Source organism: Antechinus flavipes, chromosome 2, assembly GCF_016432865.1.
Source record: "Antechinus flavipes isolate AdamAnt ecotype Samford, QLD, Australia chromosome 2, AdamAnt_v2, whole genome shotgun sequence".
NCBI lineage: Eukaryota > Metazoa > Chordata > Mammalia > Dasyuromorphia > Dasyuridae > Antechinus > Antechinus flavipes.
In genome coordinates this window covers 541278357-541350445 of record NC_067399.1, presented here as the reverse complement: position 1 = coordinate 541350445, position 72089 = coordinate 541278357, and the positions used below count along the sequence as shown (strand labels likewise).

Here is a 72089-nt window from a genome sequence, read left to right as displayed (position 1 = left end):
AACTGTGCATACCTTTTGATCCAGCAGTGTTACTTCTGGGCTTATATCCCCAAAGAAATACTAAAGAAGGGAAAGGGACCTGTATATGCCAAAATGTTTGTGGCAGCCCTGTTTGTAGTGGCTAGAAACTGGAAATTGAATGGATGCCCATCAATTGGAGAATGGCTGGGTAAATTGTGGTATATGAATGTTATGGAATATTATTGTTCTGTAAGAAATGATCAGCAGGATAATACAGAGAGTCTTGGAGAGACTTACATGAACTGATGCTAAGTGAAATGAGCAGAACCAGGAGATCATTATATACTTCAATGATACTGTATGAGGATGTATTCTGATGGAAGTGGATTTCTTTGACAAAGAAATCTAACTCAGTTTCAATTGATAAATGATGGACAGAAGCAGCTACACCCAAAGAAAAAACACTGGGAAATGAATGTAAACTGTTTGCATTTTTGTTTTTCTTTCCGGGTTATTTTTACCTTCTGAATCCAATTCTCCCTATGCAACAAGAGAACTATTCGGTTCTGCAAACATATATTGTATCTAGGATATACTGCAACATATTTAACATATATAGGACTGCTTGCCATCTAGGGGAGAGGGTAGAGGGAGGGAGGAGAAAAATCGGAACAGAAGTGAGTACAAGGGATAATGTTGTAAAAAAATTACCCTGGCATGGGTTTTGTCAATAAAAAGTTATTATAAAACAAAATAAAATAAAAATAAATAAATAAGGGAAAAGTACCTACATGTGCAAAAATGTTTGTAGCAGCTCCTTTTATGGCAGCAAAGAATTGGAAAAGGAATGGATGCCTATCAATTGTGGAATGGCTGAACATGTTGTGATGCATGAAAATAATGGAATACTGTTTTTTTTTTTTTTTTAATGATGAACCAACTGATTAGTGAAAGGCCTGAAAAGATTTACATGAACTAATGCTGAGTGAAACAAGCAGACCCAGGAATATATTGTATACAATAACAGCAAGAATGTGCAATGATCAACTATGAAAGACTTGGTTCTTCTCAGTGATTCAGTGATCCAAAGCAATCCCAATAGACTTGGACAAAAAATGCCATCTATATCCAGAAAAAGAACTTAGGAAACTGAATGTGAATCAATAAATGCTATGTTCACCTCTCTCATGGCACAAAAAAAAGAAAGAAAGAAAGAAAGAAAGAAAGAAAGAAAGAAAGAAAGAAAGAAAGAAAGAAAGAAATGAGGCCTTTATCAGAAACACTAGATGTAAAATTTTTTCCCATACTTTCTGCTTCCTTTCTAATCTTGGCTGCATTGATTTTGTTTGTGCAAACTTTTAAATTTAATGTAATCAAAACTATCCATTTTGCATTTTATATTATTTTCTCATTCTTCTTTGGCCATAAATTCCTCCCTTCTCCAAAGATCTGACAGGTAAATTATACCTTGCTCTCCTAATTTGCTTATAGTATCACCTTTTACACCTAAATCATGTACCCATTTTGACCTTATTTTGATATGAGATGAAATATAGGTCTAAGCAGAGTTTCTGACTTAATATTTTCCAATTTTCTCGGCAATTTTTTTGAAATAGTGAGTTCTTATCCCAGAAACTGGAGTTTTAGGGTTTATCAAACACTAGATTAGTAAAGTCATTGATTATTATGTCATGTGTATCTAATCTATTCCACTGATTCACCACTCTATTTCTTAGGTGTGATACTGCTACTTTTAGATCTGGTACTGCTAGATGATCATTCTTTGTATGTTTTTTCCATTAATTCCCTTGATATTCTTGAACTTTTGTTCTTCCAGAAGAATTTTGTCATTTTTTTTAGCTCTATAAAATATTTTTTGGCAGCTTGATTGGTATGATACTGAATGACTATCCATGAACAATTAATATTTTCCCAATTATTTAGATCTGACTTTATTTGTATGAAAAGTGTTTCGTTAATTGTGCTCATATAATTTTTCTTTCTCTCTTGCTGCTAGGCTTCATTAATGATATAGAAAAGCTGACAATTTTTGTGGGTTTATTTTATATCATGCAGCTTTGCTAAAGCAATTAATTGTTTCAAGTAGGTTTTTGGAAGATTCTCTAGGATTCTCTAAGTATACTATCATATCATCTTCAAAGAGTGGTAGTTTTATATCCTCATTGCCTACTCTGATTCTTTTAATTTCTTTTTCATTTCCTATTGCTAAAGACAATATTTCTGGTACAATTTTGAATAATAGTAGCAATAATGTAAATCCTTGTTTCACCCCTAGTCTTATTGAGATGTGTCCAGCTCCCCATTAAAGATAATTTTCAACATTAATTTTTGTAAGATTTTAAGTTATACTATGACCAAAGGACTATCAAACTTTGCATACCCTTTGATTAGCAGTGTCTCTAGTAGGTCTGTATCACAAAGAGATAATAAAAAAGGGAAAAGAACCCACATGTGCAAAAATGTTTGTAGCAGCCTCCTTTTTTTTGTATCCTGTAACTTTGCTAAAGTTGTGAATGGTTTCTAGTAGTTTTTTAGTTGATTCTCTAGGATTTTCTAAGTATATCATCATATCATCTGCAAAGAATGATAATTTGGTTTCTTCATTACTTATTCTAATTCCTTTAATCTCTTTTACTTCTCTTATTGTCAAATCTAACATTTCTAATACAATATTGAATAATAATGGTGATACTGGGCCACCTTGTTTCATCCCTGATCTTAATGGGAATGGTTCTAGTTTGTCCCCATTACATATATGATGCTTGTTGATAGTTTTAAATAGATGCTACTGATCATTTTAAGGAAAATCCCATTTATTCCTGTACTCTCTAGTGTTTTTTTTTAATAGGAATGGGTATTGGATTTTATCAAATGTTTTTCTGCATCTATTGAGATAGTGATATGATATTTGTTAATTTGGTTATTGATATAGTCAATTATGCTAATAGTTTTGCTAATATTGAACCAGCCCTGCATTCCTGGTATAAATCTTGCTTGGTCATAGTGTATTATTCTGGGGATATCTTTCTGTAATCTCTTTGCTAATATTTTATTTAAGATTTTTGCATCAATATTCATTAAGGAAAATGTTCTATAATTTTCTTTCTGTTTTCACCCTACCTGGTTTAGGTATTAGCATCATATCTATGTCACAAAAGGAATTTGGTAGGACTCATTCTTTCCCTGATTTTTTCAAATAGATTGCATGTATTAGAATTAATTGTTCTTTAAATATTTGGTAGAATTCACATGTAAATCTATCTGGCTCTGCAGATTTTTTCTTAGGAAGTTGATTAATAGCTTGTTCTATTTCTTTTTCTAAAATGGGACTATTTAAGTAATTTATTTTCTCTTCTGTTAATCTGGACAATCTATTCTTTTGTAGATATTCCTCCTTTTTAAACTTAGATTATCAAATTTATTGACATATAGTTGGGCAAAATAATTCCTAATTGTTGCTCTAATTTCCTCTTCATTGGTGGAAAGTTCTCCCTTTTCATTTTTGAGATGAACAATTTAATTTTCTGCTTTCCTTTTTCTAATCAAATTAACTCAAGATTTATCTATTTTGTTGTTTTTTTTCATAAAACCAATTCTTAGTTTTATTTGTTAGTATTTATTTGTCAATAGTTTTCTTACTTTCAATTTTATTAATCTCCTCTTTTATTTTTAGAATTTCAAATTTAGTATTTAATTGGGGGATTTTAATTTGTTCTTTTTCTAGATTTTTTAGTTGCAAATCCAATTCATTGCCTTCTCTTTCTCTATTTTATGCATGTAACCATCTAGAGATATAAAATTTCTCTTAATAGCTTTGGCTGCATTCCACAAATTTTGGTAAGTTGTCTCATTATTGATATTTTCTAGGATGAAATTATTGATTGTGTCTATGATTTGTTGTTTTACCCAATCATTCTTTAAGATTACATTATTTAGTTTCCAATTAATTTTTGGTCTATTTCCCCCTGGCCTTTAATTGCCTATAATTTTTATTGCATCATTGATCTGAGAAAAAATGCTTTTATTATTTCTCCCTTTCTACATTTGATTTTGAGGTTTTTATGCCTTTAATACATGATCAATTTTTGTATAGGTTCCACATACTGCCAAGAAAAAAATATATATTCCTTTCTGTCTCCATTCAATTTTCTCCAAAGATCTATCATCCCTAATTTTGGGGGGATTTTGTTTACCTCCTTAAATTCTTATCTATTTTGTGGTTTGATTTATCTAGTTCTAAGAGGGCAAAGTTGAGATCTCCCACTAGTATAGTTCTGCTGTCTAATTTTTCTTGAAGCTTTCTTAACTTCTCCACTAGGAATTTGAATACTATACCACTTGGTGCATATATGTATAGTATTGATATTATTTCATTATCTATGGTACCTTTAAATAGGATGTAGTTTCTTTTTTTATCTCTTTTAATTAGATCTATTTTTGCTTTTGCTTGATCTGAGATCAGGATGATTACACCTGCTTTTTTTTTTTTTTCATTTCAGCTGAAGTATAATATATTCTACTCCAGTCTTTCACCTTTATTCTAAATGTATCATTCTGCTTTAAATGAGTTTCTTGCAAAGAACAAATTGTAGGATTCTGGCTTTTAAAGCTTTTATGCTTCTGTTTTATGGGAGAGTTCATCCCATTCATATTCCCAGATAAAATTACTAACTCTGTATTTCCTGCCATCTTGCTTATCCTCATTTATTTTTCTCTTCCCTTCTACTTTTCCTTCCTCCCCATTGTTTTGTCACTGATCACCTCCTCTCTCAAATAGTCCTCCCCCTCCTTCTTTCTTATTATACCTTTTCCCTTCTACTTCTGTTCTCCCTTCTATCAGCCTCCCTCCTTCCTTTCTTTCTTCCCCTCCTACTTCCCTATAAGGTGAAACAAACTTCTCTGTGAAGCTAAATGTATCTGATATTCTCTCTTTGAGCCAAATCTTGTAAGAGTAAGATTTGCACAATGTTCATCCCCCTCTTCTCTTTCCCTCAATTGTAATAGGTCTATTTTGCCCTCTCATGAGGTGTAATTAACCTCATTTTAACTCCATTTTCCTCTTCTTCCAGTAGAATCACCTTTCCTCCTCCTAGTTTCTTTTTTAAATCATTACAATAAACTCAAACTATACCTGCACCCTCTAAGTATACCCACAACAGAAATACAGATCTCAAGAGTTAAATGTATCATCTTCCCAATGAGAGACATAAGCTTTTTAATTTTTAAAAGAAAGTTATTTTTTCTTTCCTTTTTACCTTTTTATGCTTCTCTTGAGTTCTATATTTGAAGATCAACTTTTCTATTCGTCTCTGGTCTTTTCATCAGAAATAGATGGAATTCACCTGTTTCATTGGATATCTATCTTTTCCCCTGAAAAGTGATGTTCAGTTTTGCTGGAGAATTGATTCTTGGCTACAATCCAAGTTCTTTTGCCTTTTGGAATATCAGATTCTATGCCCTTTGATCTTTTAAAGTGGAAGCTGCTAGGTCCTAGATAATCCTGATCATGGCTTTTTGATATTTGAATTGTTTCCTTCTGGCTGCTTACAATATTTTCTCCTTTATTTGATAATTCTGAAATTTAGTTACGATGTTCCTTGGAGTTTTCATTTGGAAGTCTCTTTCAAGAGGTGATCTGTGAATTCTTTTAATGGCCATTCTGCTCTTTAGTTCTAAGACATCTGGTCAATTTTTCTTGATGATTTCCTGAAAGATGATGTCTAGGCTCTTTTTTTCATCATGGTTTTCAGGAAGTCTAGTAATTCTTAAATTGTCTCTCCTAAATGTATTTTCCAGGTCAGTTGTTTTTCCAATGAGGTATTTTACATTTTCTTCTATTTTTTCTTGGTTTTTTTTTTTTTTTGGCTTTGTTCAACTGATCCTTGAAGTCTCATTGAGTCATTCTCTTCCATTTGTTCAATGCTACTTTTTAGTTAATTATTTTCTTCAGTTAGCTTTTTTCCTCTCCTTTTACATTTGGCCACTTGAGATGTTTTGTTCATTACATTTTTGTTTTCCATTTTGCAAATTCTGTTTTTCAACAAATTGGTTTCTTTTTCATATCTATTTTGTAAGGAGTTATTTGCCTTTTCCATTTCATCAAATATATTTTTAAGGAGTTTTCTTTAGATAATTTCTGTTTTTCCTTTTCCACACCTTCTTGCAAAGATCTCACTTCCTTTCCCCATACTTCTTCTAACTCTCTTTTAAGATCTTTTCTGAATTCTTTCAAGAGAGCCTTGTGAAATGGGAACCAATTCATAGTATATTTTGGGGCTTCCTCTAGAGCTGATTTGCTTTTAGGATCCTCAGGGTGTGAGGTCTGTTTTTCTCTTTCTTCATAAAAGCTAACTGTGGTCAGAGTTCTTTCTACTTTTTTGCTCTTTTTTTTGAGATTGAGGTCTGCTCTTAAGGCAAAGGTGCAACCCTGGGGCTGGTGTTGTTGACTTACTTCTGGTGCCAGGTAGGTATGGCCACATCCTGTGATCCAGGGTTTAGAGGCTCACTATTTGCTTTTTGTATTTGCTTTGGGTGTCTTACAGCTCATCTGCTGATCCATTGCCTTGTAACTAGGGCAGAGTAGCCTAAGAGCCTTGCTGTAGATTCCTTAGTGTGTAGACACCAACCTTTTCTGAAGTTCTTCCAAAGTATCTTCTTCTGAAAATTTGTTGTACACTAAACATTTGTGGGTTCTGTCACTCCAATATTGGTTCAGAGGCTTAATCTGCTGTTGGTTTGAGGGAAGTTCAGAAGAAGTCATCTAGGTACAAGTCCACTCTCCACCATCTTGGCTACACCCCCTGTAGCAGTCCTCTTTGTAGTGGCAAGAAACTGGAAACTGAGTAGATGCTCATCAATTGGAGAATGGTTGAATAAATTATGGTATATGAATGTTATGGAATATTATTGTTCTGTAAGAACCGACCAACAGGATGATTTCAGAGAAAACTGGAGAGACTTATATGAACTGATGCTGAGTGAAATGAGCAGAACCAGGAGATCATTATACATGGCCACAACAAGACTATATAAGGATAAATTCTGATGGACGTGGCTCTCTTCAACAATGAGATTATCCAGGCTACTTCCAATGATCTTGTGATGATGATAGCCATCTGCACCCAGAGAGAGAATTGTGGGGACTGAATGTGGATCACTACACAGTGTTTTCACTTTTGTTGTTGTTTGGTTGGTTTTTTCCTTTTTTATTTTCCCCTTTTGATCTGATTTTTCTTATGCAGAATGATAAATGTGGGAATATGTTTAGAAGAATTGCACATGTTCAACATATATTGGATTACTTGCTGTCTAAGGGAAGGAGTAGAGGGAAAGGAGGGAGAAAAAAATTGGAATACCAAATCTTGCAAGGGTGGATGTTGAAAATTATCTTTGTATGTATTTTGCAAATAAAAAGATATTATTTTTAAAAGATTTTAAAGTTCTAGTTTTTTTTTTTTCTCCTTCCCACCCCTCTCCCCAAGATAGTAAGCAATTTCATATGGGTTAAACATGTGCATTCATTTTTTACATATTTCCCTATTAGTCATGCTGTGAAATGTTATGGGCCAGAACTTTGAACGTGAAACAAGGAGCTAAGTCATTGATAAGACAATGGTAATCTAGTTTAGCATGATTCAGTGTGATTGATTTAATCTTACAACAAATAATGTTTCCCAGTGATGTAATGATTGGTTTATACTCAATGTGGAGCATATAAGCAGGGACTGAGAGCCACAGAAGAGAAGCTTTCAGAGGGCAGAGAAGACAGGTGGAAGCTCAAGTTCTCAGAACCAAGGACAGACATTCATTCGATCTTCAGTCAGGCCACTGGTGGCAGGCTCTCCTCCTGCACTTCTCCACTGAAACCAAGAGTCCATAAGGCCTCTAAAAAAACTAGCTGAGCCCCGAGTGAAGGAGATAATAAAGGATTTGGACTTTAGCCCCTGGCTACTCTTGTTTTAATTACTGAGCTGAAAAGGCGGCTGTTCTTAGAGACCCCAAGAAAACTAAAACAGAGAACATTAAAATGAAACAAAAATAAAAACAAAAAGGAAAAACTACAAGAAAGAAAAAAACAAATGTTTCAACCTAAATTCAGTCTCTATAGTTTTCTCTCTGAATGTGGACAGCATTTTTCATGCAAAGTTTATTGGAATTGTCTTAGAACACTGTAGTGCTGAGAAAGCTAAATCTATTAGATATTACATATATATTATTTCTCTATATAGAGAGCTAGATAATATATATTGTCTATTATCTGTTATAGTTGATCATAATGTTGCTGTTTTTGTGTACACTGTTCTTTTGGTTCTGCTCACTTCACTTTGTATCAGTTAATGTAAATCTTTCTAGGCTAAAACATAAGTATATAGTTATTAAACACTAAGTATGACAAGGCTAAGCTCTGGGGATATAAATGAAACTAAGAAAAGAAACCCAGCATTCTAGGAGTTTACATTCTAGTGGCAATAACCCCTAAAGGGAAGGCCTATTCTTGGTTCTCTGTAGTGGAGACCTTTTGGAGGCAGGGAGCCTGCACTTGAGCTTCCCCACTTACCCAAGAAATTTAGTGAGCCTGATCCCTATCACTGTGGTTTTCAAGCACCACCCTGTGATGTTATTAGTCCTCTTTGAAAAAGCAAACAGTAGAACAAGTGTCAGATCCTATGAAGACTACTGCTGTATTGACAAGTCCCTTAATCTCTGAGCAAAGTTTCCTTCCCAGAAAATTGAGGGGGTTGAACTGGATGATCTAGAAAAGTTCCTTCCTGCTCTAAGTTCTTGCAGTCAGTCAGTTCACCGATCTTTATTAAGCACCTGCTTTGTTCTACGTTCTGATGGAGTGAATGGACTCTTGAAACAAAAGACCATGTCCCCCCACATGTACAAAAATGTTGGGAGCAATCGCTTTTGTAGTGGCAAGGAATTGGAAACTGAGTCCACGCTCATTGGTTAGGGGATGGCTGAGTAAGTTATGGCTGCCCCTAATGACCACATTGGACATCAGTCCATCTCCATGACTTCTCTCCCAGTTCCCTGGGTCCTCTCCTGGGCTGACATTTGACACTGAAGGCATTTCCCTTGCTCAGCATGCTTGTTGCCTCACCCTCACCCTCCCTCCCCACCAACTAAGGGACAGGGACATGTTAGAAAGTTGCAGGGGGCCCCGTCAATCTCCCCAGGCTTCTGGGGGATTCCCCAGGAGCTCACATGAAATTCCCCACCCATCCCTGGCAGGAGCGCTAATGCTGGGGCCAAAAGGCATTTCTCCCTTTCTCCTCTTCCCCTTCTCTCTCCCTCTGGCTCTTCTAATTGAGATTATTTCTTTGCTCCTTCCCATTTGAAAAGAGAACCAGAGGTAGTCCTGGAAGAGTGAGCCAGTTGTGATGGCTTCTCTTGCCTAACAAGGAGAGACCCAGGTCTTCCTGGGTCTTCGGAATAGCCCTGAGTGACAGAGTGCTCATCCTGGGAGGGCACATCAATCATGGGAGACAGACGGGGCCTCGTGTGCCCTCTGCCTGGCCAGAAATTCACAGTATTTGGGTGGGTTGGGCAGGTCCAGACATGACTGGAGAGATGGGAATCTAAGGGAGGGGGGAGCTCAGGAGAGGACAGGAGGCACATGGCCCCTCCCGGTCCAGCCCTGCTGAGCTCAGCTGCCCCCCTCCTTGGCTGCAACCTCACAGCAAGGCCTGAGCTGGCAGATTTGTGGGAGCCTCCAAGGAGCCTCTGGAGTGCAGGAGGGGAAAAAGCATCTAACCCAATCCCCGCCTTCATCCATTGCAGAAAGGTCCCTATTTCTTTTAAGCCTGCCATTTAAAATAATTGCCTTAATTTAATTTGGGTCAATCAATCAACATGATTGTGATCTGAGCCAGGAGCAAGCAGGGGAAGAGGCGAAGACATGACCTCCCTTTGAGAGTCTGTAGTCTAACTTAGGAGACAGGACTCCCCCCACAAAAAAAGGAGGATGAGACAAGATGGGGCGGATTCGCGTGTAGGGCTGAATCTAGTCAGGGCCCCAAATGTAACAGAGATGGCCCATCCAAGGAAGGTTTCAGCATGGGCTAGGGGGATGTGCCTTCTGACCCTGGTTCGGATGCCAATTATCTGTATTCCTTGGAGTAAGTTACTTCTTCCCATCCCTTTTGTCCTCAGTTTCCACATCTGTAAAATGAAGTGGTTGAACTACTCCATAGTATATAGGAATCCTTTTAGCTGCACAAGGATGTAGAAAACCACCTATTATCTGTGTTCTATTGTTCTTTTAATTTATTTTATCCCATATTTCCCCAATTATATTTAAATCTGATTCAAGCTGTACGTGGGAGTGTGGAAGTACACAGTCTAAAGCTACATGATTCACAAGGTCCCATCCAGGTCTCAGTTTCCTTATGTGTAAAAAGAGCAGGTTGGATTAGCTGACTTCTGGGGTCCTTCCCAATTCCTATATTCCTTAAGTTTATGCTTGATCCCCTTTCCACACAATATACCTCCTAGGAAGTCTTCCCTGATGTTTTGTTTTGTTTTGTTTTAGTAATAATCTTGTGGTTTCAACTTCATATCGTACTTGGTCTACAAATATTTGTCATACATTATATTTACCTATATTTGTGTCTTATTTTTTTTAGACTGTGAACACTTTGAGAGAAAGAACCAGATTTTATCTAAACTTAATGTTTCTCCCAGTGTCTAATACAATATTCTGTACATATTGTGTAATAATTATTTATGGAGTTAAAATTTATTGTCATTTGGTCGTCTTTCATTCATGTCCTACACATCATGAACCCATTTGGGGTTTTCTTGGTAAAGATATTGGAGTGGTTCACGATTTCCTTCTCCAGCTCATTTTACAGATGAGGAAACTGAGGTAAATGGGGTTATGTGATTTGCCCATGGTCACATAGGTAGTATCTCAGGCCAGATTTTAATTAAGGAAGATTGACTCCAGCCCAGAGTTCTGTCCACTGTGCCACTTAACTGCTCTAGGAATTAGAACTTAGAGACTATTAATTAAAATTGTGTGGACCAGAGAGAATTACTTCTCACAGAGCTGAGCCACGCAATCAGAAGGATCAGAGTTCAAGCCTTGACTGACATATCCTGGATGTGTGACAATGGCCAGCCTCAGTGTCCTAGGCAACTCTTTGAGACCATAAATTGCAAATCAGTTGCCTGTCTACTTCAGTAGACAGAGTTTACTCACTGAGTTCCCTAGCCCAAGGAAATCACAGGTCTAGACTCTCCCCCTAACAACAACAACAACAATATTAAAGGCGATTCCTCTTGTCCCCCATGAGGAAACAGGCAGCTCTAGGCCCTGGAAAGTCAGTGGAGAGAGTTTATCTTTGTATCCATGGCGACTGGCATACAGTGGTGTTTAATAAGTCCTCCTTGAGTGGAGTGGTGGGAGGAGGGCAGCTCCCCGCAGGAACACGCTGCACTTTGTCTTTGGGCCCTTCCCAGGGGCTGGTGGTCCTGCTCAGCCCTCGAAGGCTCCTTGTTGCTCAGTGACAGGATAAGATGATTTAGGAGCAGCTGGTGAACCAAGCTTTTCCAACGTGGAGAACGGCTTTCCTCTAGTGGGTCAGGAAGTGGCTCAGCCGCCAGACTAATGTGGAAAACAGGCTAGGAGCAAAACATGTTCTTCCCCAAAAACGTGGCCTGCCCGTCCGTGGGGGAGCTGCAGGCTGGGGCACTGAGGCTGGCTGCTCCCCCCAGCCCCAGCCCCCTCCCACCTTGGGACCAGCCAGAGGACTCGGGAGCTAGCCGGAGGTTAGGAAATTTGGGCTCCAGTCCTGATGGGGCTGCTGACTGCCTCTGTGACCCTGCATAATGAGACCCACAACAAAAACATGTAGTTCCAATCTAAAGGCACAAAGCAGCTCTGGAGCTTAGATTCAGGGCTGGAGGGGTCCCTGGGAGTCATTAAAAGCAGCAATTTTCTGACTCCAGATCCAGGGCTCTTCCCACTGAGCCGCCGGAGAAGGAACCTACGAAGCTCTAAGATTCCTTTCTTCTCCGTTTCCCAAGGTGAAAAAAATGGAGGTAATAATATTATTAAATCACCCTCCTCGAGGGGCTGCCATGAGACCACCAAGATACATTTTGTACAAGACACTTTCTGGTCAGAGGAGACTTGGTCCCTAGGATTCCCTTGGGAGTCTGAGGACCCGCCTTCTTCCCACACAGTGGTGGGCTCATTGCTCCACTTTTGGCAAGGACCTTTGGTTCTCCATCACTTCATAAAATGAAGAGCTTAGAGGAAACCATCTTTCAGGTCCTTTCACAACAATGCTGATGAAAACAATTTCAGGTTCAAGCTTGGGAAGAGTAAGTCGGAGAGTTTGCTTTTTGCTATTGTGGGTGAAAGCTGGCAGTGACTGGATGGGAAGCCCCCAGGATGCAGTCCTCCTCCTCCTTCTCTGCCGCCCCCCCCCATCTTCAGGAGCCCAGGTCACAGGGCTGAGTGTCCAGAAACCCAAATCTTCCCAGTTCTCTTCCTAACAAAGCATTAAGATGGTATGGAGGGAAGCAGAGGGGGTGAGAGGCAGGGCAAGGGGGGGAGCTGACTCAGCTGAGGCAAAGGACCAGGAATTGGCTCAGATCTGGGGTCTCCCTATCAGAGCACCTGGGCAAAGGTGAGACAGAATAATTGCTTCTCTGCTCATCAAAAGGAGAAAGGTTACCCATGGCAGGGGCAGGGTAACGGAGCGGACCATACTGGAATAGTAACATCGAGGTGACATTAGCAGGGATTCTTAACCCAGGGATAGAGAACTTTTCTTATAACAGATTGATTTCCTTTGTAATTCTAAGTATTTTATTTTGTGCATTTAAAAAAAGCTATTCTGCAAAGGAATACAAAGATTTCATGGACTCCCAAAGGGGGTCATGTGATAAAAAACTTGTCAGATTTACTTTAAGATTTTGTGGGGTAGATAACAAGTACATATAAAAACAGATAACCACTCTTTCAGAGTGGTTAGAACTCTGGGCCTAGAGTCAGGAGCCGCTGAACTCAAAGTAAGTCCAGAAACTTTCTATCTTTGTAAGCCTGAGCAATTCCTTTAATCTGTCTGCCTCAATTTCCTCAACTATAAAATGGGAATAATAATAGCACTTGTCTCGCATGGTTATCCTGAAGATCCAACAAAATAACATTTTTAAAAGTTGATTTAGAAAGATAAGACAGTAGAAAGATTATATGGATTGGGCTCAGGAGAGACTTGGCTTCAAATCCTACCTGGGGTTCTTCCCAGTTATATACTTAATTTCTCTGAGACTCAGTTTCCTCACTTGTTAAGTGAGGGGGTTGAACTATATCCTTAGATCCATAGAGTCCCCCCAACTCTAGAACTGCGATTCTTTGAGCCCACATATGTATGAGATCCAAGGGGTGAGGGAGACGCTACAGCTGGTGAGGGAGCCTCGTCTGGGGTCTGGCCAGATGACTAGAGAAAGGCTCCTGCCTAGGACCGACACTGATGGGGATTAAGGAGGCCTGAAAGCCTGAATCAGAGATCAGATGGGGGGATGTGGGCGGGGGGATGGCTCATCCAAACCAGAATTGGACAGATGGATAGATCCTTCCATCCCCAAGGGGTAGACTGAGGCCCCACCCAAATGGGCCGGTCGGGGAGACAAGAACACCACTCTCTGCACAGCTGGCTGGACTAGGGGAGCCTGTTTATTATCCAACACCAGAATGTCTCAGACAATCAGGGGGATTTGGCTGCTGATGGTCCCTGGTTTGGAGGCCTCGAAGAATGCAGAATAATGAGAATAAGATGAGGGAGCTGTTCACACATCAAGTCCAGGTTTGGGAAGAGGGTTGGCCCTTCCCAACCCAGACAGACATTATCATCTTCGGTCTGGCTCCGTGGTGAGCAGAGACCCCTCCAAAGCCCCCATAAAATAATTGCTCCTGCTCGTGCCCCTCTTCCTGCCCCAATATTTGACCACTGTGTTGGCTAAGAGCTGAACATGGCCCAGTCTAGGTGAAAGCTACCTCCAGGATTAAATATACATTCCTCTGCTTGTCAAAAGCTCTTCACAGCTTGATTTCCTCCCTCCCCCCACCTTTTCAACCTTCTTACACAAATCCACAGTCTTTGATACTGGAGTATTTCTCTCCCCCATCACCACTATCTCCCATCTCTGTGCCTTTGCATTTAATTAGAGAAAGGAAAGTAAGGAAACAAGCATTTATATAGCACCCACTATGTGTCAGACACTTTGCTAAACACTTTTACAAATATTTTCTCATTTGATCATCACAATAACCCTTCCAGAAGGTGCTTTTATTATTCCCATTTTACAGTTGAGGAAAACTGAGGCAGACAGGTTAAGTGATTTACTCAGGCTCATATTGATTGAAAACATCTGGACTGAATTTGAACAAGTCCTCCTGACTTCAGGCCCAGAGTGGTAATGGTTGTGATATCTAGTTACCTGACTACTTTGTACATATTTATTTACATTTATTAACTTTATGTTAAAATTTATATTAACTTTATAAATTTATATATTAACCATCTATTTATGTAATATGTCCTTGTTATCTCCTCTCATTAGAACGTAAGCTTCTTTTGAATAGGACTTGTTTCATTCTTTGTACCCACGTTTATAGCACAAAGTACGCATTTGATTGATCGATTCCCTTTGCTGCCTCCATTCCTGGAGTGCTTTCCTTCCTTACCTGGGCCACCTCCATTTGTTCTGATCTATAGATTGCCACTGGACCAGATGGATCTGGAGGAGAAACTAAGAATGCACAGCCCTCCTACATTTAATTCTAATTCATTTGCTGATGAGAAGGAAGAACAAACAACAACCTTCCTCATTTTGTTTCTTACAACCCCTGGCCTGCTTCTAGACTATTCAGATCTCGTCTTCTGCCAGAGTGTCCCCACAGTTACCTTTTCCTGGGTTAGTGTGTACTTATGCACATACTCTCTTTCTATCCCCCCGTTCCTACTAAGGCTGTTTCCAGTTCGACATCCGGAAACCACTGAGAAAGGATTTTGTTCAATCTTCTCTATAACGACGTTAGTTGAAATGGAATCCTATCGCACGTTGCCCATGTCAGTAAAGACTCCTTCTGGACAAGGGTGTGCTAGGGCACTGAAACCCGCTGGCTAGAGCTGAGGGCAAAGTTTTCAGGGTGTGTATTTAGACCTTGGAAATCAGCAAAGGCAGCAAATTGGGACTTCACAAGAGAAGGTGAGGAGCAGAGGATGACTCCTAGGTTGGAAGCCTGAGGGACTGAGTGGGTGGTATTGTCTCTATAAAATCAGAAAGGTAGGAAATTGGGGGGACTGAGTGAGTGATGTTGTCCTCTACATAATCAGAAGGATAGGAAATTGGCGGGAACATGAGAAATGGGGTGAAAGATAAGAAATAGGGAGAAAGATAGGAAATTGGGGGGAAGATAAGAAATGGAGAGAAAGATGGGAAATTGGGGGGCAAAGATAGGAAATTGGGGGACTGAGTGAGCATTATTGTCCTCTACATAATCTGAAAGGTAGGAAATTGGGGGAAAAAAGAAAGGAGTGGGGAAGGTTTAGGGAAAAGATAGATTTGGTCCTGGACATGTTCAGTTTAAGATGTTTACCAGACTTCTAGTTTGAGATGTCTTTTTGATATTTTCATATTTCATATAATCATTTGATATGATTTTTTTGAGATTTTTTAAATGCTGAGACAATTGGGGTTAAGTGACTTGCCCAGGATCACACAGCTAGGAAGTGTTAAGTATCTGAGGTCAGATTTGAACTCAGGTTCTCCTGACTTCAGGGCTGGTACTCTAAACAATGCACCGCCTAGCTGCCTCATTTTTTTCAGACAATTGGAGATATTAGGTTGGAAGTCAACAGAGAAGTTGAGGTAGGACAGATTTGAAAATCATCAGCATAGAATTGGTAATTAAACCAAGTAGAAGGGTTTTGATGAAATTATCAAATGAAATAGTAGAGAGGGAGAAGATAACAGGGTTCAGAACAGAAGCCTGTGGGACATTTATGATGAGAGAGTGTGATCTGGAGGATCAGGTCAGGTAGGTAAGAACCAAAAGAGTGAACACCTAAAGAAGGGTGTCAAGGAGGAGAGTGATCAGCAACATCAAAAGCTAAAGAGAGATCAAGGAGAATGAGGTCATGTAATGTGGCAACTTAGGAGTCTTTGATAACTTGCAAAAATGAAGCAAAGTTCTTAGCTAAGAAAGTGGGGGGCAGAGGAGCCAGGGGAGGTTTGAGGAGGGTTGAAAAGGTTGGAAGAGCCATTGTGAAGAGTGGGATAGGGTGTGGATAAAGCAGATATAGAAGGATTGCCTAGGACTGTGAAGCCCAGTTGAGATTGTATAACATAAATTTGTAGTGGACACAGTCCAGTCTAAATAGCTGTGTGAGTTTTCCCCCATTTACATGTGTAAAAATGACAGGACAAATGATGGGAATGATCCTAGGCTGAGGCTTGGCTGAATATAATTAACAAAATGATAAGGAGATTAAAGATTCAAGAAAAGAGAACACAGTACAATTGAATTGGTTCACCAAATGATAGAGATAAGGAAAAAAAGGAGAGTGGCTAGAGCATGGGGAAATGGCCTAGGAGAGAAGTGAGGAATTGGAAGCCAGGTGAAAATTAAAAGTTTGGTAAAGGAAGGTAAAGGCAGAGGTGGAAAGCCAATAGATTATGGTTGGAGGAAAGGATTTCAGAATTCTGGAATATGATGTGGTGCATTTGTGGGTGATGATCAAAAGTATGACCATTTTTGCAAGTGACTGGGGTGAGGAAGAGGAGAAGCTCATGGGAAGTGAGTAGGTTAAGAATAGAATGTTTGAGGGTTTGAGGGAAAGTTAGTATAAATGCTGAAGTCCCTTAATATAAGGACAGGCATTGGGGGGAGGATCATTGAAGGAGATAGGGAAGATAGGGAAGACTTGAAGGTCTTTAAACAACATTTTTCAGAACTTTGGGTAATTAATGTAAAAGGAGAGAGGGATGTAGGAAGAGAATGTGGAAGTAGCATGGGAAGCAAGGATAATTCCAACATCTTCACCTCAACCAGTGAATGGAGGGGAATGAGTGAAGATTCAACCAGTACTGAAAAGGGAAGCTATATCATCGGGGAATAACTAGATTTCAGTGATAATGGATGGAAGGAGTGGGAAAGAGAAAGATTTAAGGTGAAGAGAGGTTTGTTGCCTATGGAACAAGCATCCCAGAGGGCACAGAGGAAAGGCTAAGAGGTTGAAATTTTGTGGTTGGAGTTGATGGGGATAGGAATAAGGAATTTGGAGCTGGGAATATATGCAGCATACCTAATGAGAGGCTCTTGGGAAGTCCAAAGAGAAAGAGGAGTGAGAAAGATCAGAGCAGCAGAACCAGTCAAGGAGAGAATGAGGCAGATAGATATTGAGGGGACAAGGAAAAGAAACATGAACAAAGAGCCAGGCGACTTTCACTCAATTAATTTCCCTACCTTCCACTTCAGTAGTGTGATGCTGATGCTTTCAGATACTAAAGCAGTAGCACCTTTTGGACATTGGGACTATAGCAATAGTCAGACCTTGAGGCTCTTGTGTTCGTCAGATGGGAAAAATCACTATATTCAATTTGCTTTCTAGCTTTCAGTGCTGCACTGATAGGGCAAGTCGTCCTTTGTACCTTCCAGAGACTGGAGGGATGAGAGAAGATAGTTTTGGAAAATTAGTGATGGAGTGACTGCTGCTTATTTTAATTTCTTTTTATTTACTTTACATTTAAGAAAATGTCCTTTTGTCTTCCTATGATGTCAGAGAGAAACTGGGGTTTGTGAGCAGTAGTTTTAATATATATCAGTTCCAAACTGGTTCTAGGAAACTGAATATAGGAACATATAATGATAACTTTTGTAAAAAATATATTATTCCATATGAGAATAATAATTATGCATAGCATATTATGATATTATATAAATAACTGTGTAAATAATTATATAAATGCATCAATTATCTAGGGATCATAGGTTCTCCAAGTTGGAAGAATATTTGAGGGATCCTCTGAGGCTTTCAGCAACTATCTTCATCTAATCTGTGCCTAAAACAAAAATCAAATAAGATCAGTAGCAAGGGATCATCCTGCCTCCCCCCTCGAAGATAGGAAATCCACTACCTTCTGAGTGACTTCATTTCACTACCATATAGCCCTAATCAATAGGTTGTTGGTTTTTCCATCAAGCTGAAATCTTCCTGTCTTTAATTTCTACTAACATCCCTAAATCTGCCTTTTGGAGTTAAGCAGAACAGGTCTTGTTCATTTTCTATATGACCACTCTTCAAATACTTGGAGAAAACGATCATGTTGTTCTCCTCACCCTGAGCCTTTTCTTCTCCAAGTTAGACAACCTGAATTAGTTAGCTGGTTCTCATTTAGCATGGTTCATGGTGTGCTACCATTTTCTTTTGGTCAAAATCCTTCCCAAAATACGTTCTTAAGATGAGGTCTGTGAACTCATTTTTAATTTTTTAATTATGATAACTAGTTTCCTTTGTAGTTTTATGTATTTATTTTATGCATTTAAAAGTAGGATTGTAAGACACAAAAAGTTAAGGACTCCTGCAAGGTTCGCAGAGGATTTTGTGAAGATCAAATGAGACAATGTAGTTTCAGAACTACAAAGTGCCAAGGATGTGAATAGCTGTTATTGGCCATATGGTAGTAAGAATAATGATAACTCATCGTGATAATGGCGAATCCCTTTCATCTTGGGGCCTTGGGGTCAACTGACAGTGCTTAACACAGTACTTGGTACATAGTAGATGCTTAATAAATGCTTATTGACTGATGGACTTCCATGGCCTATCATTTGTGACCACAGCTAACCTTGGGTCCAATATTCAGCCCTGGTGATGGCAGAAGAATGATTATGCTGATAAAAGTTGATTCCCCACCCTGTCTCCAAGCAGAGGAAGTTGTGATCCACCCCTGAAAATCTTGAATGAGAAGCTGGATGCATAGAATGCAATGTAGTACATGGAATCAAAAGGCCTGAGTTCAAATCCAACTTCTGACACATTACCTCTGCAACCCTGGGCGAGCCATTTAACCCCTGGGCCTCAGTTTTTACATCTGTAAAACTGAAGGGTCAGATTAGGTTTTCCCTGAAATCTCTCCCACTTCTAGATCTATGGTCCTATACAGAGAATTTCGGTTTGGGTTCACATGAGACTGAAATGATCCATGAGATTCCACAGACATCCTGTGATCCTGAGAAAATTAATTTCTTTTGTGATAAGTATTTGTACAAACTTCAGGCAAGTCTCCAGATATGTGAAAGAGATTGGAGTATGGCATGTGAGATTAATGGCAGAAAGATGAGGGAAGAAAAGAGCCTGGGGTACAGCACGCCTCCATGAATTGCCAGCTGCTACCTTACCTTGTTTTTCAGTAGTTTCTAATTATGTATGATCCCATTTGGGGTTTTCTTGGCAAAAATATGGGAGTGATTTGTCATTTCCTTCTCCAGGTCTTTTTTCCTCCCTTGAGGCAACTGGGGTTAAGTGACTTGCTCAGGGTCACACAGCTAGGAAGTGTTAAGTGTCTGAGGGCAGATTTGAACTCAGGTCTTCCTGACTTCAGGGCTGGTGCTCTATCCACTGCACCACCTAGTTGCCCCCTTCAGGTCATTTTTACAAATGAGGAAACTGAGGCAAGCATGGTTAAGTGACTTGCCCACGGTTGAACTCAGCAAAATAAGACTTCTTGGCTTCAGGGACTCTGTCCACTGTGCCCTAGAGCTGAGCATAAGAGAAAACACCATAAGAGAAAAGACCTCAGAAAAGAACTAGCCTCAAGGGCCTTACATTGTCCTCCTATATGCCATCATGATGGCAAAGGGTCCCAATCACTCCTGAGTTGCTAAGAAATTGGAGTATCCTAATAAGTAGGAAAGAGTTTCTTTAAATAAAATCTTTCATTTCTTGTGTTTTTGCCAGAATACAAGATATTTTCTATGGGCATTTTATTTTTTAAAGCACTTAAAATTTGTTTTGGAAAATATAAAAAAGGTTTGGCTTCCCTGCAGTCATTTACAGAATCTTGGAAATAGACTTCTTGGGGGAATTTTTGAAAAGCAAATGTAAAAATAGGCTAACTTCCAATGCCATTAAAACAATTATTGACATTTGTATGCTATCTCCTCTCCAAAAAAAATTCACTTCCCCTGACACAGAGCCAAAGTTATTGTCTCAGACAGTAATGAACAGACATTTAAGGAGGATGCCCAAAGCAGCCATCTCGTCATTTCCCACCCTGCTGAACTCCCTTGAACTTCATCCATGTCCTCCAGAATCTCATCATCCTGCAAAATTACATCAGCCCTGGACCTCACACCTCACACCTCCTCCATGCTCCTTACCCTGGGGTCCTTCCCTCCCTCTGATTGGAGATCACTGAAGGACAGCAGAAAGCTCCTTCTGGATCCTCTCATCAAAGAGGATGTCCAGGGTTGCAATCGTGACCTTCCCCAAGTTTTTCAGCCTTTTTGTACATTGGAAGTCTTCCTCCATTAAATTTGGAGCTCCTTGAGGGCAGGGATTGTATTTTGTTTGGTGCTTGTAATCCCATTGTGGGGCACGACATGTCTGGTGTATGATAAGCATAAATGAAGACACTATTATCCCTGTGAGGGAGTCAGGAAAGTTGTTTTTTGTTTGTTTTTTGGTTTTTTCCTGGGGCAATTGGGGATAAGTGACTTGCCCAGGGTCACACAACCAGGAAGTGTTAAGTGTCTGAGGTCAAATTTGAACTCAGGTCCTCCTGACTTCAGGGCTGGTGCTCTATCCACTGCACCACCTAGCTGCCTGGGAAGTATTATTCTAAACAGTTTGGAGAAGGGGAGTGACTTGCCCGGATTGTGGCTCACAGTATGGTTTCTGATGTCCTTACACCCAGCATAAACAGGGGAGAGGAAAACGACCTCAGTCGCGGGATCAGGGCTCACTCTGGTGTCTCCTGCCTGCCTCTCTGGTACTCTATCTCCGGGCTCTGGAGACCCAGACCTGCCTGACGCTCTGCCGGTCTTACCCAGCTTCTCTGGACTTGACCTTTTGCTTTCTTTGACTTCCGCTGTCCACCTGATCCTTCTAGTCCCATTAATCCTCTTGAAAACTCAACCTATGGTCCACTTACTTAGAACACCTTCCAGATTCTTCCTGGCTTTGAGCCTGGATTCTGGACCTTCCAGACCAGTTCCGGGGTCAGTTCTTTATTGTTTACATACCCCATAATTGTTTATTATTAACTGAATCATCAACATTTATGAGGCATCCACTCCAAGTAGTGATTTTACCGAAGTTCTCATCATGGTGTGGAAGGTTCCCTAGATTCCTGAAAGTTGCAAGCTTGAAGGGTGTGACGTAGGGTCCAGGAGGTTGTCTCCTTAAAGATCCGGCAGCCTAGTGATGGAGAGGCTCTCATTAGATTAAGTGGGGCATGCGGACAGTTGGGACCGCAGGCCCCACACACAAAAAAACTGTACTCAGAACGCAATTACACCCTGAGTTAACAGAGTTAACTTCATCCCAGTGAAATCTCAGATCTCTGAAATGTTGAAATGCCTCAGCTCATCACTGCTTATTTTGGTTTCTGATATTGAAAGTAATCCAGGGAAATTGAAGGGATGCCCACCAACTGGAGAATGACTAAATAAATTATGGTATATGGATGTCATGGAATATTATTGTTCTATAAGAAATGATCAGCAGGATGATTTCAGAGAGGCCTGGAGAGACTTACATGAACTGATGCTGAGTGAAATAAGCAGGACCAGGAGATCATTGTACACGGCAACAAGAAGACTATGCAATGGTCAATTCTGATGAAAGTGGCTCTCTTCAACAATGAGAGGATACAAATCAGTTCCAATTGTTCTGTAGTAAAGAGAACCAACTACAGCCAGAGAAAGAGCACTGTGAACCACAACATAGTATTTCCACTCTTTCTGTTACTATTTGCTTGCATTTTTGTTCCCCCCCCCAGGTTATTTTTACCTTCTTTCTAAATCCAATCTTTCTTGTGCAACAAGATAACTGTACAAATATGTATACATATATTGGATTTAACATATACTTTAACATATTTAACATGTATGTGACTACCTGCCATCTAAGGGAGGGGGTGGGGGGAAGAGGAGAAAAGTTGGAACAGAAGGTTTTGCAAGGGTCAGTGTTGAAAAAATTACCCATGCATATGTTTTGTATATAAAAAGCTATAATTTAAAAAAGAGAAAGTAATCCAGGGGACTGAGTATGGAACATATACATGCTCAGGTTTGGTTAATGTATTGGTTAAGTTTTTCTGATCTGATTTTTTTTCTTCCTCTTTCATGTTTTAAAGGATGGTTTTCCAAGGAGTGAAGGAAGGAGGGAAATATTCAGAAACATATGTGAGGGCAAAACCAAAAGATGTAACTTTCTAAAAATAGTAACTCATGGAATCATTATTTTCACCTTTTTTGATTTTGGGGGGTTTGAGTTTAGTTTTTCTTTCTCATGGTTTTTTTTCCTTTTGGTCTGATTTTTCTTGTGCAGCTTGACTAGTGTGGAGATATGTTTAGAGGAGTTGCACTTGTTTGGTCCGTATCAGATTGCTTGCTGTCTTGGGCGGGGGAGAAAAATTTGAAATATAGGGTTTTGCAGGGGTAAATTGTTAAAGGTTATCTTTACATGTATTTGGAGAGATGGAATACTATTTTTAAAAAAGTCATTACTAATCCATTCTGAAAAAAAAACCTGCATTACTATGTGTGCAAATGGGTACAATGGAAGCCCATTTTGTTTGTCTAAGCCAAATTAAGGGCAGGGATTTTTTAGCTTGGCTTACACAGCAAGCTTGAGCTTAACACAGTTCTTGGAAAGAACGGTGGGCACTTAATAAATGCTTTCTGAATAACATTGTCTTAGGAGCTATAAAAAATAAATCTAGTATGTTCAACTTCCTATTTTTATCTTCCAGCAATCACTGCTTATCTGAGCTGAAAGCCTTGATTCCAAAACATCTAAATTAACCTAGATGGGGCTTTCATTCCAAGCCTAAAGAATCTTTTGTTTTACTCAGGTTTGTGGGTCAGTATAAGAGATGGCCTGACAGTGGGACATGTAGACAGCTTTTGTTAATGTGGACTCTTTTTTAAATTTGCAAAAAAAAATAGTTATCAAGTTTACCTTTGCACTTCCTAGAAAAGAATGGGATAAAAGGACTGTAAGAGGTTCAAAGATATTGTGAACAAATTATTTGCAAGGATCCTCAAAGTACCTTACAAAGGACCCATGTTACAAAAGTATTTATACTGGCTTTTTTTTTTGTAGCTAAAAATATGGAAACAAAGTAAATATCCATTTGGGCAATAGTTAGAAAAAAAATATGATACATGAATGTAATGGAATATTACCAAGAAATGACAAAAGGACACATCTGAGAAACCTGGGAAGGGTAGTATGAACTTATGCAAAAATAAAGTGGGAACCAGGAAATCAGTGTACAATGACCTCAGAACTCTAATCAATGCAAAGTCCAATATGATTCCAGATGATGGATAATAAAATATACCTCCTAATTCCTGAAAAAGATATGGACTAATGGTGCAGAATGAAATGTGCATTTTCATCAATGCATGCTGGTTTCTTTTGAATGACTACATTTGTTTATTATATCAGAAGGATTCTATTTGAAGGAAGGACAGTAATTTTTAAAAATTTCAATGAAACATCTTAAAAAATACACTGAAGAAAGAGAAGTTCAGAAACAAGCACAAACAAGGCAGTTTGGTTACTCCAGTGTTAAATTTAATATACACCTTAAAAAACCCAAACCATACACAATTTAAATTCACAGTTTCAGAGACAATTCTGCTTCACTTTATTATTGATTTCATAATTTTTAAAAACTATTGAAAAAGCCCCCAAAGTATTTTTAAAGCACCCATTTTAAGGGATAGGCTAGTAACAACACTCGTATGTGTTCATCAGAGCCAGGCAACATTTCTTTAGCACAGTTTTAGTCATCAATCCATATAGCTTTAAGGATTAGACAACTGGAGTTTTTTCCTTAATTAAGGCTGACCTCTTGAATCTTCCTTGCTCTTCTCCTAATATGAATTAATGAGGTATGACTGAATTAATCAGTGTACCACAATTACTGTTTATTACCAGTCATCATAGAGCTGAAAGAAGTCAGTAATGCTAAGTACTGTGCTGTGATCAGTGTCATAAATTTGAAATTTGCCAAAAGTCTCAGTATTCCCATACTAAGCTCTTTTTAACACTCAATAGTATTCCTTCCTTGTTCTATTGTCCCCATTGCCCTGGTGTTCTCTGCTACCAAAGTTTGCTCTCAAAAGGGGAACCAACCATTTGTTCACTTGTCATTTGTACACTTTGGTAAGATTTTCAATCTTGTCTCCTCTTCCAAGGTTGGCACTTACTTTAAAATTTGTCTCTAATTGTAGAATGAAAATTTTCTGCCTTTAAAGAAAATTCCAGGCATCAATAGAAGATGGATTTGAAGTAAGGAGTCTATCTAGTCTCCTAGAAACAAAATGAGCAATTACAACTTTCCTTGAAACTTTTAAACTAACCATGTGGCCATGAAGGTCTACTTACAGTGTAATTTGTTGAAATGTATGCTATCTATTTTACCATTTTGCCTTTTAACCGGAACTGTCCCTCTCAGGATTTCTCCCCTCTTCCTTCCCTCTCTTCCCTCACATTCAAACACATTATAATGGGTCTTGGTCCCATAAATTGGGAAATGCAAGTCTATCTTAAAATCTTTAAGGTGAATGAAAGGCACCAACAACCAGAGAGGGTGATGATTATTTTGGATTTATCTCCCATCTTGGGATGTTCTGATTGGTTTGGATGAACCAAATGTCAGGTCTGAGATGCTGTGAAGGAAGGAAATTATTCTAACAAGACTGCACAGTACATTGTCTCCGTGGTGCTGAGCCCAAGTTAGTTTTGAAATAAACAGAAATCCATCCAAAGAAAGATTGACAAGGAGAAAACAAATAATAGAGGGCAGATGGAAAATTCAAGGAGTGAGGTGGCGGGGGACAGAACGGAGGGATGGGGAGAGCAGAATTGTGTTATGTGCTGGAACTGAGGAGGAGGGGGAAGAGATGCTTCAGGGAGAATTATGTTTTCATAGGATGAACTGACTGGAATCTCATCCCTGAGGCCAAAAGATCACCATAGCAACAGTTAGGGTGTGTATAACCAATATCAGGGCCAATGCAAACCTCAGGCCTTTGCAGTGGAATGGGCTCAGAAGGGTTGGAGTGGGAAGGGGACAACATTTTAAAATAAGGTCTTCTGATTTTCCTGAAATTGCAAACTCCCTCTCTTCCCTTGCTCCCCAGTTTTCATGATCATCTCTGTAGAATTAAAGATTTATTTTTGATCAATTGTCGAAAATATGAATAATTAGTAACTCATTGTAAAACTCTTCCTTCTCCAACTAGACACCTGGAAAGAAATCCTTCCCTTTTTAGCAAATAACAAATCATAATCAGTTCACATCTGCTATCCACAGTCTGGCTAGAGTGAAAGAACCCCAGGATTCCAGCAGCTTAGAAAAACACATTCCCAGAAAGCTGAATTGGGGGATGGCTTATCTATATGATAGAAGGCAAAATGGTAGAGACAGTTAAGTGTGATTTTATTTCCCTATATCCCTTGTATCCAGGCTCCACCCAAACTAGCTATACTTACAATCACACAGTTCTGCAATTTCCCTGGCTCTCACATCAAAACCTACCTATTCTGTGTCTCAATTTCCTAAGAGATCTATTAATCTTTCCAAAGTGGCAACAAATTATCCTGTTAAAGTGATAAAAGTTTAAGGTATTTCCCTTTAAGCTCTCTTTTCTCAACTTACTATTTTGTAGGAATATATTACCTTTACCAGATGAAGATTTCATACACCATATGAAGGTATATGCCAAAGTATGGCTACCCCCTACCTACCTCTCTGCTAAGACACTAGATGGGTAAGGCTAAGTGATATGCCCAGAGTCACACAGTCAGTTTGTGCCAGAGGCAGAACCTTGCTTCCTGGCTCTGAGGATAGCTCTCTTTCCACTGCACCATACTGCCTCTCACATAATTTAAAAATATCTCTTTTATTATTTTTCCATTTTCAATCCTCACTGTAAAAATGTTGATAGCAAACAAATATTAGAAACCAATTTTATTTTTATAGAAAATCACATTTGATTGCATATATATGTTTGTATACATACATACATAAATGTCATTGTATTATATATATGTTTGTATACATAAATATACATACACATATGTTTTTAAACCACCAACTGGAAAAAATAGGGATATATTTTATTTAAATCAAATTGGGATACCTAATAGAAAGCAGGTAGTGATATTACATACAGCAACAAATGAAACTGCTATCCTGGCATCCAAGGGATTCTTCTTCATATAAAATGCCACATAGAGGTATATCAAAAATCAAATGCCCCACCAAATAAGACTACATTTGGATGTGTGATATTACTTAAGAATAAAATTCTTATTAAAAGCTTTCATTTAGGATATGTTTGTTCAAATTCCATGAAGCTATTTGCAGCATGTCAAATCCATCTCGTGACATGAGCAAGCCCATAGCTTGGTTTCTTTTCTTAAAAACAGTCAAAAGGCTGTGTTGTGTGGACATTGGCCAAATGAATCACCATGTAGAAACATTCACAAAGATGTTGCCCAATTATCAAGTCATTTTTTTTTTTTAACATTCAGTTCCTTGATTTAAAAGAAATATTCAGATGGAAATAAGTAGATAATCTTCTCTTGTGAGACTCCAAAAAACATAAAAAACAACAAAAACCTTTGTTTCTTATCCATTCATATCTTCCACAGAATAGGTGCTTCAGAAATGTTTGCTGAATGAATATATGAGTGAAGGTATTCTGGGAGGCAGTGGGGTGTGGTGGAAGGAACACTGGACCCAAAGTCAGAGGTTCAAAATCCAGCTCTTACAACACTTGTTAGATCGTAGGCAAATCATGACAATCTTGAGCTTTTGTTTCCTCATCTGTAAAATGAGAGGGGCTAGACTCTCTAAAGCCCCTTACAGCTATGAATCCTATAATTTTATAAATGAATGAATGAGTGCACCATTGCTGCAAAAGCTGTTTCTAGATAGTCAAGAAAATGGTTAAAAGTATTGAAGTTTTTGATGTCACATTCAGAAGTCTAAAGCCAAAATTTATAAATCAAAAACAATCCCCCCATTTCGTGAGAAACATCATTGTTCCTCTGTAACATTTCAAGTCAAAACAAGCCAACTGCCTGATGATTTATACCTCACACAACATATTTTTCCACCTTCCAAAGGCATTAGAAAGAGAGGATTTCTGCCAGAGGCAATTGTAAACATATTGCAGAGAGCCTAGACACCTTGTTTTTTAATACAGCAGGCTTCTTCCTTTGGCCCTTGCTAAGAAGTCAGCTTCCCAGAACTGCTAAGGACAGAGAGAACAGCAAAGTTATCCTGAAACTGACACTATCCTCCAAAATGTGACCAATTAAGAAGCACAAACGTTCTCTAGGAGCATCAGAAGATAATCAAAATCTCTGGTATCACTGCAATGTTCCAATCATTGCCCTTCCTTAGCTTCTAGCCCAAAGTTCTAAGTGGAGGTGTAGGAATTCATAGATAAGGAGGTACTAAGGCATATGGCAGAGGCTACCCTGCTGATCCAGGTAAGTTTATCTTTTTGATTCCAATGCTCGATTCCAGTAGTGCAAGAAAGAGGGAGAATTGCTGACACCTATAATGATCAGTAGTAGCAGATACAGGAGCATCATGAGAGTGAAGCGATGGTTAGAAATCCAAGAAGGCTGGCTTGAGACCCTAAGTTTAAAAAAAAAAAAAAAAGGGGAGGGGAGAGGAAAAGAAAAACATTTTTTTTATATCTAGGCAATATTTTTTGGCCAAAAGGACAACTGTGATAAATTCCACTTGCTAAGTGGGCCTCAAGGCTACACTTCTATGTGCTCCTTCACCCAGAGGAATCTAAGAGGCGTATTGGCATTCCCTGGCCCTGGAACTGCTTTCAACAGTACAGTTTCTAAATGTACAAAGACGGCAGTAGCAAAGACTTCATTCTTACCTTTTTTGACCCATCTTTCCTTAAGCAAACCCCTGGTTTAATTTTTTGAAACAAAGGATATCCCAGTATCTGCCAATCAATGTCTCTAGTTTTAAATGCTTACTTATAGATAAGCTTGAACCAGGGAAAATTTGCCTTGATTCCAAGAAATTGGTAACTACTGGGCTGCAGTGGACGACCAGGTATTCCTGCATTTCCAAGCTTTGGAAGAAATAGGAAGAAGGCAAGTATAGGTAGGAGATCACAATAATTTTCTAAGGGTAAAAGTCATGTGCTTTTAAAGCTGAATAATGAAGAGGCCTTCCCAAGCAGGATAGAGTAACTTGTGCTTCAGGAACTCCAAGTCTTTAAACTTCTTCCCAAATTGGCTTCTGTCATTCCCCATACCACACAGATATTTTTCAAATAAAATCTATTTGCTGCTCAATGAATTTAAAAAAAAATTTTTTTTTACCACACCTCAAGTAATCAATCTTCTTACCTCTTATGTTGTTTCTGAGAATAAACTAACAGATATTTTACTCGTAAAAGTTGATTGTTTGTAACCACAAAGTATTTAGGTGGGACATCTCCCCCTTCACTATGTTTGGCTCTCGCTCTTTTTCTATCTATTTCTTCAGAATCTGAAAAAGAAGAAAACAACAAAATGTGAAAATCCAAGAAAAACTTTATTGAAGGTAATACATAATAAGCAAACATGGATTCAGAAGTTTTGTTAGCCTCTAAAATCACAGTATGGTGCAGTAGTATATGAAGATGCCATTGGCAGGACTTAGAACTAAGTTGCAGGTATGGATAAGAAGCAGGAAGAGTTGAAAAAAGAAAAAAAGAAATGAGAGACACAAAGAATGATAAAAGAGATGGTTTCCAAGAAGTCTCAGAAGATTTGAATGAATTGATGTAAAACTGGGAAAACAGTATAACAATACTGTAAAAACAAATAATTTGGAAAGATGTTAAGAAGTCTGATTGAGAAAACAACCAAGAATCCAGAGGACTAATAAATCATGCTATCCATGAGAAGTGATGAATTATGCTACCTATTTCTTGACAGATAGATGATGGATTTAAGGAACAAAACTGGACATATTTTTGGGACATGGTCAATGGGAGAATTTGTTTTGACTATTATAAGGATTTTATTTCTCTTTCTGTCACTTTTTTTTTGCAATGAGGAAGGGTACAGACAAAGGGAAAAGAAAATAGATTTTTATTAGCTGAAAAATCAAAATTAAGTCATCAGGGAGAGAGAGAAAGTAGTCTAGAGATACAGCAAAAGAAACACATATAGGCACAATTATGGTTGGGGCCAAGGAAGATATAAAACAGGTAGGGAGGAAAAAACAGAAAGGGAGATAAGTCAGAAAAGAGCTAGAATGAATTAAAAATGGCAATGATATCATAAGCTGCCCAAAACTAAAACTTGATTTAAAAGAAGTATTTTCACTACTACTCTTCTCCAGCTGTTACCAAAAGTTTTGATTTAATCCTGTTTTTGTCTTTGACTAGCAAAAGGGCATTGGCATCTACTAGGATCTTAATAAATAGTTGTTAATTGATGTCTATAAAATTGACACTTTTATAGTATAGTCCAATGTGAAAATTTTTAGGATAGCTACTTATTTTCTGTCCTTGAAACAATTTCAACCTACTGATAGCACTGCAAAGCTAAAAGAAGATGTGGCTGCGTGAGTGTAGAGACTGAAATAATTGTTTTGATGTTTAACTGTCACGATTTGCAATTTCTCCAAGAATTATAAATGCAACTATTCCGTGCTGTATGGTTTGGGTGAGTGGTGTCAGACATGGGTCTGTTCTTTGGTATGCCAGTTGTTTTAGATTAAGGCAATGGAACAGACAGCATCTCTGGGTACTCTTTTCTCAGTGGACCCAACAGGCTCATTTGCAGAGAATAGGATGATTGTACTTTATCCATTACTGGTTTTGTAAAGCAATTTACTGACATATCATGGCTATGAAATCTTGAAGGAGAGCAATAGCATGGTTCACAAACACTCAAAGTGAAAGATGCAATTAGCCAATTACCATGGTAGATGACGCAGAGTTTAAATCCAATACATCTACCTGGCTTACTGTTCTTATAACTGAATTCCTTGTCTGAATCTGTTTCTTTTGCTATCTTTGGGACTCTTGAGCCATATTAGGTTTCCTGGCAATAGAGATCCTGAATTATAGCTCCACTGCTTCATATACCTACTTCTACATATTTACATATCTCCTGAGAAGCCTTCCCTAATCTATCCCAGGTCACAATGACATGTGAGACTCTTTGTACGAATAATTTGCTGGCTCATTCTATTCACTTTTTTCCTTATATTATGTCTTATCTCCTATTGAGGCTTTAAACTCTTTAATGGTAAGGAATATGTTATCTCTTTCTTTGTACCCTTCATTTCACCTGGCACTGTATCTTGCACATAGTAAGCATCCCATAAATACCTATAGACTCACTGAGAGACCTACTATGAGCTCTCCCATAGTCTGGATGTGGGCGAGCTTTGGCCCAAAGTCCCAGGCCCCAGCTTTGGTCAGTGCTGTCTGCTTACCCTTTTTCTTGGTTTGGCACTTGACATCAGGATGGTCGATAATCTCACACAGTGCCACACAACTTAAGATAGGACCCAAAAGACTGTGCTGCCATCCCATACCATGAGGACTGTAAAGAAGAGCCAGGCTTAAGTCACTGGTGAGATAGGTCCCTTCACCGAACAAAGATGTCTAGAAAGACAGAGTCAAACAAAAAAGAAACACATTCAATTGAATCAAAGTTAGAGGTGTAGGATACATCTTTCTCTAGAAGATAATTTAAAATGGTTTCTCACAAAAACTGCTAAGGCCCACATTTCCTAGCAAAAGAGTAAACTTACAGCATACCTGTTACAATCATATGGTTATTACTAAACATATTATAATTATTTATCAAAGTCCCATGAAGTTTTTACCAACAGAGTTGGTTAAATCAGGAAAGAGAAGCTAAATAATAAACCCTATCCCCAAATATACCAAATTAGCAATAAGAGCAGAATTAAAGTGAATGACTTAGCTACAATCATTAAAGCAGTGATCCAAGACAATTCCAAAGGACTAACGTGAAAAATGTTCTCCATTTCCAAAGAAAAAAGTTTGTTGGGGTTTTTTTTGGTCTGTTTTTTCTTTCACAATATGACTAATTTGGAAATGTATTTTACTTGACTTGCCCATGTATATTATCAAATTGCTTGCCTTCTCAATGAGGGGAAGGGGAGGCAAGGAAGAAGAAAATTTGGAACTCAAAAAAAATCTTTTTTTTTTTTTTTTTTGCTTTTTGCTGAGGCAATTGGGATTAAATGACTTGTCCTATGTCACAAGCTAGCAAGTATTAAGTGTCTGAAACCAGAATTGAACTCAAGTCCTCCTGACTTCAGGGCTGGTGCTCTATCCACTGCACCACCTAGCTGGCTGCCCCCTCAAAAAAATTTTTTTTAATCAAATGTTTAAAATTGTCTTTATATGTAATTTTTAAAAACCTTTTTTTTTAAAGAGTGGAATTAATGTCCTGTATTAGAAATTGTCTTTTCATCAGTGAGTTTTTCATGGACCTGAATCTTTTCCATTTGTTCAATAAAGCTTACAAGAAGAGTTAATTATGTCATAATTTTAACAATCACATTTCCTAATTTTGGAATTCAGAAGCTTCCCCATATTTCATGTACCCCAGCCAACATATTTTTTCCCAGTTATTGAAACAAATCTCTTTTTTCCTACAACCCCATCATCACACCATTGGGCTGTCTACCCTATGGCCACACCTATTACAAAACTGTAGAATCTTTTGCAAGACTGCTGTGCTCCAACACAGCTGTGACTGATCTGAAAACTTGTTACATCTGCCATGGAAATAATGTGATAGGTCAGAGCTAAAGATGGGCCTTCCTTTAAACAAATCTGATAAATGAAAATCCAGGTTTAAAGGAAAAAGAGGTTACAACGGAGTCTTTGCTCCACAAAAGGATTTACTTCAAAGAATATATGCCCTTAGTATATTTAAAGTAGGATTTAACTTCACTGGAGTCCAACTATTACATAAAACAGGGGCCACCTGGATTTTCAGTAGCAAAGCTACAAACTATGCATGAGACAACAGAGTAAACAAACTCTTCGTTCTCAATCTAAACGTACTTTACTAACATTAATTAGGTACAGCAGAGTTGTGGGGAAAAAAAGTTTCAAAGGAGATATGGAGTATTCTGGGCTGGCCTTTTGCAAAATACTTATGCATACTGGGTAACCTCAGGGGCATTGGAAGGCCTTCTCCCACTCCAGACCCAATAAAATACCTTATATAGCCCACCCATTAAGCTGATCTCCAGAAAATCATCTAACATGAACAGTCTTTCATTCCTGCAAAAAAAATAAAGCTTAAAATGTGAAAAATGCCTTAGGAAGAGTGAGGAAGAGGAGTGATTAAAATTTACAAATGAAAAAAGTTTATTATCTGGGCCTTTTCCCAAAGGACAGAGCAAGCTTCTTCCTCTAGAAGAGGGACAGATGGTTCCTCTGTGGAAGCAAAAAGGAGCTAGAACTCCAAACGGAAACAACATTGGCTTTCTTGACAATTTTCTTTAGAACTAGTCAAGATGGTAAAAGACCTTTCCTGGAAGATCTTGCCATGGTTTAAACCTATAATATTTTCAAATTCCCCTTAAAACCTTACCTTGTTTAAGTGGCAGTGTAAACCATTATGCAGGATGGAATGGAAGTTTTCCAGGCGGCTCCCATGGAATGCATAGATAAGATCCCTTTCTCCTTTGGTCTCATGAAATTTGGCATCCACTCGACCAGAATACACTATTTCAAACAGAAAGTCAGGTGCAGGGACAGTAGTGCCTGAAATTCCCATTAGTTCTTGGATCTTCACATACTTGAAAATATAAAGGAATTTTTGATGTTATTTGGGAAACTATCAAAATGTATTACAAAACAAATGATACCACAACTTCTCTTATTTTAAACTGTATTAGAATTTATACATAAGAACATGTTTTCATCACAATAAATACATCAACCTGAAAAAAAGAATCAAAAGCTACCATTTACAAGATTTCTTTTCTCTAATCACCTAATCTATCAGGAAGAAAATGAACTGAAGAAATATTAATAATGTATTATAATGTATAAAACTTTTAACTTTAAAAGGATTTTTTAAATCTATTACCTCATTTGATTTCAATGCTATTCTCTAAGGCAAAGCTTCTTTTTTTTTTTTTTTTTTGCTGAGGCAATTGGGGTTAAGTGACTTGCTCAGGGTCATACAGCTAGACAGTGTCTGAGACCAGATTTGAACTCAGGTCCTCCTGACTTCAGGGCTGGTGCTCTATCCACTGCACCACCTAGCTGCCCCAGCAAAGCTTCTTAAAATATAGGTCATGACTCCATAAGGATCTCATATCTGAATGGGGGGGGCTTTGAAAGTATGTAATAAGTATGAAAAGTTACCTTTGTCACAAATATTGTCAAAAGAGGATGAAGGGAAGGGTGAAATATCTTAAGATATCTCTAACCACCTTGTAAGATAAGAAACTGTCTAAATAACAAAAGTTACAATAAATAATATTTCATAATATTATTATTAATAAAGAACATTTTGCACATGTGGGTCCTTTTCCCTTTGTTATGATCTCTTTGGGATATAAGCCTAGTAGAGGCTGGATCAAAGGGTATGCACAGTTTGATAGCCCTTTAGGCATAGATACAAATTGCTCTCCAAAATGGTTGGATCAGTTCACATCTCCATAAACAATGTATTAATGTCCCCTCCAATATTTATCTGAGAGGTATGAAGGAATACCTCAGTGTTGTCTTAACTTGCATTTCTATAATCAATAGTGATCTAGAGCATTTTTTCATGTGACTAGAAATGGCTTCAATTTCTTCATCTAAAAATATGAACAGTTATCAATTGGAGAATGGCTTGCATTCTTATAAATCTGAGTCAAATCTCTATGTGTTTTAGGAATGAGGCCTTTATCAGAAACCTTGAGTGTAAACATTTCATCCCAGTTTTGTGCTTCCCTTCTAATCTTGGCTGCATTAGTTTTGTTTGTATAAAAACTTTTTAATCTAATATGATCGAAATTATCCATTTCACATTTCATAATGTTCTCTAATTCTTTGGCCATGAATTCTTTCTTCTTCCCTTCTTAACAGATCTGAGAGGTAGACTATCCCTTGTTTTCCTAATCTGCTTAAAGTATCTATCATCCTTTATGTCTAAATCATAAACCCATTTCAACCTTATCTTGTTAGATGTTGGTCAATGCCTAGTTTCTACCTTACTATTTTCTAATTTTCCCAGCAATTTTTGTCAGATAGTGAGTTCTTATCTCAGAAGCTGGAGTTTTGGGGTTTATCAAACACTTGATCACTATCATCATTAATTATTGTGTCTTGTGAATGTAATCTATTCCACAGATCCACAATTCTATTTCTTAGCCAATACCAAAGGGTGTGATGACTGCTCTTCTATGTTTTAGGTAAGGTATAACTAGGCCAAAAAGGTGGGATTTTAGTTAAAACTTGAAGGAAGCCAACTCAAACTGGGAGATATAATATCTTAAGTGAGGAACAACAAGAAAACCAGTGTCACTAGATCACACAGCATATTAAAGGTTGGTATAAGACGTACGAACACTGGAGAGACTAAGGGAGGCCTGATTATAAAAGGCTATGAACACCAAACAGACGATTTTATAGTTGTTCCTGGAAATGACAGGGAGCCACCAAAGTTTACTGAATGGGAGGAAGACATGGTACTTCTCTAAAGTCTAGAAGACTACATATAGAATCAGGAAATCTAATGTCTTAGTCTTTTAATCCCATTTCTAACACTAATTAGTAGTGTACCTCACATACATCCCTTACCCTCTATAAGCCTCAGTTTTTTTTACCTATAAAATGAAAGAATTGAATGGAATGATCTTTAAGTTCCCTTTCAGCTCTAGAAATTTGTCATTTTAAACACTAAAATCTTACCTCTGTTTTCCCTATGCTGTGTAGTGTAAGAATCTTTGATGATAAAATCCAGCTCACCAGATTCCATGCCTTGTTATCTTTGTCATCTGCAGACTGGAGAAGTTCCTTCAAGTTCGGTAGCATACTGACATCTGCAAGCTAAAGAAAAAAAGGGTTATTCTTTTTAAGTAATATTGCTCGTGAAACATGACAACAGGGAGACCTCTAGCGGCAATTAAACAAAATTCCATTTCTCATGTCAAAATTATTTTCCCCAAAAGAGTGAAAAATATCAGTAGTTTTCAATCCCTTTTACTAGGCTAGAGTCCAAATTCCTTAACCTGGAAAAACTCAAATCTCTCTCCCAATTCTTCTCCCACCATTTCCCCAGATCTTGCCTCTACTCTAGACAGAACACTCTTGTCTCCCACATACATACCTTGTGTTTTTCCAACCCTGTCTGTTCAGACTGTTCCCACCTCTCACTGAAGACCCATCAAGGTCAAGCCCAAATTCCACCTCCACCATGAAGTTTCTTTGACTACTTTTCACCCCAAGGTCTCAGTGATCTCTTTTCTAAATTCCTTTATACTTATTTCTGTAATACTTGACACTAATAGACAATGTGATATGGAGTGGGAAAGTATTGGATTTGAAGCCAGAAGACTTGGATTCAAATACTACCTACCTCTCTATCATTTATTACTACTGGTACAGTAGAAGTAAACCACAACCTTTTGGAGCCTCAGTTTCCTCATCTGTGAAATGAGGGAATTGACCTAAGTAACTTCTACGGTACCCTGATCCTATTATTATCTTGATCACATGTTGCATTGTATTGTTTAATATTTTTCTATTCCTGTTGTTATTCTCTATTAAGTTTCTTGAAACCAATAACTATGTCTTATGCATTTACATTCCGTTAATACTTTACATGTATATGATCAGTAAATATTTACCTATTGATTCTATTCTACTTTTTCAGCAAGTTAATTTTGTTAAGAAATAAAATTTTCTTAGGTGTCTAATATTGAAAACTATGAACATTTTAGAATTTGTCATTTATATTCCTATCTTACAGCTCTATTGTGAAGTTTCATAATTCTTTAAGTGTTACAATAAATATAATATTATTTTAATTAAACTTTGGAAACAGGAAATCTAACAGCATGTTTAATAAACAAAGTCCTATGTTAGACTACATGAGGACAGAAACAGAATGACGCCTGCCCCTGTCTTTGCGAAATTCACAATCTTAAGACTATTGAATAAACAGAAATTTTATATGCACACAAATATGTCTAATTCACTCTCCTCAAAATATAACTTACATGCCTTTGCTCACTGTGCTTCTCCTCACCTGAAATGCTTCCTTCCTTCCTTCCATCTGACCAAATCCTTTTCATCTTTCAAAGTCCAATTCAAATCCCATCTTCTCTGTGAAGAATTCCGTAAGCATCCCATCCTCATTGATCTCTCCTTCTCCAAAACTCCTTTAGCACTTGCCTGTAGTACTCATTTCACACTCAGCATATATTACTTAGTGTTGGTAGACATATCTCCCAACTTGATCATAAGTACTTTTTGAAAAGTCCCCAGACTGCCTTATAATTTTGTGTTAACTATAGCATGTAGTTAGTGTTCTACCTATAGTAGACACTTGATAAATAATTGAATATTAATCAATATAAAGAGGTGAGTGAATCATGAAAACATATTGCCAAAATACAAATAACAAAAACATAACCAAGAATTGTATCAAACAGATCAGAGATAGGCTTTCAAAGAGAGTGAGAGTTCTGAATAGTTTTGAAAGGAAGGACTTAATGTGATGAAAAAAAGTCAGAAGAATCATATCATCCATCACTCACCATCTCTCTACTTCCACCATCATAGCCTCTTCAGAATACAACTTTGGGATCAAAGCCTCACCCCTGACTGTCTTCATCTTATGCAAGAAGATTCAGAGATGAGAGTGACTTTATCACAGAACAAGGAATCTTGCTTTAGAAACTACAGGAAAATCTCTTGATCTGTGGTTTTATAATATGAGGTTTCTAGTATTTGTGGTGAGTACCATGTAGCTAATGCTTCAGGCTGCCAAGAACAAAATTGTTATAAACATACTGCCCGATCCATCCATCTTATTTATATCTTATAGTTCCCAATGTCTGCCAGCAAATATATGAGTTAGTATTTTGGTTAATCATTTATGGTCTTGTCTTGTATTAATTTAATCAAGAAAATGTACCAATAAAAGATGCATTAAATCTCTCCTTAATATTTTGTTTGCAGTTTGGTTCCTCAATGAAAAGCTTCCTCTGCCTTCCATGGGGTAAAGTATGTTAATCACAGGATCTCTAGAACAAGAACAGGGAAGTCTCCAATATACGAAACAAGCAAATTTTAAGCACATATTAAATTTTTCCCTTTCATATAAAAGTCTGGTAGCATTTAGATCTATACTGTTTTACTCTCGGGTTAATCGGATTTTCCTTATCCACTACAGGTCTATTTGATAAAACAAATATTTACTAAATGATGACTAAATATTATGTAAGGTGATCAGTACCCATTCCTTCCAAAACAATTTAGTAGGAGTGTAAGACATACACAAATAACTATGAATAGAGTAAGAATGTGATATGTGACATAATAAAAGTACAAAGAACTATTAAGATTTAAGATGAAAGAGCAATTCTATTAGGGGTAGCTTGGGCTGGGGATAGTAAAAGATAAGGGAAAACTTCATGAGAAGATGGCATTTAAGTTCAGCTTTAAATAGTTAGTAAAATTTCATTATGTGAAAATAGAACCCAAAGGAGTCTTTTTGATAGTATTTTTCAGGAAGGATGGAAAAGCAGTAGGGAAGATATTTGGTAGAGAGAAGGACCTTATGGCATCCCAAAATATCAAATGAAAATAATGAAACTGCCATGGGAAATATTTCCAGTGCTAACTGGATAAACTGATTGCTAGGTTCAAGACAACAACAAAAAAATTTAAGAGCAGATGATTCTCAAAATAGGGAAATTGTTTCAATTAACCTGTATGATAGTACAATCATATCACAAATCACATGCTAGTTAGACACATGCCTAAGAAACAGAGAAATGATATGTGTAATAGTTCTGAGACACATGAATGACACATTAGAGGACAACACAATGAAGACAGCAAAGTACAGAATAATGCTATAGTACAAAGGATATAAAGGCAAAGATAGGAAAGGATGAGAGTAAATGAGAAGTGTTTACTTGTGATAAATGGAATCCAACAAATATTTACTAAGTACCTACTAGGTGTTTAGTATTAGGCACTATGTAGTAGGCACAACGCTCAATCTGAAGATTATATAAAGACAATCTAACACTTAGGGCAAGTCAGGCAAAAAATGAATTAACCTTGTCAGATTTAAATCATAGTTCAAGACAATAATAAACATTACTAAGGAATTGATACAATCAACTTTGAAACGAATGATGTGAACAAGAAGGATTTTAGAAAGATAAATCATTTTAGGGAGACTATAGAAGAATGTAATTTGACCTGAGTCCTTAAGAATAAGTAGAATTTTAATTGAGTGAGAGGACAGGAGAGGATATTTGAGGTAGGACTGGGTTTGGGGTTAAGAAGATTTAAGTTCAAATCCCACCTCTGGCAATTATTAATTAAATGACCATAACATCCTACAAAATGGAGATTAAATAATGGCACTTACCTCCAAGGACTATTATGTTTTATCTGGCTTTTCTGCACCACCATCACTACTTCCCGTCTATATCACCAAACTTTTTGAAAAATATGCTTTTATTAGATGCCTCCATTTCTCCCTATTCTCTGCTCACCTTCTTGTGATAAGATTTTTGCCCTAACTATTCTACTGAAACTATTCTCTTTAAAGATACCAAAGACATTTTAGTCACCAAACTCAATAGCCTTTTTAAAGACCTTATCCTTGAATTCTCCACATGTTCTGACTGTGGATCAGGTCTTCTCAAACTTTTTCTATCCACTACCCCTTTTTGCCTAAGAAAATTTTGCATTCCAAGGCAATCCCAATAAACTAGATAGAAAACATCTGCATCCAGAAAAAGAACTATGGAGATTGAATCAACACATGCTATGTTTACTTCTTTTTTTCTGGTTTTTTTTTTTTCCTCTCTCTTGGTTTTCCCCTTTTGTTCTGATTTTTCTCCCTCAACATGATTCATAAAGAAATCCGTTTTTAAAAAAATAAAATAACCCAACGCACAAAAAGAAATTTTTTATATGATCCTGGATATACAGTGTATAAAATAGGTATACAAGTCAATAATTTACTAATAAATTGTAATTTCACAGCCCCCACATGGGATAGAGACCCACAGCTTAAGAAGCTTTGCTTATAGATCAAAACTTTTCTTCCTTATGCTGTCTTCTCTTGGTTCACAAATAACCATTCTCTTCTGGTTTTTTACCTCTCTAACTTACTCATTTTCTAATTCTTCATTTTCTTTTTGACCCTTAATATGGAAAATCTGAGCAAGAAAATTAAATTCAGTATTGTTGATACCTTTAACTAGAAACACCTAGAGAAAGTTATAAAATCAAAACTCAAAACATAGATTTGATGATTATGCCTAGAGATTTAAAGCAAATCCAGTATATAAAAATTATAGTTAACAAAAATTAGATTATTTACTTTACAAAATTTCACAATTCACCACGCTATTCAACCAGAAGAAGGAAATATATACAATGAATACTAGGAGGAAATGAATACAAATGGGGACATACAGATGATCATAGACTGAATCTGGAAGAGGTATTAAAGACTTGGTCAGAGAAAAAAAGAAAATGGTAAGAGACAAAGAAATACCATTCTAAGAATCAAAAAAAAAAAAAAAACCAAAAAAAAAAAACCAGGGTTTTCCTCTGTGGCCTAAAAGGACCAAGGAAAAGAAGTACTACCATAAAGCAAAACCCTAAAAGGCCTTAATAGTCAAAACAAAGTCTCTGAAATATAGAATTCTAGATTTGAAAAAGATCATTTAGCTTGGCAGTTCTTAAATCTTTTTTGTTTTATGGACCTTTTCAGTAGTCTGTTGAAGTCTATAGATTTCTCAGGATAATGTTTATAAATGCATAAAAAGATATATGATTACAAAGGAAATCAACTGTGGTGAAGTACAGTTATAATATTTTTCTTTAAAGTAAACTCAGACTTCAAGTCCTGATCAACAATTCTGATAGACATGGCTCTTTCCAACAATGAGATGATTGATGCCAATTCCAATGATCTTGTGATGAAGAGAGTCATCTACACCCAGAAAGGGGACTGTGGGAATCGAGTGTGGATCACAACATAGCATTCTCACTCTTTTTGTTGTTGTTCGCTTGCATTTTGTTTTCTTACTCATTTATTTTCTTTTTTAAATATGATTTTTCTTGTGCAACAAGAGCACAATGTAAATGTTTATACATATTGGATTTAACATATATTTTAACATGTTTAATATATATTGGATTGCTTGCCATCTAGGAGAAGTGGTAGGGGAAAGGAGGAGAAAAATCTGAAACACAAGGCTATGCAAGGATCAATGTTGTCAAATTATCAGTGCATAAGTTTTGAAAATAAAAAGTTTTAAAAATTAAAAAAAGAAAAAAATTTAAAATATTAAAAAAAATAAAAAGAAAGCCTGATCAAGTCCAATTCCTTCATTTTAGAATTAAAGATGCCAAAGTTTTGAGATAAGCAATTATGGGCCTTTCCCAAAGCTACACAAATAGCATATAATCAAGATTAGAACCCAGATAATTTGACCACTAATCTAGTCCTCTGTCAGCTATAACAACTTTGTGGTATAATTGCTGACTAAATTTAAAAAAACAAATTTTCATTTGGGAATCTGCTGCCTACAACCCAGTCTAGAGGCTAAATAGGAGACCACGAGGCCTATCCCTGCCTTTCTGTCAAGTACAGTTTCTAAAACCTAAAAAATGAATTGCATATTCCTATTGTCCTTCACAAAAAAAGTTAAGAGGCTTTATGATGTATCATAGAATAGGAAACTTGAAAATTCTCAAAAGAGTAGCTTAAGCTAATAAAAACCACAGTACACTCTGTATTGTATAGCTAATTAGCATCAAGAAAGAATTCTTCCATTTCCTAAGAAGTCAGTAGAGAAAGGCACAATGACTAAAAGAGTCACTATGAAAAAAAGGCAAATTTAGGAACTCCAAAAGCACAGTTCATAGAAAGACAGAAACAGGACCAAAAAAAGATTATGTCCAATTCAATTAGATTTCACAAGTATTTGCAGCAAAGTGCAGCGTACCTTTCAGTACCCTGGGTATGACCATTATGGGCAAATGTAGCACCACCATACAGTTCCAAATGGTGCCACTCTCTCAACTGAACTCTTCCAAAGGAAAAGTGCAAGGTCCTGAAGAATGTGTTTCCATTTCTTAAGTCTTCTCCAAGCAAATGCTTAAAGAGCTGGACATCCAAGGACAAACGAGGACTGCCCCCAAACAGCAGAATTTGCCCCCAACAGCACGTGAAGTCTCCCCCTCCCCCCAGCTTCACTTTCACATGCTAGAGTCCTAGCCCTCTGAAAGTCAGATCGTCTCCCTTTCTGTGGATGACACCATGGCATACGGCTTCTATAGGGCACAGCCTGAGGATCTGGAAAGTACTCTTTTCTTGGAGTCACTCTAGGTAAATGTGGTCTTGGCACAATTTCAAATCCTCCACTCCTAACTAAATCTCCAAGCTCCTGATTTTCCATGTGTCTGAACTTCTGTGTTCTCCAGGTTTGGAGATTCATTCTGCCCAATTCAAAATCACTTCTTAGATCTTCTGCCATTGCCCCCATAGTGAGATGCACTTTCTGAACTTCAGTCTCTTATCTATAAAATGAGCATAGCAACTGAAGTACCTATAGGTTACAGGCTATAAGGATTGTTGAGAACTTTATATTTAAGTATGTAAAGTACTTTGTAAGTCTTAAAATGTCAATTATTATTATTATCCAAAAGCTCAGGACCAAATGGGACTTTGGACGAACTGGAACCAAGGATAAATCATGTCTAAAAGGGTTTCTTGGATATTTTGAAACTTGAAATTTGTGCTTTCCCTCAAAGTGATTCTCCACTCTTAAGCCAAACTAAAAGAATAATGTGAACTATATGTAGAATCCTTCAATTATATGTATCTGTATACTAAAAATTCCTACACACATGTAGTATAATGCCTTAGCTGTGCACCTAAATACCTGTTTATAATGAACAAGGACAAAGTGGGATGTGATGTCCCTACTAGGAAAAGAGTGGCAATAAAGTGGACATAAAGCTTCACCAGCAGATGAGATAAGAGTTTTGGACCTATATGCATTCCTGGCCCTTACATACATTTATAATACTATAACAATGCATATGTCTGGAATGATGTTCTTAAGAAACTACAAGATTCTGAAATGCTATTGAAATTGCTTTACATACACTATTTTACTTGAACTGCACAATAATCTTGAGACAGATTTTGAGTATTATATCTTTATTTTATAGATGAGAAATTGAGGCTCAGAGATTGGCCAGGGTCAATCAAATTAACAAATATTTATTGCGTACTTGATGTGTGTTAGGCCTTATGATAAGTGCTGGGGGTACAAATAGATTGAATATAATGCCTACTCAAAGAGCTTACTGTCTAATGGGAAAAACACAAGAGACACAGTGTCCCAAAAGGCATAGTGCAATGTTAAGCATTTTAAATTTCCCAATTGCCCCAAACTTACCAACAACAACAAAAAACAACAACAAAAACAATCCATCATTTGAAAGTTTGATCATTTTAATTTCTTTTATATTTAATTTTATAGATTCTGAAAAAATTCTAAGGATAGCCAGTTATTATGCTTTGCATGTATGACAGTATTTATATGAAACTTTCTATGACAGGTAGATTGGTAGAGGTGGTCCTTTTGCTTGGTCATCTTAGTCACTTGATCTATTAGACTATTTCTTATGGGGTCATGTCAAAACTATTGTATATGCATCAAAATCTTTTTCTTTGGATGTTCTTAAGGCTAAGATTGCAAATTCAATCTTTTTTAGTTACTGAGCAGCAATCGATAAAAGTTTTTACAAAAGTAGGAAATCAATATGAGCAATGAACAGCATAAATGGTGATTATGTACAATTTTAATATGAAACATTTCAACTTTTAAGTTAAATAAACTTTCAAAAATTTTATAAATACTTTTGTAGTTACTAAAGTTTAAAACTGCATTAAAACTTCTGGGCTACCCTGTATAAACTTATTCAGAATAAATGTAGGGAAAATAAATACAAATATAATACAAAGAGTTAAAGAAGAGATCATTTGAGAAGGAGGTCAGTAACTAGGCAGCTGGAGGACAGGAAAAGCTTCATGTGGTGCTTGAGCTGTGTCTTGAAGGAAATGAGGAAGTACATTCCATGCACAGGGAACAAAATATGTACAGGCCTAGAGATGCACACAGCTAGTAAGTATTAGAGACAGTATTCAAACACAGGACTACCTATCTATGTCAAACTACCTTCTAAATCATCAAAGAAAGATTATGTTAAACATGACTTTAATGCTTATAAACAATTCCTGTACATTATTTTCTATTTATCTGAATTGCTGATTAAGAACTTCTTATTTCATGACTAAATAGAAAGCATTTACTATACCATGTGTTTTTTTTTTAATTCTTTACTAAGTAATTTGCAGTATGTAATGTGTCATTAACAACCTAAAACATCTAAGTATAAGCTACAACAGTAGATCCTGAAAGGAAAATATATTTATCTCAAGGAAATTATCCAAAGCATGGGCCTCGAATTTGGGGACCAGATTATTTACCAATGTAGGATGGGAGCTGAAGTAAGCCTCTTTCCCCTTACATAGCCTACCAGGGCAATTGCACTTGGCCCACAGCCCAGGATGGTACAGAGGCAAGCAGACTATAACTATAACAAGCTTTAAACTTTCCTTAAGAGAAGAGAGAATAACAAAAGGTGAAGATAGCAAATGTTGGATGGACTATGGGAAGACAAAACACATCAATGAACTATTTTTAAAAGATATGAATTGGTTTAACCTCTTTATAAAACTATTCAGAATTATCATTTTTAAAAAGTGACTAACAGACATACCATTTGATCCAAAGATACTACTGCTAAATATACACCGCAAGGAAGTCAAGTCAGAATAAGGGAAAAGTTGTATGTACAACAAGTCAGAGTAGCATATTTTGTATCAGAAAACAACCAATCACAAGCATTTATTATGAGACTGCTTTGTGCTTGGGATACAAAAACAAAAATGAAACAGTCCCTGCTTTCAAGCAGCTCACATTTTATTCAGATAGACATCATATACATATATAAATAACTATTATATGTATAATATAAAAAAATACAAGATATTTTACAGAGCATTTGGGTGGAAGACACATAGAAGCTCACGAATTGGAAAATAATTAAATAAATTGTAATGTATGAATATAATGGATTATTGTGCTTTAAGAAATGATGATACAAAGAATTCAGAGAATTGATAAGATTCATGAACTGATGTGGATCAAAGTAAGCAGACAGAATAATTTTACATAGTGATCACAACAATGGAGGGGAAAAAACACTGAAAAATTTCAGAACTATGATTAATTGGCTTTTCTGGATCACTGATTTAAGAGTTTGAAGGAATCCCAGAAGCCATTTAGTTCAACACTTTCATTTTATGGTTATGGAAAATAGAGAAGTTAAATAATGGACTCACAGTTACACGTATACTAAGTGAAATAGGCGTAGAAAGAGACATGTTTTCAGACATGGTAAATGAGTTTGTTTTGCTTAGCTACTTGTTAAAAAAGGAGGGTTTTAGAAGAGGAGAGAAATCATTGGGAAGTAACAGTGATATTTAAAAATAATTAAATAAAACACTTAAAAAGAAAAAATGAGACAAGTGGTTGAGAAGAACTCACCAGGGCCTCAAAGTCCTTGTTGTCTTGGCTAACATAGGAGGCTGGGAATGGCCTCAGCACAGAGTCCCGCTTGTAGCTCTGCAGGGCAGAGGCAAAGAAGCTGCACTGGAGATCTGCGGCCAGCACATCCCTCTGGGCTGCTTCCCTGGCCGCCTCGAGGCTGAAGGGCTGCATCCCCTCTCTGAGGTGGAGGTACTGTGGGGAGATGAAATCCTGGATCGGGATGTGGGTATGCTGGGGCAGAAAAGAAGAATCCTACAAGGTGGGTTCAGGGAAGTGGAAATAAGAAGCAAAGCCGGAATGGGGTATTTGTATGCTCTAAGGAAGGTTTCCCAAATTACTCACTGGATATTTGGAGCTTTCATATGTGACTTGTTAGAAAATGAATGCCCCCTTGCAACAAAGAACAGAATTTTTTTTTTGCATTTATAAAAATAACTATTAGTATTAAAAGTATCCTTTTTTATATTCTACTCCCCTCCCCTTTATGTCCTAGATAGCTGCTTAGTTTGGCTACCCTGGCCTTACTTTTAACATGAAATATTCAGAGAAAGAAAAAAGGAGAGATCAGTAGGAAAAAGGAAGAATGAGCCTGAATCAGGGAAATCAGAACCCTCTGAATCAGGGAAAGGGAAAACTAAGAAAGCAGGAGGTTCTGGAAGTGTTTGAAGAACAGAAGGGGGAAGTGAAATAAGTCAAAGGTGCCTCTAGGAGTAGGTAATGACCATCTTTTCTAAACCAAAAATTAGAACACTGATATGAGAAATCTTTCTCTTTTAGCTATTCCTTCCCCTCCACCCATTTGCCAATATGTTAAAATATCCAAAAATCCAGCACAGAATGTGAGAGAGGACTGGGGAGTAACTCAGGTGGAAAGGCTTGGGGCATATCTCAGTTCAGTAAGATTGGGGGGGGGGGGAGGCTGAAGTAATAAGTTAAAGAGGAAATAGGGTCACTTGGGAGAAGAAATTCAAAAAATCAAGCGGCCCTCGGGGTACTTGCCAGGGTGCTGGCCAGTCACTAGGATGGAAGAAGCTGGGAAGCTGTCCCCATCGAGACACTGGGATGGAGGAGTACGTACAGACGGATGGGCAAGGTCAGGGAAGTTAGGGACAGGTGAAGGAGAACCAGGCAGAATGAAGCAAAAGATCAAGACCAGCTCCTGGCACCTGGACGGGGAAGTGTGCAGAGGATCACCATTGGGAGCTGGGACTGGGGGGGAGGATCCCAAGGCTTGGAGAGTCAAGTGTCAGGGGGGCGGCCCCAGAGACCTTAGTGGGGGGAGTATGTAGAGTGAACCCCACTTAGGGCGCCGAGATGGACAACTTTCTAAGTCTGGCGGAGGGGAGGAAGTGTCAGAGTGCGAGCTCGGGGCATCGGCACTGGGGGTTTCTATGTGGGATCCCCATCGGGAGTGCTGGGAGGGGGACAACAAAGGGCAAGGGAGACAGGGATATCTGAGAAGAGTGGAAGAGCAGGGGTCTGGGGAAGTGGCTCAGCACATCGGGACAGAGAGATGTAGGGGAGACATTTCCCTGGCTGGGAGAGGGGATGTCGCTGGGATGGACAGCGGCTCGGGCTGAGTGGACAATGGACAGGGGCCTGGGGAACCTTTGTGAGGAAGGCGGCTCGGGTCACCAGACCGGAAGGGTGTGTGTGTGAAGGGTCTCCATGGCTGGCGCTGGGACATGGAGTGCAGAGGTCGGGTCCGGAGGGCAATCAGTGCAGGGCCCTTCCGCTAGGGGGAACCTTCGGAGGGCACGGCCTAGGCCTTCCCCAGGGGCCACTGGGCCGCCCCGCAGCTGTCAGGAAAAACGGCAGGAGACAGAAAGGGGGAAGGTGATTTTCCCCAAACCCGTTAGCACCGCCGAACCTCCGCTACCGAGCCCACGCGCTTTATCAGCTCTCCGCCCGCCCTGCCTGGCCCGGCCCGCCCGGCGGGTCCAGCTAGCTCAGCCGCCGAGCCTCCCGGGCCGCCCCGACCTGTCGCGGCCACCGCTGCCACCGCCGCCGAGGGCCCAGAGCGAGGCTGCCCGCCACTCCGCCTGCGTGCAAGTGTGCGCGCGCAGTGCCCGTCACCGCCCACCGGCCCCGGCCCGAGCCCAGCCGAGCGCGGCCGAGCCCAGCCGAGCTCTCTCGGTTCTTTCTCCCTCCCCAGCCAAACCCCTCCAAAGACCCTGTCAATGCAGGCCCCACCCCCAGGAACTGCCTCCACTGACCGCCCCGCCCCTGTTTAATGACTATTTATTAGGCGCTTACAGGAGATAGGAAGATAGTTCCTGACCTTTGGGCACTTAAATTCCGAAAAGAGAAATGAAATCCACACGGTGTCCCCAAAGACATTTACGCTGCACTAATACTTTTGGTACACCTGGTCTCTCCTTCCTAAGTAAATACAAATGCTGGGGGGGCGGGGCGGGGCGGAGCAAAGAGTTGAAGGGGCGGAAAATCAGGAAAGATTCTTCCCTGCAGGAGGTGGCGCTTAATGTTTACTGGATTGCATCTCCACCATTTAGTACACTGTAGGCACTTAATAAATGTTTATTGAGTTATTGAGTTGAATCCATGCTCTACTCAAATCCTCCCCCTTGCCCAGTCCCACCACGAAGCCACCCCTTTCTCCTCTCCTCCCAAATATCGTTCTGGGGATATCTTAAAAATCAGAATAATGCGAAGGCATGTACAGCTCCTCCCTTCCACTCCCCCATCCCCACATACACACACAGCCGGAGTTCACAACCAACCGTCCTTTTCCTTGGATTTGACTTAATTCCTCAAACATTTATTAAGCCCAGGCATATAGGTGGCTATACTGATCCTAGAGATTCTAAAACAAACCCGATAGATGGGACCTTCAAGGCGCTTGTTTTCCGTGGCGCGAATACCCCTCCATAGAAGTAACTTAAACAGCTACTTAAATAGGAAAGAGTGTAAATAGCGAGTGTCAGCAAAAGCCCCGTGGAAGCTCCGGTCCCGTGTCTTGGAGCTCAGTGGGGAGCGCATTACAGACTCCGGGAATTATTTGTGCAAAGGGAAACAGGAACCAGATGTAGGTGGGTAACAGCTAACTGATTAGTTTAAATGAAATAGGGAATGCAGGCAGTTTATAATTGGAAATAAGAGCAAGTGGGAGCCGGATTGTGAAAAGCTTTTAAATGCCAGGCTGAGGTGTGATTGTATGGCTGTTAACACCTGGGGAGGTTCCCGTAGTTCCCTCAGACAAGAATGTGGAAAATTCGAGGTTCTCTGGGGGTCTACGTCACCCCAAACCCAAGCTCCTGAGTTCCCATCACTTTTTTCTGCTTCTTCTAACAGCCAAAGAACACAGTTCAAAACCATTTAATAGCATGGTAAAGGGGAAAAAAAGTATTTACATATTTCCCTCATAAACATGGGAGATAATCCCACAAATCGGCACACACGCATCTTCCTTAGGAAAAATGGATGGAGGTAGGAATGTTCATAGAGAGGCATAAATAGGAAACACAGCCGGGGCATGTTCACAGCATTTGTGTTAAAAGGGAAATTATTTCCCTGTTTTTCCTTTTTCTACAAAAAGTTGCCTCTGTTCTTCGTTCACAGCCTTGAACAGAGGAGATTCATTATCCAGATAGAAAGTCCTTGAACTCCGGACAGAATCATTTCTAGAAATCTTGTGCCCTTAGACTTAATTTTTTTTTAAGTGTATAGAAGAATTATAGATAATTAACATATATTGGATTACTTGCTGTGTAGGGGAGGGAGGAGGGGAATGAAAGGAGAAAATTTTGGAACACAAGATTTTGCAAGGGTGGATGTTGAAAATTATCTTTGCATGTATTTTTAAAATAAAGAGCTATTTTTTTAAAATTTCACTGAGATTTGGGTCTCTGCCAGAGACTACATCCTAGTTTTGACCTATCGGTACCATATGGTTCTCTATTTAATTTCTAGCAAATCAATTGCATCTACTCATCATCTGAGTAGAGACTAATCTTGGAACACTAGGCCACTGACAGTCATCTTGACTTATGTTCATTCTCTGAACTCCAGGGACTGAAGGAAAGAATGAGGCTGGAGATTTTGCCCAACTCTGCCTCATTTAAATCCAATACACCTGCAAGTCAACACATCACCCTCCTGATGTCTTTGGTTCTTTTAGAGACGGAAGAATGAATAAAAATCTTGGAGCAAACTTTTAAGGCTTCTGAAATTCTTGGGTTAGACAATTTCTAAATGTCAAAACTCCTTTCTCTCTCATGCAAAACAAAACAAAGCAAAAATGTGGCAAGAGAAAAAAGATAGGGGGACAGACCTTAGAATGAACACCTGAGTCATTCTAGATAAGGGAATCAATTTTGTGCCTGAGCAAGGAAGAGGGCAGAGCTGGGACACTGTGAACAGGATGAAACGATGCGGTTTTGGGTGGTTGTACAATCAGATGAATTTGGAACTAGTCCAACCTCCATAATCCAAAAATGCTAATGTCTTCTTGTCAGACCCGAGCAGTCTCTAACTGGTACTGAGAGGGCTCTGTTGGCAACATTGCTGTGTTAATTTTAAAAATCAAAATGTACCAGAGAAGTAAACTTTGACTCTCTGATGACCAAACCCACGTACAGAATTGGCATAGGCAAGAACCAAGATGAATGGAGTCATTGTCTCTTGGGGCTGGCCTTCACTTGCTAGCTTTGACCCATACTGCTAGGAATTGTAATTTTTCATTTCTAATGTTTCAGGCAGGAGACACTGGGTCCAGAAGGCAAAATGTGAGAGTGTAGGTGAAATATGGAACATTTCTGCTGCTTCTTTACTTCATTGAAGGGAAAATCTGAGACAAGTGGAAGCTGGTGGTGCAGGAATTTCTACCAAGGATTTTTAAGGACCCCATAGAGAAGGAAATTGATATATGGAGAAGTTTGGGAATAGGAAAATACTGGTGAGGGTCATTAGAATGAGTGCTGTGGAAGAGCCCAAGAGTCTGTGGTGGCAGAGCAGTGGTATCTTTTGTGTTTTTATTATTTAGGTATCTTCCCACTGGAAGAAATTAGTTGTCATTGGAATTTTTATTTTTTATTTCCTTTTATTAGTTTTTATTATGGGAATCAGGTAGGGTCATCGAGGTCATTGAGAGTAAGAGGTGCTTGAGATGCCTGAAAGCTTCCTTATGGGATGAAAAAATTTACTAAAAGCCTCAAATACCCCTCAAATTAAAAGCCAAAAAGGGAATCAAGGTTTCCCAAGTAATAGGACTTGAGAAAGAGATTCTCTCGATGCTAAGAGAGGAGGAACTAATCTCCCCCTCTCAATCAGCTCATTATGAATTCTCTAAATGTAGTTTAATCTGTAACCTGACTTAATTTACCTATAATGTCTGTTTAATTAAGTTGTTTCCTTAGGGGATGAATGAAATTATGATTCTGCTTAACAAAGTTTGTGCCACATTTATAACATGGAAGGAAGCACAATATTATGAATTAATCATTTTTTAAAACTTCTATAGATTTAAAAGAATGTATGAGATTGAAATGATTACTTCTGTCACTCTGATAAAATTTTGCATATTAGAAGCCTGGCTAGAGTCCTAATCTTGATCAGAGGTTATTTTATTACTCTTCTGAAATTGTGCTTAAGCATATTAAAACCTAGGTTTAAACATAATTTCTGCACTGTGGTAAATCTATTTCAGACCATATATAGCATGCACTCTTAAAGAAACAAAAATCACAGGGCCTGTGTTCTGATCCAGATTAGCACTGTTATCTGGATTGTAGTAGATGAACCTGTTTTTGGTTTTGATCCCTAGAGAGGATGTAAGGAAGGAATAAATATTTATTAAGCACCCACTGGGCCACTCTGTGTTAAGCACTTCACAAATATTTTTTCATTTTGTTCTCCCCAAAACCCCGGGAGGTAGATACTATTATTATTCCCATTTTACAATTGAGGAAGCTGTGGTAGGCAGAGATTAAGTGATTTTCCCAGTATCACCCAACTAGGAAGTATGTAAAGCTATATTTGAATTTAGATCTTCCCGATCTCAGGCCCAAGCTCATCTCACCACCTTGAGACAGTGAATTTTATCCCATGAAAGAAATCTGTTCTTTCTCTGGGACTCAGTTGGAGAATTCTAATTTAAGTATTATAGTTTTATGTCTTCTTTGTGCAAGTTTGATTTTGTTTTCCAGATTGGCCCAGAAGGATAAAGGAATAAAGGAAGGATAAAGAAAACCTGATTGAGGAAAGTGAGTAGATGCCCATCAATTGGGGAATGGCTGAATAAATTTTGGTATATGAAAGTATTGGAATATTTTTGTTTGATTAAAAATGATGAAGCAGCTGCTTTTAGAAAGCCTGGAAAGATTTACAAGAACTGATGCTGAGAAAACAAGAAGAACCAAGAATAGATTTTACACAACAATATCAAGATTGTGCAATAATCAACTATGGTAGATTTGGTTCTTCTCAGAGATTCAGTGATCCAAGGAAATCCCAATAAAGTTGGATGGAAAATGCATCCAGAGAGAGAACTATGGAGAATGAATATAAATCAACACATGCTATGTTCACTTTTTTTTCCCTTTTTCTTCTGTTTTTTTTTTTTTTCCCTCTCTCATGGTTTTTTCCTTTTGTTCTGATTTTTCTCTCCCAACAAGATTCATAGAGAAAAATAATTTAATTTTAAAGATATATTAATTTAATTAAATTAGTTTTTAAAAATTAATATACATGTATAACCAGAAAATAAAGAAAATCATTAAAAAAAAAAAAAAGAAAATGTGATTGAATGAAAAGAATATTAGAATTTAACACTACCACTGGCTAGCTGTGTGGCTAGCGAGAGATTTCAATTGCCTCTGCCTTGATTCTTTATCTGTTAAATGAAAAGGAGATAAGCTCCAAGGTTTCTTTTATGAAACTGAAGGACCTTATGTTGAAGGTTAGCACTTTTAAAGTTTGCAAAGCATTTTCTTTGTTATCCTGGGAGGTAAAGAGAGTAAATTTTATCCTCATTTCCTGAAAATACATTTTAGAGAGATTATGTAACTGGTTCATGGACTCACAGCTAAGGAAAAGTCAAAGCTGGTAAGCAAACCCAGATCTTTTGCCTTGAGTTCTGTGATCTTTCTGCTGTTTCAGGCCATCTCTTTCTATGGACAATTTAGACCTTCTAAAAGAAGGTCAAACCTGGAACCCAGCACTCTAGGATCATGTTTTAGTAAAAATCAGTATTCTTTGTCCCATAAAACATCCTAAAAAGCAATCAGCTAACTCTACCCAAGCCTAGTTACTAATGATATTCCTGAAATTTTCTCTATGTGGAAATAAATATTGGGACAGTCCTGAGGTCCCTTCTAGCTCTAGAATTCTGACTCCATGACTTGAAAGAAAGTTCAGAGAGGCTTCTTGTGTAATTTATGAATGACATAAAGCTAAAATCTAGAATTAATATTAGATAATAGAATCAGGATCCTAAAAGAGCTGTACAGGCTAGAATGATGAATTAACTAATCCATCAATTCAAGTTTTAAAATTCCTGTATAGATGAAAGCAAAAGAACGTGTAACTCTTATCTAAATATAAGAGTCTGAGTTCCTTTAAGGATCTCTCTCTCTTCTCTGACTCATTGACCCTCCCCTCCCTAGTTACCTATTAGATAGGAACATCAGTATATGACACTCCCTTCACAGTAGTCACCAAATGCCTCTTTATAAACATTCAAGTTTACATTCTAAGCTGTCTAAACATAAAGCAATTTTATTGATACAGTAAAGTACCAAAGGTAATATTGTGAGATGATGGGAGGGACTATTGGCTCCTGGCTAGAGGCTAGTACATTAGAAAGGGGGAAAGGGTTCTCTGTTAACAAAAATGTTTATAGCAGCAACTTTTGTAATGGTTAAGAACTGAAAACTAAAGGAGTGCCCATCAATTGGGAAAGGACTAAATAAATTATAGCATATACATGGAAGGGAATACTATCTCTCCACACAAAATCGTAGAAAAGATAGTTTCAGAGAAACTTGGGAAAACTTGTATGAATATAAAGGCTTGAACAGAATTAGGAGAACAATTTCTCCTATTACAACAATGTAAAGATAAACAATTTTGAGACTCTGAGAAGCTCTGAACAATGCAAAGACTAATCATGATTCCAGAGAACTAATGGTGAAGCATACAGTCCACCTTTTAACAAAGAGATGAGGAACTCGGGATACAGAATAAAACATGTTTTGGGGTATAACCCATATAAAAAGCATTCTACTACAGATTTTTTTTAGAAGGGTTTTATTTTTGTTTTTCTTCCCTTTCACTGAGGCTAAGTGAAATAGAAAAAGGGAAAGTACATATGTTATCCTTTCTCCTTCCCACCTCCCCGAAAAAAAAAAAAAATAGAAGAAAGGAGAAAAAAGGCCATAATCACAAATAAGCAGGATGACTTTTCAAAGTTATATGTTGAATTTAGTTTATGTTCAAAAAGAAATGTGAGCCAACATAGCATTTACACTCTTTCTGTTATTGTTTGCTTGCATTTTTTTCCTCTCAGGTTATTTTTACCTTCTTTCTAAATCTGATCTTTCTTGTGCATATGCACACACACACACACATATTTATACAGTTACCATACTGCACAAGATATATATATATATACATATATATGTATATTGTATTTAACATATACCTTAACATATTTAACATGTATGGGACTGCCTGCCATTTAGGGGAAGAGGGTGGAGGGAAGGAGGGGAAAAGTTGAAACAAGTTTTTGCAAGGGTCAATGTTGAAAAATTACCCATGCATATGTTTTGTATATAAAAAAACTATAATAAAAAATGTAAAAAAAAAAAAAAAGAAAAAAGAAAAAAGAAATGTGAGCTTTACATAATAGATTCACTGTTTAAATAATAGATTAAATAATAGAATCACCCCCCCACCTTTTCCCCAATGTATATAGAAAGGCTCATTTTGTTTGATAAGTTCAGAATAAAAATAAAACAAAATTTTAAAACAAAAGAAAAAAGAAAGGGTTCTCAGAACTCTGTGGGCTCATATCCAAGTCCTTTTTGTATCCTTACTGTGTAAATAAAACTCTCAAAGGTTTTGAAACCCTCTAGTTACAAAAGAAAGAGGTGGTTATCCTTGGGAAAGGGCCAGATGATATGAAAGCTTCTTGGTTCCACCTAGGATGAACAACAGGCTAATGTAAAGTAAAGGTAGGAATAAAGGGAAGATGAAAAGATAAATTAATCAATCAATAAGCATTTTATTAAGCTCCTTTTATGTGCTAAATATCTTGCACAAGGTGCCAGTGATACAAATAATACATATTCCTAAATAGCTTATGTTCTTTTTCTTTCTCCTTTTTAAAATTTATTTTAATTTTTAAAATTCATTTTCAAAATTTTCAATTTCAAATTCTTAACTTTCTTCCTTCCCTCCCACTGAAACATGCAAAGATTGCATCATACATGTAAAGTCACGTGAAACATTTCCATAATAGTTTTGTTAAATAGCTTACATTCTGAGGAGAAATAAGTACATATGTACATTTAGACAGAATAAATACAAAATAGATGTAAAGATTAGGAAGAGTGGACATCAGCACAGTGGAAGGAATGGGGAAGGGCAAAAGGAGGGATTCTGTGAGTCTAGTGGGGAGGAGGGTATTCCAAGCTTGGGAGAAAAACCCTTGCTAAGGATCTATGAGGGGAGTTGCAATATCCAATATGAGGAATAAAGAAAATCAGTTTGGCTGGATTTTGGACTATAGACTAGGGAGTAATAGGAGGCTAGGAAGATAGTTTGGGGACAAAGGATAAATAGTGAGATTTTTATCTTAGAGGCAATAGAAATGCCTTGGAGCCAAAAAGCTAGAATTGGCAAGCATTAACATTGTAGATTTAGTGACCTCTAAAGACTTTGATTGAGAATGAGGAAAGCAGTACTCTAGATGTGAAAGCTAATGAAAAAGATGGTAGTGTCCTGAGGTTAGCGACTGATGATGACAAAGATCTGGATAGAATTATTTCATCTTTCATTAGGCGAATATCTAATTTAGGTGGGGGGAGAGGAGAATCTTGACTTGGGGCCAAGTTGGGAGGAGAGCACCTCCCATTAAGTCCTATTAAGTACCTATTGGTACTAGGGTATCTGAGAATTGTCAAGATCCCAAACCTGAGACAAGCAGTAAGATGAGTGTCTGGGCAAAGATTCAATCGGAGAAATGAATATAAGCTCAGGGAGCCAAATGCGGGGGATGCCAGGGAGTTGGCCATTTATCTTAGTCTAACTGATTTCCCAAAGCTTCAACCTTTTCATTTGAGCTGCTTGTTTCCCCCTGCCTCCCAGCTCGTGTGATCGGGGTAGTGACTGCCAAGTCTCTTTCTGACTCAGCGGCATCCATCTGGCCATGGCCAGGGCAATCCAAGGGGTGATTCCAACCTCAGAGAAGTGGCGGGTGAGTGATGGTGCCAGAGGGAGGGTCTGGAAACGGCAGGAGGGATCAAGGAGTCTTCCAGCTCTGCTTCATGGACAGTACTTGGGGGTTGGGAGAAAATGGGCAAACATGAAAAGACGAAGTGCTCAAGAATAGGATGTTTTTCGTTGGGGTGCTGAAAGGAGGTAGAAGGAATGCGACTCCATACGATTGGTGTAGGAGACTTATTCGATTGCAACTGGCTCTTCATGACCCCACTTGGAGCTTTCTTGGCAAAGATACTGGAGTGATTTGCCATTTCCTTCTCCAACTCATTTTGCAGATGAGGAAACGGTGAAGTATTTGCCCAGAGTCGCACAGCTAGTCCGAGGGCAGATTTGAACTCAGGATGATGAGCCAAGCTGAGCACCCTACCCACTGCTCCCGAGCTGCTTACCAATAGGTCTGGAACTCAAAAGACCTCTGGGGATTTAGAATGGAAAACACCCTAGAGATTCACTAATTCAATCTTCTCATTTTGGAGATGATGAGATTGTTATCTAGAGAAGGGAAATTAAAATCAGTGTGAGGTTTAGAACTCAGGTCTCCTGACCATTCTTTCCAATGTGCTACAGAGACAGAAAACTGGCAGAGGTATAAGGGACTTGAGAAGGGGCTCACAGAACTGAATAAACAATGCATTTCAGTAAGACATAGGGAATCAACTTAGCACCTGCCCCTGGGAACAGGGAGAAGACAAAGTCAGTATCCAATATGCTTAGAAACGGTTACTAAATTCAAGAAGCATGGAGTATGTAATGAAAGGAAGCATGAGTTAGCAAGTAGAAGTTTGATCTTGCAGTCAAGAAGACTTCCTCAAATATTCACTAACTGTGTGACTTTGACAAGTCACTTAACTCTGTTTGCCTCAATTTCCTAATTTGTAAAGTGAGTTGGAGTAGGAAATGTCAAATCACTCTTTGCCAAGAAAGCCCCAAATGTTGTCACGAAGAGTCGGTCATGATTGAAACAACTAAACATATGTTGGATATATGGATATGTATAAATATGGATATATTTATATATATGGATATATGAATATGTATAAATACATGTGTATATATAATATACATAACTATATTACTATATATATATAAATATAAAATCATATCTACAATATATTATATTCAAAATTCTGTAACAGTATAGCATAGTAAAATATATATCCTATCTAAGCCTATATTATACATAATATATAGCAGTATATGTAAACATATAGAGAAATATAAATCCTACATAATTATATATTATATACAATCCTATATAATAGCGTGGTATAATGAAATATATAATCTATATGTTACATGTGTTTTCCTATCCAATATTATATACAACCCTATATTATATATTATATATACCAGCATGATATGATAAAACACATATCCCACATATTCGTATTCAATGCTGTCATTGTTCAGTCATGTCCGACTCTTTGTGAACCCATTTGGGGTTTTCTTGGCAAAGATGCTGGAGTGATTTGCCATTTCCTTCTCCAGTTCACTTTACAAATTAGGAAACTGAGGCAAACAGAGTTAAGTGACTTGCCAAGGTCACACAGTTAGTGAATATCTGAGGAAGGACTTGAAGTCAAGTCTTCTTGACTGCAAGATCAATGATTCTGCCATTTCCAGCTTATTTTACAGATGAGGAAATTGAGGCAAACAGGATTAAGTGATTTGCCCACTCACTTATCAGTAAAAGAAGCCCTCATAAAAATGAGTGTTCCAGGCTGACCACTCTCCTCACTATGCCTTACCCTTAAACCATGGCTTTGAGGGAGTCTATTACTAACTAGCTGTGTGACATTGGACAAGTCATTTTCTGTTTCTGGAACTTGGTTTCTTCAATTGTAAAATGAGAAGCTTATATTAGATGATCTCTAAACTTCCTCCTGATGCCAGAAATCTATTGTTCTACACTACTGCTTTCTGGATATAAAGATCAGGATGTGGTGAAATTGGCTCAAGGGGCTATGATGAATGCTTCCCATTTAGCTGGTTACAGTGTTTGATTGACTTGACCAACCTATACCATTTCTTATTGTGGTCATAAAGGATGACAACAAGTCAGGAGCTCCAAGGTCATGCTGAGACTCCCAAACCCCCAATTATGAGCTGTTCAGCTTGAAAGAAAGCTTGACCCACGGTGTTTCCAGGGCTAGAAATCTGTCCTGCTCCCTCCACTCCAAGAACCTTTCCAAAGGGCTGTCAGAAAAGGAAAAAATTACGATCAGAGGAGCTCAGAGGAGAAACGAAGCTTTGTGGAAGAAAAGATCCAGCAAATAGAGATGGCTGTTGATAACTGCTCCCCTCATTAATCCATCAGGTCCTACTTACAAGCCAGCATATACATCCTCTCTTTGCAAATTATTTGCTGTTTAAATCGTGGATTTTCATTACTAAATTTCATTCATCTTAATCATTCTTTCTCTAGCATTTGATGAAGCTTGGTAGAAAGAAACCACAAAAGGGTGGTGGGGATAGGGAGCTATTATTTTTGTTTCTGTATGCAAAGTAGAATAAAGAAAGATGAACAGATATACAGACAGTCAGATTTAGTTCCCAGAACTTTTGATGAGGGAGGGACCTGAGAGACTATTTAGCCCAACCTTTGAAAAACAGAGAAATAGAAATATTTTTGTTGTTCAGTTGCTTTCAGTCATGTCGAATTCTTGGTGATTCCGTTTGGGGTTTTCTTGGCAAAGGTGCCGGAGTGTTTTGCTAGTTCTTTCTCCAGCTCATTTTACAGATGAGGAAACTGAGGCAAACAGGGTTAAGTGACTTTCCCAGAGTCACACAGCTACCTATAAGTAAGTTCTGAGGCCACAATCAAACCTGTAAAGGTGAGTGTCCCTGACTCTAGTACCAACACTCTATCCACTGTGCCCCCTGGCTGCCCTAATAATGGTACTTATCTCACAAAATTGTTGCAAAGTCCAACTGAGAGAATAAAAGGAAAGCTCTGTTTAAATATGAGCAATCTTTCTCCTTAGAATGTTTTCTGCAATCCATGAATGCTGGCCTTGCTGTTTTTTTGCCCAAAACCTTCTATCTGGGCATTTTGGCTAACTGACCCCTTGCCTGGAATGCTTCCCCTCCTCACCCTTACCTCCTAGTTTCTCTGGCGCTCTTCAATTTTCAGCTAAAGTTTTACATTCTTGATTAGAACCAGGAGAACATTGTACAAAGCAAAAAGAAGATTATTCGATGATCAATTCTGATGGATGTGGCTTTTCTCAGCATTGAGGTGATTCAGGCCAGTTCCAATAGGCTTGTGATGGAGAAAGCCATCTGCGCCCAGAGAGACTTTGGATCTCTTGGGTGGATCACAATAGAGTATTTTCATCTCTTATTGTCGTTTGCTTGCTTTTTGTTTTCTTTCTCATTTTTTTCCCTTTTTGATCTGATTTTTCTTGTGCAGCATGATAATTGTGGAAATATGTATAGAAGAATTGCACATGTTTAACATATATTGTATTACTTACGTCTGGGAGAAGGAGTGGGGGGAAGAGAAGCAGAAAAAGAAATTGGAGCACAAGGTTTTACAAGGGTGAATGTTGAAAACTATGCATATATTTTGAAAATAAAAGGCTTTTAAAAAATTTAATACCCTTTGCAAAAAAACCTTTGTTAGTCAGCCTCTATGCCTTTTCTCTGAGATTACCTTGTTTATTATATCATATGTGTGTGTGTGTTTGTATGTTGTCTTCTCCTCCATCATTAAGAATTCTTCTATATACAAAAAATTGGAAATTGAGGGGATGCTCATCAATTGGGGAATAGTTGAACAAGTTCTGGCATGTGAATGTGATGGACTACTATTGTGTTACAAGAAATAAGCAGACAGATTTCAGAAAAATCTGAAAAGACTTACACGAATTCATATTGAGAACATTGCACATAGTAACAGCAGCATAGTGTGATGATAAACTATGATGGACTTAGTTCTCAGCAATACAATGATCCAAGACAATTCCAAAAGAGTCATGATGGAAAATGCCATCCACAGGCAGAAAAAGAACTCTGGAGTCTGAATGCAGATCAAAGCATACTCTTTTCATTTTTTTGGTTTTTTGTGCTTTTTTCTTTTATTCTGATTGACCAAGGTGGAAATACATTTAACATGACTGCACATGTATAACCTGTATCGGATTTCTTACTGTTTTTGGAAGAAGGGAGAAGAGGAAGGAAGGGAGAAAAAAATTGGAACTCAAAACCTTATAAAAATGAATGTTTAAAATAAATAAATAAATAGGGTTTTTTTTTTTGTTTGTTTTTTTTGTTTTTTTAAAGAAAGAATTCTGCCGCACAAACTATGTTGAGTCTTTAGGGAAAGGCACTAGGTAACGCCTTCAAGAGAACAATGTCTATTCCAATAGACTTGTGATGGAAAGTGCTATTGTCATCCAGAGAGAAAATCGTGAAGACCAAATGTGAATTCAAGCATAGTATTTTCATCTTTTGTGTTATCATTGTTGTTGTTTTTGCTTGTTTTTTGGTGTGTGCTTTTTTTCCCTTTTGATATGAATTTTCTTGCATACCATAAAGAACATGGAAATATGTTTAGAAGAATTGCACATGTTTAACCTATATCAGATTGCTTGCTGTCTTGGGGAGGACGGAAAGGGGGAGAGAGGAAGAACAATTTGGAACATAGGATTTTGCAAAGATAAATGTTGAAAACTATCTTTACATGCGTTTGGAAAAATAAACTATTATTTAAAATTTTTAAAAATGTTATCCATCTTCAGAGAAAGTCTTGATAGAGTCTGAATGCAGATTGAAGGAGAATATTTCTAATTATTTAATTTTTGAGGGGGAGATCAGTCTTCTCTTCAGCAACATGGATAATATGGAAATATCTTTTACATGACTACACATGTATACTCTATGTCAAAGTGCTGTCTTCTCAATGAAGAAAAAATTTTAAACCTAAAAATTATCTTTAAAATTAATGTTAAGATTGTTTTTACATGCAATTGAGAAAAATAAAATAAAAACATTCTTTAACAAAACAATGCCTAAGGTTCTTTAAGTATGCCGAGAATTTCCAGGATTTAGAAAGGTGAGATATATATTTGTCTTCAAAGTCTCTAGCTGGACAGCAGCTCCTCTATTCCCAAGAGCCCCCTTTTGGTTTGGAAGGGAAGGACCTAGCAGTTTGGGTGGATGGGAAACCATCCAAAGACTTCATATTAAAGGTGGTATATCACAACTGCATTTTGAAAGAAAAGAGGAATTCTATAAAGCAGAGGTAAGGTGGGCAGCTAGGAGGTACAGTGGATAGAATGCAGAAGCCAGGAAGACTCATCATCCTGAGTTCAAATGTGACCACAGATACTTCTGTGACTCTGGGAAAGTCACTTAACCCTGTTTATTTCAGTTTCTTCATCTGTAAAATGAACTGGGGAAAAAATGATAGACCACTCCAGCATATTTGCCAAAAAAAAAACTCCAAATAGGGTTACAAAGAGTTTGACATGACTGAAAAATGATAGAATACACATAAGGAGGGAGTACATTCCAAGTATATTGAGTGGCCAGTACAAAATGCAAAGACTGGAGATTGAGTGTCCTGTGTGGGGAACGAAGAGCAAGCTAGTTTGACTGCACTTTCAAGGTGCGGGAAGGGTAATAATTATTCAATGAACTTGGTTGGGGCTAGGTTATGAAGAACTTTAAAAATTTAACCGTTTATATTTGATTTTAAAAGCAAGACAAAAATCATTAGAGTTCATTAAGTAGGGGAGTCACATGGTCAAATATGGGCTTAAGAAAAATCACATTGGCAACAGTGTGTAGGATAGACTGAAACAGGGAGAGACTGAGGCTGGGAGACTGTTGCAATAATCTGGGTGAGAGGTAATAAGAACCTGAACCAAAGGGGTAACTGTGTGAATAGTGAGAGAAGGTCAGATATTAAAGATATGGACATAGAGGCAAGAAGATGTGTCACTTGGTTATCTTTGTATAGTGTGGGAGGATGAGGAGTCCAGAATAATGATGAAACTGTGACCCCAAGAAATTGGAAGGAGGCTAGTGGATAGTGCCTTCACCAAAAACAGAGAGATGTTCAGTACATGTCTACTGACTTCATTTTGGGTAGTCTATCCAGGTCACAGACCACAGAAAATGGTACCCAGCATCTCTGGGTTAAAGACAAAGGGGGACATACACCCCAAGGCAAGATTTGATCTGGAACCAGCAGCTTTCAGAAACACACTAAAGCCTCATCCCAGTGCATCCCAGCTGAACCCCTTCAAAAGAAAAGCATCTCACACATTCAGAGCTCCTGCTGTCTTTGTTACTAGTCCCAGTGGGAGGCAGCAGTCTAATCCAAGGATAGAAAGACCTGGATTTGAATCTCTATCTTGATGTTTATCTCCTCTGTGATTTTAGATACATATTTTGACTCCGTTTCCTTTTTTGTAAAATGAGGGACTCTAAACCCTCGATTCTAAAATTCTACGACCCGGGGCAGCTTTCAGTCTCTAGCTGGAGAGCAGCTCCTCTATTCCCAAGAGCCCCCTTTTAAAAGCAGAAATAAGATTCACATAGCTATTGATTTTTTCAGGAAAAATATCACCCTTGTTGGTTAAATATTATGTCTAAGGAAGGGTTAGCCTTGGATTCCTTAATAGCTGAAAGAGACTCTGGACAGAGTATCATGGATCAGGTCTCTGTGTGTGGTTTCTTATAAAATTAAGAATCTATTAGTGGGATGCAGTCCTGGAGTTTCCCTCATCCAGATCAGTTTTCCTTCTCCTCCCCCTGTTAGCTCTGGAAGAAAGGTCTGTAGCATCGAATTCCAACAGCTACCCTCTGAATGAAAATGTGATTTAAATCCCCTTTTTGGATTCCCAACAAATTAAAATTTATCTCTTCTAGAGGAAATGAGAGGGCTTTCCCCTCTTCTTCTTCTTAATGAGCTCTGATGAAGGAAATGAGGGTAGAATAGAAAAACAGAGCTAAGACAGCCACCGAACAGCTCAGAAAGATCTGGGGCTCCCTATTCCTGTGGGAGTAAGGAGGGGACAGCTGGACACAGTCTGTTTTATTATATAATTAACCTTGACCTCTTTGGATTCAAAGAGAGAGGTTAGATGGAAATAAATCAATAGTCTGGTCCGGTCACTTCAAAGGCTCCCAATTCAGACAAAGGACATTCCAGGCTCTTTCAGTGAATAAATTGAAATAGGATGTATGACTTGGTTTTTCGAAGGTTGGTGCTTTAAAGAGGAAAATTGGCCCTAGGTCACATATTTCTTTAATCAACAGGAAAAGGCAAGATGACTTCTCCAATGTCACACAGCCAGTAACTAAAAGAACTGGGCCTAAAACCCCAGTTCTTCTGAAGCTCTATCCACTGACACTGCGTTTTTCTCCAAGACCTCAGCTGGTTGGTGAGAAAAAAAAACATCTTGTGGTGTTAAGGTGATTCCCTCCCATAGCATCTCAGCTAGACTAGATGGCCTCTGAGTAAAATGATTGTCATGGGAATAGGATGGTGATCTTATCAATGTAGGAAACTCTGATGTGGTGTAGAGTTACTGTGCAATTCAAAGTCTTAGAAAATTACCTAAAGCATGGCTTTAAACTCTTTCTGGGGCATATTGGCTTAGAAAGCCACAAATGAACAATCTCAATGTTGTATTATAGTTTATGTATTTTGTCAAACATTTCCCAATTACATTTTAATCTGGATCTGGCTGAGGTGCTCTGTTCTAGAATACTGAAAAATTAAATGATTTCCTCAGGGTCACATAGCCAGTTAGAGACAGAACTTGAGCTCAAGTTTCATGTTGGGAGAGGAGGTTGAATCGTGATGTGATAATGGTGATAATGGATATCCTTGCTTTATCCCAGAACTTTTTGGAAAGTCCTCTAGCATTTCCACATTACAGATAATACTTGTTTTTTCTTTTAGAGTAAGAGTCTTTAATATTTTTTTGTATTATGGATCCTTCTGATAGTTTGGTGAAGCCTAAGGAGCTCTGTTCAGAGGAATATTTTTAAAGCCTAAAATTAAGCATACAGGATTACAAAGAAAACAAAAAGTAGGTGAAAATAGTGGTGTAATTTTTTCTACCCCAATTGAAAGGTTCCCTGAAATCTTCCATTGACCCTTGTGGACGCAGGTCTTCTGAAGTTTTTACCATATTAAGATAGTTTTTTACCATATTAGTAGTTTTTTATCATATTAAGCAAATATCTTGTCCTGTGCATTTTCATTTTTTAAAAGAGAAATTTGAGTGTTATATTTCATTAAATTATTTAAATGTATCTATTGGCATAATATGATTTTTACTGTTCTGCCTTCCCCTAGAATAGAAGTTTTTAATCTGGGGTCCACTAATTTGTTTTATTTTGTTTTTTACTTGTTTTTTTTTTTTTTTTACCTGAGGCAATTGGGGTTAAGTGACTTGCCCAGAGTCACACAGCCAGGAAGTATTAAGTGTCTGAGATCAGATTTGAACTCAGGTCCTCCCAACTTCAGGGCTGGTGCTCTATTCACCGCACCATGTAGCTGCCCCTATGTTTTTTACCTGCTTTTCAATTATCAAAACTGGTGTTTCCTTGGTACCTTTGTACTTTTTTATACATTTAATAACACTTTTCTGAGAAGGGATCCCTAGGTTTCAACAGACTCCCAAAGAGGTCCATGAGACACAAAAAAGTTAAGAACCTCTGTCCTAGCTCCAGTAGGATTGGAGAGAAAAAAAAGTCACAGTGATGGGCCCTTGAGGGAAGAAGTGACTATGCCTTGTAATAATACTAACAGCTAAAATGTTGCCAATGCTTTAATGTTTGCAAAGTGCTTTATAAATATTACCTCATGTTAATCCGCATAATAATACTGGGAGGTTGGTGCTATTATTATCCTCATGTTGTTGATGGAGAAACTGAGGCAGACAGAGCATTGTCACATAGCTAGTAAATATCTGAGGCTAGATTTAAATTCGGGTTTGGGGGCAGCTAGTTAGCACAGAGGATAGAGCTCTGAGTTCAAATCTGGCCTCAGGCACTCAAATATTTACCAGCTGTATGACCCTGGGCAAGTCACTTAACCCTAATTGTTTCACCAAATAAATAAATTCAGGTCTTCCTGAAAAGTTAAATAATAAAAAAAAAAAGACACAATGGAAAAAAAAAAAAACTAGGTATCTTTAATTCATCAGGGTAGGGAATTTCTGATAGTAACCTTTTCCACCAATGAAAAGCTATGATTTCTTTGACATTTAAGTCTTTGAGAGTTTCCTGGGGATACTGAGGTTCAGTTACTTAGAGTCACACAGTTATTAGGTGTCTGAGGTGAATTTTCCTCAGTTCAAGATCAGCTCTCTCTCCCCAAACTTCTCTATCTCTCTTAAGTAACAATCAAATAACCAAATAAAAACAATAGGAAGTGTGGCCAATTGCTTAACAAGAGTGGTATAGCTAACACAATAGGACACACACACACACACACACACACACACACACACACACACACACACACACTCATACACCAGCCCTTTCTCTGCTCAACTGGCAAAGTCATTTCCCTCAAGCTCAGAAGTGACCATCACACACACTCCCTCCCTTTCAATAAATACCTGTGGCTCCCTATTTCCTCAAGAATCAGCTATAAACTCCTCTGTGTGGCTTCCAAAGCCCTTCACAATCCTTCATATCTTTGTAGTCTTTTTACACTTAACTACCCTCTACATATTTTATAATCAAGCAACTCGGGCTTCTTACGGTACCTCCTACACAAAACACCATCTCCCTGTCCTGTGCCTTTTCATGTTCTCCTCTCCATTCCTGAGACACTTTCCCTCCTCGTCTGTACTTCTTGCCATATCCGGATTCTTTCAACACTCAGCTCAGACCCCACAAGAGGACTTTCCTGGTATCTCTCCATCCCTACGCCTGGCTTGGTGCTTTCTCTTTGAGATGGCCTCCCATTACCTCCCATTTATCTTATATGTACAGAATAATTTGAACATTGTTACCACATTAGAGACAGCAGTTACGTACTACGTAGCATGGAGTGCCAGAACTAGAGTCAGAAAAACCCGAGTTCAGATCCAGCTTCAGACACTTATTAGTTGTATGATCCTGAGCAAGTCACTTAGCTCTGTTTGCCTCAGCTTCCTCATCTGTAAAATGAACTATAGAAGGAGATGGCAAATCATTACAATTATCTTTGCCAAGAAAACTCCAAAAGGGGTCACAAAGAGTCAGACACGACTGAAAATGACTGAGGGAAAACAAACCCTGTGAAATGTGAGCTCTTTGAGAGCAGGAACTGTGTTTTTTGTCTTTGGTTTTTTCCTTAGCGTTTAGCACCAGGCCTAGAGATTAGCAATCATTAATAATGAATACTGACTGGCTATTGAGTAAAGGAGCAGAGAGAGACAAACAGACAGATAGAAGGAGAAAGACAGAGACAGAGACAGAGACAGAGAGAGAGAGCTCAGTATATGGATTGGAGTGATCTGGGAACGGCTCCTGGAGAAAATAAGGGCCAAGTCCCTGAGGGACTTAATGGATTTGGATAATTGAGAAAAAAGGGGAGGGAATTCCCAGAAAGGGGAAAAGCACAAAACAAAACATGTAGACTTCACAGATAATCTCCATCATGAAACCACCCTGAATACTCAAACTCAGATTAATCTCCCTGCTCTTAAATATTTGTAGTTTGAACCATATAGTTCTATTGAAACTGTTCTCTCTGATTTCATATGGATTATATCTTCTTTCTCCAGTTAAATAGTAAGTCTTTCAAAACCTGAAAATGTATCTGATAATCTTCTGTATAACTCTTAACACCCAGGACAGGTTTAAGCGTATTGCTATATAAACCATGACAGATAGAATGACTGGTGGAATCAGCACAAAATTTAGAATAAGAAGAGGTTTTCATAAGTCTTTCAAAGTTGTTGGTTTTTAGTGTTGTTTTTATGGTATAAACTGTTCTGTTTTGGCTTACCCTGCTCTGCATCAGTTTATGCAAACTTTCCAAATTTCTCTGAAGAATCTCTTTCACTGACTTAAGAATTATAAGCAAAGCAGTAACCAACAATGATTCTAGAGGATTTACGAGAAGTAATAGACTTAGGGTGCAGAATGAGATTTATATTTTTGGAAATGGCCAACATGGAAATTGATTTATTTGGCTTTATATATTTAGTTACAAAGGATTTCTTTTTTTTTTTTTTTAATTTTCCAGTTGAGAGGGATGAGATAGAGAGGAAAACACTTTTTAAATTGAAAAAAATTAATTAGAAGAATCAAAAGAGGTGTATTTAAACCATAGTCAAAACCATGCAAAAAACACAGGCTGGGCATGTTGACATATTTACTCTTGAGGGAGAGAGCCTTAACAGGAAGGAAGTTCTATAATAGTCTATGATCACAATTCTGATACTCATTAGCTGTATGACCTTGAAATAATGACTGTTCTTTTCTGAACATCACTTTTTTTTTTCTATAAGATCAGGAAGCTCTGAAAGAGCTAACACTAAAATATCTTCCAATACTAACATTTTACGATTCTGTTTATCTATTGAAACTTGCAATCCCTGATGTTTCCATATGATGGCAGCAGGAACAATCTCAACACAGCCCCCAGTGACAAAAATCTCACCACTTGTGGAGAAGAGGAGTACCTGGAATTTCTCTCTGTAGAAGTCCCTCACTGATCATAGACATCCTTGCCCTCAGAACTTCCTCTCTAGTTTCCTTACATGTATTTGTCCCTGTCTTCTCAACAACCCTTTTAGTGCAGAATTGAAGGCATTCCCAGTGAATTCCCCACCTTCATTCATCCTCTTGTGTCAAAAATCATGGATCTTTTGTGCATCAAAGCTAGAAGAGATCTTGGAAGCCATGAGTCTCAGAGAGAAGTGACTTGCTCAAGATTACATTGCTAATTAATTGCAAAGTCTGAATTAGAACCCAGAACTGGAAGACTATGGCATTATTATGGCATTATTACTGCCTTTAACGTACCAGTCAATTCACTGGAGTGGATGGTTCAAATCCTGCCTCATATTATATGAGCATATACAAGGCACTTCACTTTCCTGAGTCTTAGTTTTCTTATCTTTAAAATGGGGACACCATTCAAATCAGGAGGAGATATGAGGTCCTAATGAGATAGTGCATGTAACAGTTTTGTAAAATCTGTTTTTAAAAAGTTTTGTAAAATTTAAAACATTTTATAAACACCAGTTACTATTATAATTTTTGGTAGGGTCTGAATCTTCAATTTCATTCATTTAGGAGAATTCTCAATGTAGAAAAGCCTTTCCTCTACAGATTGACAGCTTATCTGCAATATAGCTTTATAGAATGACATGGGACAACAAGCCAACAAATGATTCACTCATGGAGGCACAGTTAACAGGCATCAGAGGCAGGGCTGGCTCCAAGGAGATCCTTTTATGTCATAATTATTTTGTCTCTCTTCCATCTCTCATTTTGGGGATTTTTTTCTAGTTCTTGCTGGATTTGTGTCTTCTGCCTTTATGTAATTGTTCTCTGGTTTCTGTACACAGCTTCTCTAACACAGGTGGGGTCAGGATAGCAAAGATGACTCAGAAGAGAAATGTGGATGGAGCCAGGTCTGCTGCCTTAGGGCAGTATCCTTGTTTTGGGATAGGACCTCCTTGGAGAACAAAGGATCCCAGATGCTGGATGTGTCACTCTGGGAGAGTAAACACTCTGTGATGATATGGTGATAGTAACCATCAGCTATACTAATAATGATTGATAGTAATGTGATGGTGGAGTAATGTGACCAGGGACATAGAGCTTCCACAAATCTCTGAGAATGGATTTCAACCCAAATTTTCCTGATTCAAAGTTTAGCATTCAATACACTCTCCTACTTGGTCACCAAGGGGCCAAAGGGAGGTACCTGGTTCCTGTGGTGTCTTTGATTGTGACAATCAGGCACTAGTGGCAAATTCATAGACTCACACACAAGAACACAGAGGAAAAATCGAAGCTTGTAGGACCAATTACAGCAAACTCCAACTTTCATTTCAGGAGGATAGGATCAGAAAGAAAAAAAGGAAATAGAAGTGCATTGCATAGGTTAGACTCAAGTTTTGCATAAATCAGACTTGGGGGTAGGGTGGGAGGGAGGGTATTTAAACCAATACTGTAATTTATCTAAGATGTTCATGGGTTTTTATGGGCTTTAATGCCTACTCCCAATTGAGTTTATAAATTGTTCTCCTAATGCAGTCTTATGAAATAAATGTGAGAGAATGACAAGATCATTGAGTCTTGAAGCTAAAAAGGACCTCAGAAATCACCTGATTTAACCCCCTTTCTAATGTAGCAATTTCTTTTACAATATGGCCATCCAGATTCTGCTTTCACACCTCAATGAAGGAAAACTTACTACCTGAAAAATCCAATATGGTGGATGATTCTAGTTCTTAAGAAATTCTTCCTTATATTAAGGAAGGCAATATCTATCTCCTTGCTAACTTCCATGTCTCAAACATAGTTCTGTTCTCTGGAGTCAACTTCTCTATTCCCTCTTGTATATGAAAGTCCTTCTGATATGTGAAGATAATCATCTTCCCAGATTTTGTCTTCTACAGGTTAACTATCCTCTGTTCCTTCAGATTATCTTTATGTGACTCCTGGACTTCTGACCATCCTGATAATCCTCCTCTGGGCAGATTTCCAGTTATTCAATGTTACTCTTAAAATGTGGGACCTAGAACTGAACTCAGCACTCTAGATGTGTTCTGAGTTGCTCAGAGAACAACATGATTGTTGCTTCTCGTGATTTGGACACTATACTTCCACTAATGTAACCTAAGATGGGGTTAGCTTTTGTAAACAGCTGTCTCCCATATTGGTTCATAGTAAGTTTGTGGTCTACTAATCACCTCCCTTCCCCACCCTCTACCCCCAAGGACTTTTCATATGATTGGCTACTAATCCAGGTCCTAAAATCCTCTACTTGTATCATTACTATCCTGTTCTCCACCCCTCACCTAGGGGAAAAGAACAGGGAAGAGGAAGACAGAAAAAGGGAGAATGAAGGCCCTAGTTTGGAGAGGGTTGGCCCAGAGGGTAGGGTTTAAAGAGGCAGCAGGAGAGATTTTCTGAGGCACTTGGTTTCTGGGTAATGAGGATGATCCTGCTCCATATCTGAAGAGGGACAAATTTTTGTAAAAGAGAAGTTGATTGGAATTTGGGGCTATCGGAACCATCATAATGTGGGTCGACAAATCTAGCAGATGTCCAGAAGCTGGACATCAATGAAAGAACAGCAAAGAAAAGATCAGGGATAAAGTTGAATGAGTTGGACGTGAAATCCTTGTGCCTATATAGTAATCAAGAGGGGAACCAAATGGCCTTCAATAGAACTATAATCCTGAGGGGTACAGACCATGCCAGGATGGGCTTAGTCTAGTGGAGAAAACTCAAATGAAGAAGCCAGAGATTAAAACCTCATAAAAACCCAATGAATACCAAGTGAGGACATGATAGAGATCAGTGGAGAGGTGACAACAGTTCTGCTGATTTTTTCTAGTCTTTGGCTTCCTTTAGGCAAGGTGCTGGGCTATGCCAATTATTCCCAAGTAGAGAGCTTAAAGGTAAAATTGGACACTGGGCAGGGCTTGTACTCTTGCCCACTCAATTAGCCCCATTCCAACTAGGAAAGTTTGGAACAGGAAGATTGCAACAAACAAAACAAAAAGCTATTGTGATTCCACAGGGTTATAGAAGAAAATGTACTAAATCCACTATTAGGCACATACATGGCAGAATTAATACCATATGTACCAAGATGTTCATAAGAACAATTTTCATAGTAGCAAAAAACTAGAAACAAAGGGTGGGTTCTTATTATGGGTAATACCTGAAAAACTGTGGCATATGAACATAATGTGATATTATTGACTTATAAGAGATGGCAAAAGTAAGAAATTCATAGAAACATGGGGAAACTTGTATAAAGTGGTAATGATCAAAGAAAGCTAAACCAAAAGAAAAATCTATAGATTTCAATAATGTAAATAAAAACAATGCCAAAAGACGTGGCACCAAATGAAATATAAGAAATAATCTTGGCTCCAGACAATTGGATCTGGAACATATTTCTCTCCTCTAGGTCAAGAGGTAGTGACTTATAGGAATAGAATGTTGTACACATAGTTCCTAGGTCAATTGGGGGATTTTTTAAAAACTATTCTGGTATATGAGAGGAGGATATGAGAGTTAATCAATAAAACAGTTTCTTTAAAAAGATGCCATAGGCAGGCATTCTTCTTACACCATCCCAAATATATCATAGCATTACAACTTTCAACCCACAACTTCCACCCTCTCCACCATTGACTATGCTCAGTAAGCCATATACACCAGTGATCACTTTGGCAACAGGACTTTATTCAGTCAGACAGAGTAGACAGCAAGAAATTCCTAGGTAGCCCAGGGCTTCAGCTCCCCCTTCCTTCTCTCCCTACTCCCTTTCTAGGACCCCCTCTTTTTGCTCTATCACCCCAGGAAGGATAGAAACAGGGACTGGAAGTGGAATTTTTGTGATGAAAGAAGTGGTCTTCATTGGATCCAACCCTTCCAACCTCCTTGACTTGGCTGGTGAATGAGACCAGGATGCTCTGAGAACCTCTGTTTGCTAACAGAGCATCTGGAAAAGAGGAACATTTTTGTCACTACATTACCCATTGAAACCCCATGGACACACAACCCTACTGCTATTAAACATCACAATTCTTTAACCTAATTAGCTAATAAAGGAAAGGGGTAGTTGGAAGGCAGGACCCTAAGAGTCTAATCTCTCATATTTGAGGGGTACATTTTAAAGGGGTGGGGTTGCTCTTTTTGCTATTAAAATGTTTCTGTGCTTAATCAAAAATAGTTATTTTGTTTCTTCTCATTTCTGTTCATTGAGCAATCACAAAATCAAACAAAACCCAAAAAGACCATGAATATTCATGCCATCATTTAAAAATAGATTCAGCCCAATATCTGGCAATGGAGACCATTCCCAGGAGCGGTATGAAGTGGGTAGGTCTAGCTGGTGTCCCAGGGGTCTTTGCCTGGACATTAACATACACACACACACACACACACACACACACACACACACACTCATCACAATCATAGTACATTCTAGGGTGTCTACTCCATCTACCTCCAATCACTTGGGATCTATGCCTTAACAGGAGTAAATGGAGATGGGAGAGCTGGACTGAGGGAGCTGAGCTAGTGAGAAACTTGTAGGAATAAGGTAGAAGCGGGGCTAGGATTGGGCATGGGGTGAGTTGGTTAGGGAATGAGATAGAGGTCAGTGGAGGTAAATTAGGGGATAGGATAGACGTGAAATTGGAATGGAATGGAGGTGAATGGAGGGGATGAGTCTGGAAACCAGATGAAAGAGAAAGGGGAGTATCTAGGAGTGGGAATAAGGAAGGATGACTTCAAGA

General features: G+C 38.1%; 1 protein-coding gene across 5 annotated transcripts; it reads right to left on the bottom strand.

Moving 5' to 3' along the window:
• Nucleotides 1-23791: 23791 nt before the first annotated feature.
• Nucleotides 23792-47519, bottom strand: PARP16 (poly(ADP-ribose) polymerase family member 16). Of its 5 annotated transcripts, none has more exons than XM_051980854.1 (7): nt 47453-47519; nt 45169-46970; nt 35192-35329; nt 32874-33080; nt 30727-30898; nt 28641-28782; nt 23792-27900 (listed from the first exon to the last, which is right to left on the bottom strand). In XM_051980854.1, exons 2-7 carry the CDS (start codon nt 45340-45342, stop codon nt 27756-27758), a joined length of 978 nt encoding a protein of 325 aa, XP_051836814.1. In that variant the 5' UTR covers nt 45343-46970; nt 47453-47519; the 3' UTR covers nt 23792-27755. The 5 variants fall into 5 exon arrangements, with proteins under 5 accessions (XP_051836814.1, XP_051836816.1, XP_051836817.1 ...); XM_051980856.1 differs by lacking the exon at nt 47453-47519 and having other exon boundaries at nt 45169-45363; nt 46780-47405; XM_051980857.1 differs by lacking the exon at nt 47453-47519 and adding an exon at nt 47042-47405 and having other exon boundaries at nt 45169-45363.
• Between the last annotated feature and the right edge of the window lie 24570 nt (nt 47520-72089).

Coding starts and splice junctions, on each gene's coding strand:
- PARP16 (XM_051980854.1), bottom strand. CDS start 45,342: ATGCAGCCCTTCAGCCTCGAGGCGGCCAGGGAAGCAGCCCAGAGGGAT. Junction 35,330..45,168: donor ACAAGGACTTTGAGGCCCTG/GTGAGTTCTTCT, acceptor TTTTTTCTTTAG/CTTGCAGATGTCAGTATGCT. Junction 33,081..35,191: donor ACAGCATAGGGAAAACAGAG/GTAAGATTTTAG, acceptor TATATTTTCAAG/TATGTGAAGATCCAAGAACT.